Source organism: Carassius gibelio, chromosome B7 (assembly GCF_023724105.1).
Source record: "Carassius gibelio isolate Cgi1373 ecotype wild population from Czech Republic chromosome B7, carGib1.2-hapl.c, whole genome shotgun sequence".
In the NCBI taxonomy this organism is placed as follows: Eukaryota; Metazoa; Chordata; class Actinopteri; order Cypriniformes; family Cyprinidae; genus Carassius; species Carassius gibelio.
This window is the reverse complement of record NC_068402.1, coordinates 29,293,597-29,365,685: the sequence shown is the minus strand read 5'-3', so window position 1 is coordinate 29,365,685 and position 72,089 is coordinate 29,293,597. Positions and strand designations below refer to the sequence as shown.

The 72,089-nt window shown below is 37.8% G+C and overlaps 4 protein-coding genes across 10 annotated transcripts in view; 3 read left to right on the top strand and 1 right to left on the bottom strand.

The window, feature by feature from the left end:
- The window catches only part of LOC127961382 (regulator of G-protein signaling 20), a 315,518-nt gene extending 288,649 nt beyond the window's left edge, over positions 1 to 26,869 (top strand). For all 4 annotated transcript variants that reach the window (XM_052560473.1, XM_052560472.1, XM_052560471.1 and 1 more), the window contains exons 4-5: positions 15,967 to 16,201; positions 25,638 to 26,869. In XM_052560473.1, the coding sequence (XP_052416433.1) occupies positions 15,967 to 16,201; positions 25,638 to 25,823 (421 nt within the window). In that variant the 3' untranslated portion in view covers positions 25,824 to 26,869. The remainder of the gene's footprint in view (positions 1 to 15,966; positions 16,202 to 25,637) is intronic.
- A 10,799-nt stretch (positions 26,870 to 37,668) lies between these two features.
- mrpl15 (mitochondrial ribosomal protein L15) lies at positions 37,669 to 44,338 on the top strand. Its single transcript, XM_052560466.1, has 5 exons — positions 37,669 to 37,845; positions 42,628 to 42,785; positions 42,883 to 43,048; positions 43,556 to 43,679; positions 43,895 to 44,338. The coding sequence occupies exons 1-5, from the start codon at positions 37,741 to 37,743 to the stop codon at positions 44,242 to 44,244; spliced, it is 903 nt and encodes a 300-aa protein (XP_052416426.1). The 5' UTR covers positions 37,669 to 37,740; the 3' UTR covers positions 44,245 to 44,338.
- Positions 44,339 to 45,594: 1,256 nt separating this feature from the next.
- Positions 45,595 to 63,664, top strand: fastkd3 (FAST kinase domains 3). Of its 4 annotated transcripts, none has more exons than XM_052560454.1 (8): positions 45,629 to 45,709; positions 52,055 to 52,169; positions 54,914 to 56,363; positions 56,797 to 56,885; positions 60,916 to 61,090; positions 61,224 to 61,293; positions 61,393 to 61,507; positions 63,430 to 63,664. In XM_052560454.1, exons 3-8 carry the CDS (start codon positions 54,923 to 54,925, stop codon positions 63,526 to 63,528), a joined length of 1,989 nt encoding a protein of 662 aa, XP_052416414.1. In that variant the 5' UTR covers positions 45,629 to 45,709; positions 52,055 to 52,169; positions 54,914 to 54,922; the 3' UTR covers positions 63,529 to 63,664. The 4 variants fall into 4 exon arrangements, with proteins under 4 accessions (XP_052416413.1, XP_052416414.1, XP_052416416.1 ...); XM_052560456.1 differs by lacking the exon at positions 52,055 to 52,169 and adding an exon at positions 45,932 to 45,949 and having other exon boundaries at positions 45,662 to 45,709; XM_052560455.1 differs by lacking the exon at positions 45,629 to 45,709 and adding an exon at positions 45,716 to 45,949.
- On the bottom strand, positions 63,606 to 70,449 carry chmp5b (charged multivesicular body protein 5b). The gene is made up of 8 exons (XM_052560469.1): positions 70,263 to 70,449; positions 69,640 to 69,744; positions 68,457 to 68,503; positions 65,915 to 66,008; positions 65,713 to 65,784; positions 65,506 to 65,614; positions 65,196 to 65,311; positions 63,606 to 63,973 (listed from the first exon to the last, which is right to left on the bottom strand). The coding sequence occupies exons 1-8, from the start codon at positions 70,329 to 70,331 to the stop codon at positions 63,923 to 63,925; spliced, it is 663 nt and encodes a 220-aa protein (XP_052416429.1). The 5' UTR covers positions 70,332 to 70,449; the 3' UTR covers positions 63,606 to 63,922.
- Positions 70,450 to 72,089: the final 1,640 nt, after the last annotated feature.

The window sequence follows — 72,089 nt, the reverse complement described above, 5'->3', positions numbered from 1 at the left end:
ATGTTTTCTATTTAAAGTTACTCCCTTCAACAAAGCATTTTTTGTGTGATTTGTCTTGTAATGAGTCAAAAGACAAGATGTCACAAATGAAGTGTATTTGTTAAACAAGCAATAAATAATTACACAGTTAAATACAGTTGAAACCACATTACAAAATTACACAAAATAGCAGAAATATCAAACTACTTTTCTAATTGGCATTCATGTCAAACCTTATTCCAGGAACAGGATCTGGGTCCAGAAATAACATCTTCAGTATTCCAAATGTGTACCTGAGTTCAGGAGGGTTGCTCAAGTTCAGTCCCAGCAACATGGTTTTGCATACTGTAAACTGATAGGTCCTGAAGAACTTTATCTTCCAATACTCCAACATCTGCTGGACTGTCTTCAATGATGCACCCGAGTTCAATGATTCCCACGAGTCTTCTGGATCACCTCCTGATTGCTTGCAATGTCTGTATCCTAGAAGTATTTAAAAGGATGGAGTACTTAAATTCTTGTGGATTAACTTTAACAAAGCATTTATTAACCCTGAAGAAAAAAAAAAAAAAACTCACCATACTTCTAGGATCTTCATTTGGATACTTCATTTTCATTAGTCTGAAGATGAAAACAATGAAATTTAGCCTTTGTTTTTTTCTAAAATTACAAGTAAAAAAAAAAAAAAAAAGTCAGTCATTCATCTATTTCCTTATGGGAAATACAGGCAAGCAGTCAAGATGGGATTCTAACAAACATTACAGTTGAAATTGGTACTGGGCCAGATCAGCACAGAAAGCCACTGTCCTGCAGAGTTTAGCAATATTCCCAATTAAAGGGTTAGTTTACCCAAAAATGAAAATTCTATTATTAACTGCTCCACCTTCATGTCGTTCTGAACCCGCAAGATCTTCAGTCATCTTCAGAACACAAATTAAGATATTTGATGAAATCCGAGAGCTTTCTGACCCTGGTAAGCAATACAACTGAAATGTTCCCAGACCCAGAAAAATAGTAAGTACATCAGTAAAACTGTTCATGTGACATCAGTGGTTCAACCGTAATTTTACAAAGCTACAATAATACTTTCTTGGCAAACAAAACAAAAATAGAGACTTTATTCAACAATTCTTCTCCAAATCGCATCTTCCACCATTATCAACAGCACGTAAATAATGCATGCGCATGTTGCTGCTGACCTAGAACACGCATGCACTGAGCCTTAATTACACGCAGAGGACAGCAATGTTCATGCCTCTTGTTACTCTCCATAATGGCGGAATATGTAATTTGGAGAAGAATTGTTGAATAAAGTCGCTATTTTTGTTTTATTTGCACAAAAAAGTTTTCTTGTAGCTTTGTAAAAGTGTGGTTGAACTACTGATGTCATTACCATGACTCTGGGTCAGGGAACAGCCTTTATGGAGGTTCAGAAAGCTCTTGCATTTTCAAAAAATATAAATTTGTGTTTGAAGATGAATGATGGTCTTACGTGTTTGAAACGACATGAGGGTGAGTAATTAATGACATTTTTATTTTTGGGTGATCTAGCCATTTAAACACCTGAACCAGCTAATCAAGGTTTTTGGGAATTTTAAAACAAGAACAAAGTCTTATTAGAAGTTCCAGGCAGGTGTGTTAGAGCTATACTCCATAGAACACTGGCTTCTGGACACCCCTGCCTTGCATCAAAATAAATTATTTTTGGGAAGCAAATGCATTCATAATCTGTCAGTTTATAGTAATACCACATATTTTGTATTTATTGTGTCAATAAACCTAATCTTATTATATCTGTCTCTTTTTTTATTTCCATAACCCTAAAACTCCAGTGGCCAGTGAGAAAATAATGTTTTAATTAGAGGTGGGCCGTTAACGGCATTAACGTGCTCCGTTAACGTGAGACTCTTATCGGGCGGAAAAAAAAATATCGCTGTTAATCTATTCTCAAAGCTGGGTCTATATACTAAGCAAGCTATGATGACTTTCACCTTGATATTTCATATAACCGACTGGCTGAGGCCAGCCTAAAAAGATGCTCAGGACAGTTGACGGGCCACTGCTGCGCATCGTAAAGAAAGCTTATCTTTTTCACGTGTTTTTAAGACTTACCGCTTGACGATTTAAACATTTAAAGCATCCAAACACAAGACGCAGAAAAGCTGAACAGAGTAGCTGGTTACTCGCGCGCTGTGTTCGGTGCGCACGAGAGAGAGAGAGAGACTCGTATCACGGACAGCGACACCGAACCGAGCTCTCTTCTGCGAAGTTCTCCTCGAGGTCCCTCCTGCACCTGAAAGAACAAATACAAATCGCAATTTGAACAAACAAAAAGATGTGAAAGAGCCCAATTCAGTACTCGCGGTGTTCTGGTGTTCAGGGCTCACGCAGAGAAAGGCGTCTCAAAACACTTGAACACTTGCTCTTGTGCCGACAAAAACATACAAAACATGTCAAAATATCCACCTTGGAAATTATGCTCGAAAAAACTGTCAGTTATTTCTTAAGTGAAAGTAAACAGTTGAGGAAAAAAATGGGATGCGTTCATCGTCTCTTAAAGTGACTGCGCCTAATTTAGCTACTGGCTGCTGTAATGTTAATCCAAGAAAATGAAAATGAAAATCACTCACTGCTCTTGACTGAATTACTTTGTAGTTTTAGCAGTCAAAACAAAAAATATTCAGACACCAGATATAATTTTTGATATATATATATATATATATATATATATATATATATATATATATATATATATATATATATATATATATATATATATATATATGTGTGTGTGTGTCTATTCAATCCAATAGCAATATCCAATTGCACAAATAAATAAAAATAAACGAACATACAAATTAAACAATTTCAAACAGGGCCCACTGGTACAACCAGGTATAAGGTTGTTTGCACCTTGTGCAATGTGGAATTAATTTACAGCTTTTTCAAGCACATTGTGATGCATTTTGGAAACAGGAGATGAGCCCCTTTTCTAATGCACCACCTAGCTTGATAAACCCCTTCTCAAAGACTTACTGTTTGTCAATTTTATTTGGGTAACACACATATTCTGAATGCCTTCGGGAGAATTCGAATGAGCCATTTTAATCTAGATTAATCTAGATTAATTTCAAGATCACAGTGAGATTAATCTAGATTTTAAAAATGTATCTATGCCCACCACAAGTTTTAATACAAAGTGTTGTTGAGTGCAGTTGTTCTTACCTGTGTAGTGGGCACCAAGAGGGTTTCATTATTCGTCCAAGCACTCTTCTGCATTATGCAAACATCTTCATAAACTTTGCAGTGCAGATCCATTTTGTCAAAGATTGTTGATTGTAATGGGCCTATGGTAATTCTGTATGTCTCAAATTCTGAACAAATCTTTAAACACATGAAATGCAATTTGTTACAAAAAAAAAAAAAAAAGTTTAACAGCAAAAACCAATTTAATTATCCAAATATTAAACTATTTATTTTTTGTGAGTGATGAATAGTGTCATGTTTACCATTCCAAAAGGGTGGACCTGATTACTGTCGTGGCAAAATTTAAATCAACTCTCATCAGCCAAAGAAACAGACTCATCCTCAGGTATAATTAAAAAGAAAGCTTTTATTCTTTGCAAAGAAGGTCAGACAGTCATACAGCAACACTGAGTTCCTGCAGAGTGAAACCAACCCAGAAAGAGGGCAGTCCTCCACCTTATATACCTCTGCTGCTTCCAAGGTTATACAGTCTGAACAGCTATAACTTTCCACACATAACAAGGAACACTCTCTATGGGCGGTTTCTCACACATTTAGGACTTAGGTGACCCCCTCAGGTCATCCTCAGACATCGTCCCCCCACTATATGTCCCAATGACCCTCTCAGGTCATTCTCAGACATCTGTTTCCCACCCAGGTGTCGCCCTTCTGAACCAACACAGCAATTCTAAGAAAAACACATGCATATATAGGCATACAGAAGTAATGTTAAATGAATTTTTCCACCACAATTTCCCCCTTTTTATCATTCATTGATCAATAAAACATAAAAATGCATTACTACTTGTTCTATTTCCACTACACACTTAGCATTATGTTTGCTCTGGGCACCGGGCTAAACGAGTAATCACTGCTACTGCATTCCTGACATAAGTCAAGACCCTCAGTCACGTCATAGATACAAACACAATTCAAAAATCTAAAATTCACACTCAAGAATACAAGCATAATTCAAAATAAAGCAAACTTAAGGCATTTCATCACATTAATACTCTTCATCCCTGATTTTCTCATAAATGATCACCCTCTTAAGTTTGTAAAAGAAGTTAGAAAATATGCTAAGGCTTTTTATATGGGGACAGACCCTATTTTAAGCAAGCAAACAGTATAGATTCAGATAGGCCTGAACATTACTTCAAAGGAAAAAATATCATAAATCTCATACATTTAACACATTTCACTGTAGCTTCCACTACTGTTTGTCCCTTCATCAATAGTTTTCTCCCTAGTCAAATCCATGATAATGTCTTCATTGTACACAGTCAATTGAACCATTTGATGTGAAAAACGAAACTTCACCAGTCTCTGTACTGAGCTGGATATCAACAAAAAAATACACGGTAGACAGCAAAAAATGTCTCACGTATTCCAGCAGGCCCTTTGAATATTTACAGATGGATTTCATTGAACTGTTCCCATGTGAAGGGAAGGGAAAATGGTTTGGTATTTGTGGACATGTGGTCCACAAATACCAAAGCAGCAAAAATCAATTAGCAGCATTATGTGTACGGTCAGGCTCTTTTACGGCCTTTCTCATCTGAGTGATGATATTGTTAACGTTGTCACTGTAGTCTGGAATATGAAAACAACATGATGTACCCAGCTATGATGCTCATAGTTATCTTTTCACTTGTGCACAGACTACTTCGATGTTGTTTTTCAGTCTTAACCTTGCTCTTCCCGCTGATAAGGACGCTTGATGTTTAGGCTGGATTCTTGGCCTTGTTGACGTGTGTCTAAAGATCCTTTCTGTGGGACCTTTCTGCAGTGGCTGGCCTGGATCCACGTTGCTCTCTCTGCTCCCTTCACAGCCGTGTGAGTGGTCAAAAGCACCTTTTTGCCTTCTAGCTCTTTCTCCTCAGATCTAGTACCACCACGAAATCTCCTGGTTTCAGGTTGTGCAACGGAATTTCAGCAACCTTCTCCTGAGCAGCTTTCACCTGAACACAGACATTAGACAACAGAGAAGACATTTCCTTGCAATAACTCAACATGTCATGCTCACACACCTGTAGATGGTAGCTGTTGTTTACCCCCTTCAATACTCATAAATGGTGGGTTGCCAAAGTGAATTTCAAAAGGGCTCAGGTTTCCTCTGGATCGATTTCTCATTCTCATGTACATGAGAATGATTGGGATCACCTTAACCCATGTGAGTCCAGTTTTCTCACAACACTTAGCCAATTCAATTTTTATTGCCGCTACATAAAATGTGTTTCATTGTCTGAACTGCTTTTTCATGGAATTTCCCCATCTCGGGACTATTTCAGTCAGCAGAGCCCTTACTACTGCTGATGCATCCTGTTTGGACATTGGGCAGACCACTACCCATTTGGACCACATGTCCACAAATACCAAACCATTTTCCCTTCCCTTCACATGGGAAAAGTTAAATGAAATCCATCTGTAAATATTCAAAGGGCCTGCTGGAATACGTGAGAAATGTTTATGCCTCTTGCCACATTATGTGTATTGCAAATGACACATCTTTTTTCAAAAATTTTCTGCATAAATTTTGAACCCTTTTGTAAGCCACAATTCTTTAATTTAATTTATAAATTCTTTTAATTTAATTAATAATTCCCCCTTTCGATGCTTGGTCTTTCCCATGCATCGACTTAGCATAGTTAGGAAAGAAGTGTTTAGGTAAACAAGGCTTGCCATCTCTGCTCATCCATACTCCATTCACCACTTCACAGCCACACTGCTTCCATTTCTCTCTCTCCTGTCCTGTCGCAAATGTCTGCATGCCCTGTAAAGATGAAGAAATGTCAGGGTTATTTTCAGATAACAAAGTACATTCTGATGATTTTGTCTGCTGAGATGCCGCAGCCTTCGAAGCTGCGTCTGCTTTGACGTTTCCTGTAGATACAGAATCTTTGTTATTAGTCTGCACTGCGCATTTACAAATGGCTATCTTTTCTGGCAGCAAAATAGCGTCTAGCAAATCTGTCACGAGGGGTGCATTTAATATTGGTCGACCATCTGACTTTAAAAACTTTCTGTGTTTTCACAGCGCACCAAAATCATGAGTAACCACAAATGTATAGCGTGAATCTGTTTAAATCGTTACATATTTGTCTGTCATTAGTTTGCATGCTTCTGTTAATGCCACAATCTCAGCTGCTTGTGCTGAATAATTTGATGGCAATGAGCCAGAGGCCACAATGTCAAATTCAGTTGTCGCATAACCAACCTTATTCAGGCCTGTTTGTGGATTTTCAAAAGCTGAGCCATCCACAAAGAGGACATTTTCACAATTTTTAAGTGGCACGTCAGACAGGTCTGGACGTGGCGTACACACTTATTCAAGTGCTGTTAAACAACAATGATGCTCTTCCCCATCCTTTTCTGTTGGAAGGAGAGAAGCAGCATTCAAGGTTGTGCATCGCTTAACAGTGATGTTAGTCATATCAAGCAGAATAGTATGATATCTTTACCATCGTGCTGTTAATAAGTGTGATGTTTTCTATTCCTGCAAAATCATGGACACTGCGTGAGACACCATCAATGTCAAATCAGAGTAACCTACGAATTTTCTAGAAGCCATCATGGCCTTCTCAGCAGCTGCCACAGCCCTCAGACAGTGTGGCAGGCCTGGTGCAACTGGATCTAATTTGCTGGAAAAATGTGCCACAGGTCTCAGTTTGTCTCCATGATATTGCAACAATACAGAAGTCATAAATCCATTTTTCTCATCAACCATCTGAACAAAGGGTTTATCTGGCGCAACAGACAGCTGAACCTTTATGTTCAGAAATGCCTCTTCCGCTTTCTCTGTCCACTCAATCCTGTCATATAAATTCAACCCCTTCCCTCTTAGGGCTCTCAGGGGCAGCTCAAGAATTTTATAATTTGGAATAGATGTTCTACAATTGGAACACATCCCCAAAAAATTAAGCATTTGTTTCTTTGTTACTGGTTTTGGGACCTCTCTTCAACCCCTTTTTCAGACAGTGATTTGCTATTCGGTGTTATTACATGCCCCAGGAATCTAATCTGTTGTTTTACGAACTGCAGTTTTGTCAGGCTGACTTTATGGCCCTCCTGAGCCAGATGGTTCAAGAGGGTCAAAGTGTCCCACATCACGAGCACACAAGCAAAGATCATCCACATACTGTAATAAAGCTGTACCTGCTGTCAGGGTCAAAGCTTCCAAATTCCTTCTTAGGGCTTCGTTGTAACCTTTGCCCTCAAATTCAAATGCAAATCACAATTGGCTGTCTTTATCAACTGGCACGCTAAAAAATGCATTTGCCAAATCTACCACTGAGAAGAATGTTGCATCTTGTGGTATTTGTGACAAAATTGTGTATGGATTTGGTACTGATGGAGCTCTTTGCCTGTCAGCAGCGCTTACAGCCTGTAAACCCTGTACAAATCGCCGATCTGTGGGCTGACCCTCATCCCTTATTTTTATTTTTATTTACAGGAAAAAATTGGAATGCGAACTGGAGAATCATTGCACGGCACCATCATTCCCTCTGTTAATAGTGACTCAAACACTGGTTTTATACCAAGAATTGCCTCTTGTTTTAGAGGGTATTGACGTTGACATGGTCTGTAATCAGATTTTGGGGTGACCACAACTGGTTCACATCCTTTAATCAAACCCACATCATATTTGTGTTTTGCCCATAACTCTGATGGCACTTTTGTCAATGCTGGATGTATTTCTGAGGCTCAAATGATTGTCATGCAATGATTCTCCCTCTTTCTTTTGTCAATGGGTACCACAACTCTCTCTGTTTCAATGTCATGCTTGCACTCAGTCATAAATGCTCCCAGACTCTCACTGTGTTTCACCCCCTCCCCTAATTGACTCCAGTCTTTGGCATAAACACAGTTTTTCACAAACAAGTCTAATCTGGGCCCTGTCTGGCTCCTGTACTTGGAAAGTGATAAGTGAGGCACAGAATCTTCTGCCATTAGGTAAAACTGAAGCTGTTTCTCTGTCAGGCAAACTGAAACTGCACACACATTTTCTGTCCAAAACATTTTCTCAAAATGTAAGGTTTCTCCTTCTTCCCCCTCAAATCAGTCTTTTTCATACTGGTCATCTCGCTGCATTACAACATGTGACGTGCAATGCAATTTGTCAGGCAACATGATTTCTCTATCAAATGGTTTTGTTCTATCTTTAGCCAGTTCACACATCATTCCAGCCCAATCAGAATTTATGATGTGCCATTCATATGCCCATTTTGGTTCTGCTTGCAGACAGCAAATCTGCTCTTTCTCTGCCACTCGGACACCCCCAGAGTCTGCAATCAGTGTCAAATTTAGTTTGCACAATAAATCTCTCCCCATCAAAGGCACTGGACATGCAGGGGTATAGAGAAAAGCATGCCTCAGCACCTCACCCCCTTCTTTTTTCTTTTTTTTTTCAATTCAGAGTCACTGTGAACCTTTCACAAATTACGTGCCCTGATGCAGAAATTGACTCATTCGTTTCACCTGTTAATTGTGGTTGGCATTACAAATCACATGGCTGTATATATATATATATATATATATATATCAGCTAAAAACTCAATCAATATCCCCTCTACTAGCATAGGATATTTAGGCATTTTCATAAAGGCTTCACTCTTAAACATAATAGCACATTTGTCAGGATGCTTATCAACAGAATCAGACATACACAAAGGAAAGCAAGCGTTTTCTTCATTGCAGAGAGCAGAAAGTACATCAGTGTATGTGTATGTGTTTGTGGTTAGAAAATTTTCACTTCCCTGACTTGTGACTGTTGGTTGCTCGCCCGGGACCCCTCCTCTCTGCTCTCCGTCTCCCTCACTTTTTCCCTCACTCCCTCCGTCTCCGGGCAATCTTCGGCCCAATGACCATCCTTTTTGCACAGTCTGCATCTGGTACAATTCAATATCTCATGTTCTTCAGTCTTGCAGATCCGACAACCCCATCTTTCAGAGTTTCTTTAAGTTTCGTTCGGATATCTTCCTCCTTCTCTTTTCCATCTTCCCCCTTTCGATTGCTGGTTTCGCTGCGCAGAATAGCCCACCGGCTTCGACACGGCTTGCACTAATGCCAGCTGCCACTCTGTTGGTCTTGGCTTTAACTCTTTCCTTCTTCGCTGTCTGGATCTCCTCTGCAATATCTAATTAGTAGAATCTAATTCGGTAGAAAATGTATTACCTGCTTCGTCAGGGCTCAGCAAGTCAGCCATCGCTTCCTTAACGTCCGTTATAGTCCATGGTCTAAAGACCATAACAGGGCCGTCAGGGCCTGAAACTTCAATCATTGGAACATTTTCTTCTTTCACTGGCTGTCTGGTCTTTCTTTTCTTTAACAAGGGTGCTCTGCGCACTATTTCCTCTTCTATTTCCTCATTGGGGGTTTCAGGAATGATTTCTGGGTCTTCCGCTGTTTCTTGTCTCCATTCTGGATCTGGCCACGGTGCTGTTGGTCTTCTCGGTGGAGAGCAGTCGAGGTCGGGGTCCATTTTCGCGGCTTGCACCTCGGTCACCGGGAAATGTGTGTATGGCGGAGGTACATGTTTAGAAACACAAACATCAGAGCGGTTAGTAGGTCTATGTGAGGCATTTACACTTTCTTTGCATTCTTCAAGTTTCTTTTCCTCCTTCCTACTTGCTAATTCTTTCTGCATTGTTCTCCTTTCTCTCCTATCTGCTTCCGCTATCCAACAATTCACAGTTCCTTCACATTTCTCACACATGTGCCTCACACAACAACCTTTCTGTCCCTCGCTTCCCTCTTCTACTGATTCCTTCACAGCTTTTAATATCTTAACACTCAACGTTCCCTCTTTTGGAAAACCATGGTATTTAATAAATTTCCCCACATCTTGCATGCATTTTTGGCCATACACTTTTTTCATTTGCCTAAACACTGGTGTATCATATTCAACGAGCTTGCTCTGAGACTTTCCCATATCTCCCGGTTTCTTCTCTGTGGAGATTCTCTTCGGCGTGCCTATAATCTGTCAGACGTCTCCAACAGATCCGACTTCCCGGCCAAGTCGGAGAGCCAATACTCGCACAGTCTCACTTTCCCTCTTAGAAATATATTAACCGCTTGAGCGTGATCTCAGCTTATCGCTTGGAAATATCTGGATCGCTTTGATCTCAATTTCTAACTCAATTTACGATCACGCCAGTTGCAGCAGTTTCAATTCCCCTTAGAAATGTATTAACTGTGCCGCAGTATTCTCACAATCCAATTCCCCTGGAATCGCCCAGATTGTGCATTCCACAGAGAAGGAAACCAATATGGTTCATCTTTTCTAATTTAAATTCCAATCCTTATTTTTTTTTTTAAAAACAAAATTTAGAATACCATGAACTGTCTCTTACCCGAGAGCTCTGTTGCCACTCCGGTTCTTTTTCTGATTCCAGTGGTGTCCCCTCCGGGCCTCGGCGGTCGGTCCCTTTCTCCCTCAAACCTAATCGGGGTTAGGGCTGAACTTCTATTGTTCAGGATGATCAGTCACCGTCCGCTCACAGGTCCAGAAGACACAACCAAGGAATCCCACTTCTGACACCAAATTGTCGTGGCAAAATTTAAATCAACTCTCATCAGCCAAAGAGACAGACTCATTCTCAGGTATAATTAAAAAGAAAGCTTTTATTCTTTGCAAAGAAGGTCAGACAGTCATACAGCAACACTGAGTTCCTGCAGAGTGAAACCGACCCAGAAAGAGGGCAGTCCTCCACCTTATATACCTCTGCTGCTTCCAAGGTTATACAGTCTGAACAGCTATAACTTTCCACACATAACAAGGAACACTCTCTATGGGCAGTTTCTCACACATTTAGGACTTAGGTGACCCCCTCAGGTCATTCTCAGACATCTGTTTCCCACCCAGGTGTCGCCCTTCTGAACCAACACAGCAATTCTAAGAAAAACACATGCATATATAGGCATACAGAAGTAATGTTAAATTAATTTTTCCACCACATTACATATCTGGAACATATGTATAATGTGAACAGCTCAAGAGTAGTGTCTGGTTTAAAGTCATTGTATGACCACACCGCCATGTTCATAAAACCTTAAAGACTTTAACTGTGCTAAGCCAGGTCTCCAAACTCGGTCGACATTTCATGGTTAGACATTTATTGATTATTCAGCTTTTGCAATTAGTTAAAATATACATATTCTAACAAATAAAAGCAATTACTTCCGCTTTTGAAATTCATTATGTATTACTATTATACAATTAATTTATACAAATAAATATATTTGGCACACAAAATGAGACAAGAGAGAAACTCCTATTCACCATTTGAATAGAGAAATGAGGAATTAGCTGAATGACAAATCATTCTGCCTATTAACATCTCTTATTGTAAGCCATTTGTATAATAAAAGTAAAAGTAAGTGATAGGAAATGTTATTTTTGAATAAAAAATGTATTAATAATTACAGTCTCTCTTAAAATACCTTATTGGGTTATGATAATCAAAACAGTTTGGTTTGATCTAGCGCTGAGCTAAAACTTTAATGAAATATTTTTTCCCCCACTTATAAAATGATTTGATCATTAGCTAGCTCCACACTGGAGAGCTGCTTTATAACAGGAAATCAAGTTATAATTCTAGCGACACTGACTAATTTCATGTTTAATACTGTAAATGTTATCTATTGCATAAAGGACTGTCATATAAATAAACGTGACTGGACTTTTCTTTACTGGAGTGCCGAACCTCAGAGTTTGTGCAAACATCCACATAGTTGTAATCAAATGTGTCCTTTAGAGCTGCTGTTATATCGCGGTCAGTTTTTGTTGTGTTTATGCAGTTAGTGAGATATTCCTCCAAGGTTCGGATCAGCTCAGTTTGCTTAAACTGAAGTGTTATCTTCTTCTTTTGAATTGAATCAGGAGAGTGTATTACAGTCTTGCGTTACAGCGCCACACTGGTCAAACCGCATTATTGCAGGCTCTTACATTCGGCAGATACGAGATCAAACCACTACTCCAAAAAATTTGATGACAATTTGTTTTATCATCGACGTTGTCGATAATGTCGACTAACTGTTTCAGCCCAAGTGTATATATATAAAGACAATACATCACAGAGAGTTGTGCGCTTTCACATCTCCCAAACGCTCAAAATCATCTATTAACGGTGCAATAAACCAGTTACAAAAAACTAGACTACAAAACAAAAGCACCTCAAAACAGAAACTCTAAGAGAAACGAAAGACTTAACACAAGGAAAACTTTAGATTTTCTTACCTGATGGGTACTTCTTGCTCTCCCCTCCGTCCCATCATCATCAAATGCATTGGAAAATATATATATATTTTTTTTTTTACTACGAAATTAAACCCTTTACGTTAGTTTAACGATTAATAATTAAGTAAAATTGAAAATTAAACCGTTTAAGTTGATTAAGCACAATACAATGATAATTTGCCAGGAAACTAAATATATTTGTGTTGTTTTAACAAAAAATATCTGTATAAAACGAACAGTGCCACAAAACAAAAAAATATATATATTTTTTTTTGTGTGTGGCACTGTTCGTTTTACACAGATACCTATAGATTATGTATGATACCTATAGATCCTCTGAGCTTTTTGTGTTTGTCCCCTTTAAATGAAAATGAGCTGGTGCTCCCGTCTCCCTTTTCAGAAGAGTGCAGAGCTTCAAGAGCTCATGTTTGCGGGCTAACACGAAGCGTCGGTGTCAATCATCCCTCTTTCAAGGGAAATCTTTGCAAAACTCCAGCACTGAACTGACCTGCGTTTATGAAGCAGTCCGGTGTAAAATGTTAGCACAAATGTATAGGACTTTATTTTTTTTTTGTCTCTTTTTTTTAGGAACATTTCCTACGAAGATCAAATTTAACCACAATGTCTATGGAGACTTCTATGTTCATTGTTGCATCCCAACACACAACACTTTTAATGGATCTTTGGCGCTGACATTGTATCTCCGGAACTGCTTGTGTGGAGAGACTGTTTATGATTTATTGGGATTATAAAACAATGAGTGGGTGAATTTTTACCATTTTATTTTCACACAGTGCGGCCACACAACTGTGTTCAAACACCTTATAAAAACTATGTTTGCATTCTATACCACCTTTCAATTCATTGAATTGGTTTCTTGTTTATTTTAGGACTAATTTTAAAATCTTATTATATGTCTAAAAAGGGGGTGTCATAATAGCTAAAAAGTAAAAAATACCTGCAAGACATTTGTTTTTAACATAATCCACTCATCAGAGCTGAATGTGGATGAAGGCACCCTATGATTTGCAGAAGAAGCTTGTCGGCTTTGGTTAAAACTAAAAGCCTTCAACTTAAAGAAACCATTGAAATTTCCGTACGTTTGCTCTTTCCACTTCTTTGATGGCAGACCCATGGAAAATCATCCATTAACCCAAGAAACGATGCTCTAGTGAAGACTCAGAGGTGATATCTCGTAAGGATACATCCATTAACAGGTATGTTACAGCTTCTTGTTAAGTTATGTGCTCTAACAAAAGACATCGTTTAAACTATTTATTTATCGATGACACTGTTGATAACGGTAGAAAACTGTTACAAAAAAGCGCATAGAGAGTAAAATTCTGTAATTTACTTTTAATTAAATTACTCTGTTTGTTCCAAACCTGTGTTAATTTGTATCCAAATCTTGTAAGCAAATCTTGGGTCCCATTCCCTTTCATAATAATACTGTTTTCCCAATAAATGTTGTTCAGTTGCTTTGACGTAATGTATTTTGTTAAAAGCGCAATATAAATAAATGTGACTTGACTTGACTTGACTTGAATACTGGTTTAGAAAAACTTGAGGTTGAGTAAATGATGAAAATGTTCATTTTTGGGTGAGCTATCCTTGAAAGCCAGGTACAGGTGATTGTATTGAATAAAAGTACCACTGTTCTTGGACGGGAACACAACGGTGCCATGTACAAAATACTTTTACTTTGTTTTTGTAACACCTTCTGTAAAAAGGGGTTGGAGAATTTATCAGTTTCTTCTGAGCATCTGACTGACTTCACTGTTGTGTTTTGCAGATGAGCAAGGTGATCATGAGACCGCACAAATGGGGCCATTGCAGCTTCCCCTTCAGTACAGTAATGCCTGAAGTCCAGGGATTGACATACTTTTGCCTCAGGAGATAAAATAATGTTATACAAGGCAATACAGTTCCACAGTGAAGATACCTTAGCCCTTGCCTTTCTAAAGAATGACACAGGCTCTTTATTGTACACTGTTGAATACTAAACTTAAGATGCACATAATGGATCAAATTCTGATGACCATGATGAAGCTGAAGTTGAATTTACTTAAAGGAGATCTTGCTGAATACTTTGAAGAGGAGCACGAGTCTACATTCCATGTCATTTTATATGAAATTTAGAATGGTGTAGTAAATTTGGATACATTGTGTAGTTGTTGGGAATTATTCAGTGTGACCATTAAATATACTGTTTTTACACAAATATTTTTTTAATATCTTATAATACTTCTTTCTCCTTACATATGCACACACAAATGCACACAATTAAAATGTCAAGTTGCAGTTCTCCCTACTGAAAATGATAGTTTAGCAATGCTAGGTAAATAATGGCTAATTTGTATTTATTTATTTTTTTTCATTCATGGAAAAATGGAAAACATTCTGAATAGTACTGTAAAACGAGTAATTGCATCCAAAATAAAAATGTTTTATATATAAATATATAAAAAGTACACACATATATTTTAGTTACAACTTCTATTTTAGATGCAAATAAAATGCATTGCCTAATTCTGCAACTGATATAGTAATCAGTTTACGGATAAGAACAAAAAATAAATAAATAATTAGTACTTCAAAAATATAAGTAATGAAAGAGAAAAAGGATACAATCATTTACTAGTTATCTAAATCCTAAATGCAATCTCATAACGGTACTGGGATTCAGTCTGCTTTTAAAAACACAAATTTCATTTTCTGTTTCATGTTCCAGCACTCGGCCGACTTTTCTGATCTGCAGATAACGTTACTGATATATGCCTCAGTGCTTTTATAATTCTTTATTGAAGACCCGTCTTCTCCAAGCGACAAAACAAAATATTAAAACAGTTATGGCAGGCCACTTCTTCTTTTCATCCTTCTAGTGTGTCATACACCGTAGGTGTGGTAAATATTTACCATCATGGTGTTTAGTAGTGTTCTGTGTGTGTGCCCACCATATCACTCCTACGCTTCTTACCTACCGGCTAGTGAAACTAAAGTTTAACACATTATAAGTAAGTGCATCATCATATCTACTTTCGCGTTGCAAAATTAGGTGGATAGTTCCATCGTATATTGCGGATTCTGGAGCAAAAGCCAACTAGATTTTTACATTCTCAATCACAGAAACATTGTATTATTCCTTGGTTTAAGATTAAATCTAGAGGGGATAATGCTTTTATTATGGAACAACCTGATGCTATATATTAGGGATGTACTGACGCTCAGTGAGTTTAAAAGCCATCTGAATTTTTTTTTATGATAGCGCTTGATCAAAGATAACTGTGAAGTTTGCTAGTGTAATATGTGTTACTTTTTTCTTTATTTAAGATATATTTCAACAGTTTTTTTTAAGGCTTCTCTTTTTACATTTGATATATGGTTGTGATTTTTTTTCTCTCCTAATTGCTTTAATGTTTGTACAGCACTATGGTTAAAATTGTTTTATTCAGTGTTTTATAAATAAATTTGAACTTTCCTTTCTGACACCACTTCTTTTATAGGCCTCAGCTCACTCTGGAGGAGGTGCACACATGGGGAGATTCATTTGAACGGTTAATAAAAAGTGCACAAGGTCGTGTGCACTTCCGACAGTTTCTTAAGACTGAGTTTAGTGAAGAAAACCTGAAGTTCTGGCTCGCCTGTGAGGATCTAAAGAAAGAGACTAACAAACCCATGGTAGAACAGGCCGTGAAACAAATATATGAGGACTACATTTCTGTATTGTCACCTAAAGAGGTATATGATTCAACATGATTACACACTCTGCATTTAAATTTTACTCACACTGTGGTTAAATATGAATATACATGGTATGGCCAAAAAAAAAAGAAAAAAAAGGCTGTTAGGATTTAAATAATACATTTTTTATATATACTATTATAAAATACTATTTTATATACAAGTTTTTCTTCCTGTCACCTCACAGGAAGAAAAAAATATACTTGCCGAGACTTTTTTTGCATTTGCATTTTATTGCTCTTATTTTGGTTTTGCTTGCTTCTATTTTCCATAAATGTCTGCTATATGATTAAATGAAATATAAAATACCTGATTGAGACACTGTTACCAACTATCGCGAGACAAATAAGCAACCGAAGTGACTAGACTACTCTGCTCTCCTCAAAACATCTGCCTCTCATGCCATCTGCCTCTCATGCCCACTGTGGTTGACGGTGAGGGGCAGAAGAGCTATGAGAAGATCTCTCCAGTGGACAAAGCCATGGCCGTACACCTGTGCCCGCATGCTGCCATTGGATGGAAGTCTAAGGTGACCCTCCCGTCCAAGCCATGACGACTTTGGCTCTCGCAGGATGAGCTTACATCTCAGCCGGCCAGGCAGCTTCAGCACTGTACTCCATGTCGGTGCTTCGATTGTACCAGGCCAAGCTCCTCCGCACCATTGATGAAGTGAGGCACAACCCAGCCACATTTAAGGCGTTGCACAGCGCTACGGACCTGGACCTGCACGCTACTAAGGCCACCGCCAAAACCATCGGGCGTTCGATGGCCAGCTTGGTGGTGTTGGAATGCCACCTCTGGCTGAATCTGACAGAGATCAAGGACTCGGATAAAACTGTCTTCCTGTACTCCAGTGGTTCTCAACCCACGGCCCTTCATGAATTCAAATGCGGCCCGCCATGCTGAACACAATTTAAAGAAATTACTTTCAGTTTTACAATTCATTTTAGTTTTTACATTAATTAAAAAATGTACTAAAGAAATATAAGCTATAGCCTATTGTTTTTATGTCAAATTATTTTCAGACATGAGCAAACCTACTCACATTACGTCACGCATTTAACAAACACAAACAAGCATGCACTTTGGTGGAATTCAATTCAAATTGTCATCAAGAGCCATCAGTTCGTTAAAATTGAGCATCAGAATGGACAAATTAGTTTTTAAGGAAGAAAAAAAGAAAAGTGGAAATGCCAGGGAATGAACACATACAAACAAGAATAGTCGCAGTATTAGTAGTGAAGGAGGGTGCGGGATTTTCTGTTTGGCCCGCAATTCACTTTACGAGGTTCAGGCAAATGGAAACACAAATATTACGCAGCAATCACCCTTAATTGAAGAAATATGGCAAAACATCTCTGGAGAAAACCTCATATTATTACATTTGAAAGTGCTTTCCATATTTTAATCAACATAGGCTACATTTGTGAATGCACATTTTCAGCAATGTCACGCATCAAGTCATGCTCCCGTGTTAAATCGCACTATTCATGCGTAGTTGGATGCTTGAACATTTTGAATTTATTCGCTTCATTCGCATGTGAAATTAACTTCACTACAGATGTGAATTCACGTCATGGGAGGGGCTTCTGTAGAAGTACTTGTATGAATAAGTATCATACAGCTCCAGGTATCCACATAGAGCGATGATGACTTTGTCAATGTAACGTAACCTTGGTTCCCTTAGATACGGAAGGAGTACGGCATGCTTTGTCATGCTGTACGCAAGGACACCTCATGTCGTCGCTCCAGTCGTATTAAATCAGTCTGCATTGGGTGAGACAGCTGAATATATAGCCCGATGCCCCGCCCCTTTTGGCAGGTTTGGGCGGGCTCCCTCACCATAGGCTCGTGTGGCGGTGCCACCATTGGTTCGTTTCTATCAACGGTCGTGCAGTTATCACTGTGTGATTGAAAAGGTTTCAGAAATTGGAGAAAAGGGACTTTTTCCCTACGGCTTACGATGCAGTACTCATTCCGTATCTAAAGGAACCGAGGTTACATTAGTAACTGAGTAAATTTTTTTACAAAAAACTATATGGGAACAATACTCGTCTCCAATTACCTGTGAGCAGAAAAGGATTAGCTCCCCTTCTTAGGGGTGCTGTAACATAGTCACATATTTATACACTAATAAAATTTATTCAAACTACCATGAATCTACTTTTTTTTTATTACAGTGATAATATGTTACAAAATCATCAAAATTAAAAATGACCTTGTAAAAAAAGTCATCCCACTCGTCTATTACATCTACTTTCATTGCTTGGATTACAGCGTCATGCTCCTTATTTTTGAACATGATGGGTGGGATATTTGATGAATTACACTTATTATTGCACTTTAACTGTAGACAGAATGTCAATCAATGCATTGAAGGTGAAATGATCAAAGCGATGCAAATATGCGCACGTGTTTGTTCATTCGATTGACTCAACGTGAGCTCATCTACTGTAAAGTTTTTGCTTGTCACCGCTCATCACATCACAGCCGTTTCCTCCAGCGAAAATCTAGCCCTTAACACATATGAACGAACACATACTTTAATTACACTTATTCATACGTACTTTATACATACACTAGCTACTGTGAAAAAGTCTTAGGCACGTTAGTATTTTCACTTAAAAGAATGGTGTTCGGCTATTTATATATTTTGCTGTAGTGCGTCAGTAGAAAATATCAGTTTACATTTCCAAACATTCATTTTGCCATTGTCAAACTTCAAAATCGCACTAGATTATTATTAAGATTAATGGCAAACTGATATTTCCTACTGACACAATACAGCAAAAGATATAAATAAAAGACTTTTGCACAGTACTGTATTTAAAAACTACATTGTTGCTACTTTATAAAGAATGAGCATACAGTAATTCACAGAATTGATTAAAGACAGTGACAGACAGCACTCATTTTAACTAAATATCAGAGTGAGTGACAGAGATACAGTAGAAATATTATGTGTGGTTTTGTATTAAATAATGACCCAGATTGTGAAATACATTTATTAGCCTTAGATTAAGGGAAGCACAACTTGGGAAATGAGAGCATCCAAGGTGGAAGCTATGGATTTATTTCAAATTTTTGTAATGTTCTTTAAAGTTATCCATAGTTTGTTTTTTGAGGTTCTTTTTTTTAAAGTATCGGTTCAGGCACAGTTTAGGCCCCGGTACCTTTTAAAAGTATCGAAAAGGCACTGGACCCTACTTAAAAGTCATTATTTCTCACTGGCTCATTTACCAAATGGGTGCTTTATCTTCCTCCTCCACAAATTAAGCTACTGTAGGTAGTTCGGTAGCGAGACGTTTTAATAAATTATCGTTTGCGATTGATGACGCGATTGACAATGTTGTGATAACTAGGCTTTACCAACTTTGTAACTCGTTTCTCCCCCGAACATAGCAAACGTATGTAGTGAATACAGGAAGCTATCAATCAAGAAGGTATCAGGATTATGAGTTATTTTTCATTTTTAGTTTTTGATTAATCACTTGGATTAATCATTAATTTTGACAGCACTATAATGTTTATTGTATATAGACAACCATACAAGTGTAATTGTTATTAAGCCTGCACTAATGTTCTTGTCCATTGCCCTTGCAGATTCCTGCAGCTAAGCTTGGATGTACATTTACATTCCATTAAAGGTTATTGATGACATGCCTCTGAAGTTTGACTTTTTGCACCATAACAATACTTATTCGCAACTAGTCATCCTATCTCTAGCTCTTTAATATATTTGCATTGTACTAAAATGCGTTCATTTTCAATGGGCATATATGTGGCTGAAACAGGTAGCCTAGTGCATCCCAAATTTTTCTACATGAACATTTTAATATAACATTATAGTCATTTTGGCCTTTAGAAAATGTTTTTTTTTTTTTTTTTTGAGGAGGTGGGTTAGTGGACAATAGGTCCCTGTGGCACGGCCCAATATTTTGTTCTTAATGGCATTTTTTTCCCTTACATTACTTTTTCTTTTATACTTGTCACGCTGTCTAGTCTCTGTTTCCCTGGATGTCCGCTAGTGGGTTCACTTGCCATTAGGCACTTCACCGTAGGCACTAGAATTCCTCTAGTCTTGTCCTGTCATCAGAGTAATTGCACTCCTGTTAATTGCACCAGGTGCAGTCACTTTATTGTCATTAGCCTCCCTATAAATACCAGTCTTTTCCTGTTGTTTGTATGGAGTCCTTACCTTTCACGTATCCAGCATTCTCGTTCCCCGAGATTCTTCCTAGTCTGCTCGTCCTCCGAGTCCTCTTGTTTTCCGAGTTCCCTTTCCTGTCCCTTTCCTTGTTTGTTTATTTTTGGACTGTCTTTTGGTTTAGACCTTGGATTGTTTTTGACTACGATTTGGATTATCCCTGAATAAAGACTTCTGCAATTGGATCTCTCGCTCTCCCTGTGTCTCTCTGGGTACACGATCGTCACAGAAGGACTCCATCACTGAGATCCAGCGGTATGTCTGTTCATATTTCCTCTCCACCCACCGAGAGGGAGAGGAATGGTTTTGAGGTACCCGCCTGGTCGTGTTTCGTGGGACCAGGGGAGGTCGTTTAGGAGTGAGTGGTCGAGAGGAGGTCCGGCATCACTCTCCACTATGGCCCCCCGTCTACCCTGGGTTCGGGAGGAATGGATGGGAGCCGCCGTCTCACCATTGTGGACGGAGAGGGTAGAGGATGCGCAAGTCTGCCGAGCCAGCACCGCTGCACAAAATGGGCACCAGCCCAGTGCCGCTGCACAAGATGGCCGCCGACCCAGCGCCATTGCACAGGATGGCCGCCAACCCAGCACCACGAGGCAAGATGCAAGCCAGCCCAACACCACAGCACAAGATGGCCGCCAGCCCAGCGCCACGAGGCAAGATGGACGCCAGCTCAGCGCCACAGCACAAGATTGCAGCCAGCCCAGAGCCACTGCGCAGAATGGCCGCAGGTCCAGCAACACTACAGAAGATGGCCGTCAGCCCAGCGCCACGAGGCAAGATGGACACCAGCACAGCACCACAGCACAAAGTGGTCACCAGCCCAGCGCCACGATGCAAGATGGCCGCCAGCTCAGCGCCAACGCCCAAGATGGCCGATGAGACATTTTTGGATTATTTCTCCATGCTGTCAACAATCCTAGAGATTCCCAGGAGTATTCACGTCACGTCTGCTGATCCAGAGACTGTTCACGTCATGTCTGCTGAGCCAGCACCACAGAACAAGATGGCCACCAACCCAGTGCCACTGCACAAGGTGGCTACCAGCCCGGAGCCACTGCAGAGGATGGCAGCTACAGTGGGCTTTCCTGAGTTGAGTCACGTTCCCGTTGACCCTCCAGAGTTGAGTAAGATTCCGGTTGACCCTCCAGAGTCGAGTCAAATTCCCGTTGATTCTCCACAGTTGAGTCAGGTTCCGGTTGACCCTCCAGAGTCGAGTCATATTCCCGTTGACCCTCCAGAGTTGAGTCAGGTTCCAGTTGACCCTCCAGAGTTGAGTCAGGTTCCAGTTGACCCTCCAGAGTTGAGTCAGGTTCCAGTTGACTATCCAGAGTTGAGTCAGGTTTCTGTTGACCATCCAGAGTGGAGTCACATTCCAGTTGATCCTCCAGAATCAAGTCAGATTCCTGTTGACCTTCCAGAGTCGAGTCAGGTGCCCGTTGACTCTCCAGAGTTGAGTCAGGTTTCCGTTGACCCTCCAGAGTTGAGTCATGTTCCAGTTGACCCTCCAGACTCGAGTCAGGTGCCCGTTGACTTTCCAGAGTTGAGTCAGGTTCCGGTTGACCCTCCAGAGTCGAGTCAGGTGCTCATGGACCCTCCAGAGTCGAGTCAGGTGCTCATGGAACCTCCAGAGTCAGGGTAAGTCAACGTTGACCTTCCAGAGTCAGGGTTAGTCACCGTTAACCTTCCAGAGTCAGGGCTAGTCACCGTTGACCTTTCAGAGCCAAGTCAAGTCACTGGTGATCTTCAAGGACAGAGTCAAGTCACCGGTGATCTTCAGGGACAGAGTCAAGTCACCGGTGATCTTCAAGGACAGAGTCAAGTCACCGGTGATCTTCAGGGACAGAGTCAAGTCTCCGGTGATCTTCAAGGACCGAGTCAAGTCACCGGGGTTCTTCATGGGAGAATTCAAGTCACCAGTGATCTTCATGAACAAAGGCAAGTCACCATTGATCTTCATGAACAAATAGAAGTTACCAATGATTTTCATGAACAAATGCAAGTCACCAATAATCTTCATGAGCAGAGTCAAGTCAGCATTGATCTTCTGGAACCCAGTAGAAACACCATGAGAGTACCAGAGTCTCGTCATTTCTCTGTTGAACTATCGGAGGCTCTCCACGTCTCTGATGAACTACCAGAGCTTCTCCACGTATCGGCTGATCTACGAGAGTCTCTCCTCGCCTCTGCGGAACTTCCAGAGCCTCGCCACGTCTCAGTCGAACTCTCTGAGCATCCGAATGATCCTGTTGTGGCCACGGAGGCTACCTTTAACTTGTTCATATTCTTTGCTTCAGACTTGCCCAATCAGACTTGTCCTCCTGTTCATTCGACCACATGGATGTGGTGGTCTTCTGTTCCGCCCTGGGGGGCGTCTGTTTCAGCCGCACGGATTTGGTGGTCTTCTGCTCCGCCCTAGGGGCTGTCTGCTTGGACCGCACGGATGTGGCGGTCTTCTGCTCCGCCCTGGGGGGCGTCTGGTTCGGCCGCACGGATGTGGTGGTCTTCTGCTCCACCCTGGGGGGCGTCTGGTTCGGCTGCACGGATGTGGTTGTCTTCTGCTCCGCCCTGGTGGGCGTCACGTGATGTCCTTCTTGGACTTGTGTTTTTGTGTTTGTTTTTTTCTTTCCTTCTGTCTGTTTTCCTCCTATGGACCTGGCCCTCCGCCCCTCCCCCTGATCCTCTGCCGGTCCACCTCCCTCCTGGGTTTCTTGTCTGTGTCTTTCATTTTTGTTTCCCTCTAAAATATAGATGTGAATAATTTTAATTGGATGAATGACAGACTTTTTTTCAGTGTGCTACAGCAGGTTATTATTAAATAAAATTAAGTCTATGTAATTTTCAGGTAAAATAAAAATAATCATCCTATACAGAACTGACATTTAAATCTGGCTTTGCAAATGTGTATGCAAGTTCTACTTTACACAAAAAGAAAAATAAAAAGCATCTCATTTTTATCACAGTTTAGTCCATTTCGTTTCTCATACAACACGTGAGAAGTTGAGCTGAACATCCCTTCACTGTCTCTGCATGTACTGGGCCCAGACAGGTACAGTACGCTCATGCATTTTCAGTGAGCGCAGGAAAGGGACTCTTATTTGTGCGCAAATACATCAACGGCTGTTCACTTCATGCTATCTTTGCCTCAGACATGTAGCTCTGCACTTCCAGTGCTGAACGGCTGCCTGTGTTCTACGCACAGATTTTGAAATACTTCCACACAAATTATATGATAGAAACTGATTACAATGTAGTCTGTGCACACGGGTGAACTTCGGGAAAAATCGGCTAAAAAAAAAAAAAAAAAAGTCAGATTGCCGATAGCGTATTTAAAGCAAAAACCGTCCGGTTCACCACAGTGTTTTTTAGTCGGAGTTCACATTCCTCCTAGCGCTAATGCCAGTGCTAAAGCTAATGAAGCACTTTGTGAATTGTATGTGGCTATCAGTGTACTACAAAACACCCACACCCTGACAGACTTTTTGTTGTCACAGGAGATTTCAATCACATGAAGCTCAAGACAGTACTCCCTAAATGTCATCAGTATGTGGACTTTGTAATGAGACAAAAATATGCGGATCTCATTTACACAAACATCCCCAGAGTGTACCGCACGGAGCACCGCTGAAATGTGTTGTCTCAAGGCTACCACCATCGTCCCTGTGCTGAAGAAGTCCACAGTGTCCAGCCTCAATGACTACCGACCCGTTGCACTCACACCCATTATCATGAAGGGCTTTGAGAGGCTTGTCATGAAGCACATCAAGAATCTGCTCAACACATGATGCCATCACAACCTCCCTACATCTAGCTCTCACTCACTTGGATAAAAAAGACACATATGTCAGAATGCTGTTCATAGACTTCAGCTCAGCATTCAGACCCTGATTGAAAAGCTGAGCCTGCTGGGACTGAACAACTCCCTCTGTAACTGGATCCTGGATTTCCTGTCAGAGAGACCTCAGATAGTCTAGATCGGAAACAGCTTCTCAAGCACCACCATACTGAGCACTGGAGCTCCCCAAGGCTGCGTGCTTAGTCCATTGCTGTTCACTTTGCTGACCCACGACTGTGCAGCAATGCACAGCTCAAACCACAATCATCAAGTTTGCTGATGACACGACCGTGTTGGGTCTTATAAGCAAAGGCGATGAATCATCATACAGAGAGGATTTGCATTGGTTAGCGGATTTGTATAAAGTCAATGACCTGTCCCTGAACGTGGACAAAACTAAAGAGATGGTTGTTGACTTTAGGAGATCACATACCAACCACTCTCCGCTGAACATTGACGGCCATCACGGTCAGATTGCGGGACAGTTTCTTCCTTCGAGTCATCAGACTCCTCAACTCCATTTGAACTGACCTGACAACTACACTCAACTAAGACCAATACAAAGAAAGGATTTTATAAATCTTTTTATAAATGCGGTGTGGCATGGAGTCGATCAGTCTGTGGCACTGCCCAGGTGTTATGAGAGCCCAGGTTGCTCTGATAGTGGCCTTCAGCTCTTCTGCATTGTTGGGTCTGGAATATCACATCTTCCTCTTCACAATACCCCATAGATTTTATATGGGGTTAAGGTCAGGCGAGTTTGCTGGCCAATTAAGAACAGGGATACCATGGTCCTTAAACCAGATACAGCACCTGTATGTGTGTGTGTGTGTGTGTATATATATATATATATATATATATATATATATATATATATATATTATAATGTCCCGGGCTGTTTCATTCAAGGAACTCTCGTGCACATACCCACTTTGTGTAGTCTTTTCTTTGTTTTATGTTCAACTTTATATATATATATCTATATATATATATATATAGAGAGAGAGAGAGAGAGAGAGAGAGAGATAGATAGATAGATAGATAGATAGATAGATAGATAGATAGATAGATAGATAGATAGATAGCTACCTGCTTCTTGTAAATGAATTACAGTTGACATGGAAATATACTGTTAGCAACTGAAAAAACTTATTTGACCCATAATGCATTGTGAATTACAGCTACATCTTGTAAAAATTGTAAATAGTAATATTCCCCCAAATAACATCATGATGTACTGAATCATGATATACTATATGTATTAACAATGTTCTTGCGTTGGAAGTAATCACCAGTTCACCAAGTAGCTCACCAGTTTTTGTAACAGAACTACCATTAAGAATAATTTAACTATGATTACTTCACCTGGAAATCTGTCTTTGCTTATATAGGTAAGTCTGGATTCAAGTGCACGTGAAGTGATCAAGAGGAACATGCTGGAACCCTCATCATGCACGTTTGATGAGGCACAACAGCAGATCTACACGCTCATGCAGCGAGACTCCTACCCACGATATATGAACTCCAGCATGTACGCAGACCTCATACAGAGCCTTGAACAAGTCAATGAGTCTTAACATACATATATGAATGTACATGGGACCTAGACTTTAGATACAGGCCTATTACACTTCCCTGAAGACCAGATAGATCCCTTTGGCCCTGTTAACACTTACCATCCATCCCAAGTGATCAGGTCAGCCAAGACATTCAAATCTGATATTTACACACATCTCAAAACACATCTTCTGTGACAGTGGTTATTGTATTTTGTTGACAGTGCCTTTTATATATATATATATACAGTAAAATGACTGGAATAACATATGGCTTTTACAAATGTTTTATTTATTTATTTAGACACATACATTTTGGGCACTCTGTACATTTGGCACTGGTTCTATTTTTTGTCAAATATAATATATTTTATTAATTATTTTAGTGCAAGTATATGCACTTAAAATAGCAGAGCTTTAATTGTGCCTTGCCTCAAAGATTAGGATAGGCCAGAAAATTATACTGCCACTGGAAATTGGTGCTGTCAAGTAGTTTTAGTCTAGATGGTTTACAATTTAAATGTGAAGTAATAAAAATAGATCTTACAAATATACACCCCCAAAAAGACTGATATTGAGGTAAAAATAAAATCTCAATCCAGTTCTGTGGTGGTATCTGTATGAATTAATGGAATAAATGTACAAATAGAGATATGTAACAGTAAAGTGCAAAACAAACAATACCTGTGTCCCAGTAATCTAGTTTAAAGTCCTTAATTTGAAAATACTGTATGAACAAAATAGAATTAGACCTACCTGAAAAGGGAGCAAATTTTTCGTAATTGTAACACTAAGGAGGTTTTAGAATTTAAGAGATCCACTTATAAAAATGTCAAAATGACTGAACAATGCTGACATTCAGACGTGATATTGGTGATAGAAAAAACTGTTAGCCTTCAAAATAATTCTCAGATTGGTTTGTAAAATGTCTGTTGATGAGTTTGTCTACATTATTGTCTATATCATTAATAAAGTCTGCTTTTGGGTTCATTTTTGACACGACATCTTATCTAAAAGTACAGGGTTTGTACACATTTTTATCAATAAATTTCCATGATTTTCCATGACTTTTGAGACATTATTTGTGACCTAAATCTGATGATAACATGGGGCAACTCTTTGAGCAATTTTGAAAGGCTACTTTTATTGAGCAATGTTGCTTGGGGCACTTTCTCACTGAAAATGGGTATCAAATTTCTATCTGGATCCTTTAAACTGGTCATAGGCGCTGTGTCTCACTGATTGCCCATTGATGCCTTCATTAACTAAAGTTGCCCTGCAATATTGCTCAAAAACTTGCCCCCATCATATTAAATGTTTACATGTTTGCTTTGCTAAAATATGGTTTAAAAATCATACTGTTTATTTTATACTTTTTTATACATGTATACTTTATACTTCAAATAACTGTTTAAGTTGTAAAGCAGAGCAAACGGGACAAAAACGTATTTTAAAGTTTAGAAACATTTTGAGTCTCCTCCTCCCTTGCCTCATAGTGCTTTAGTCATAATGCCTGCTTTCCTCTTTTACATCACTTACACACACACACACAAGAGAGAACAAAGTCATTAGTTGTGGAACTCCAGTAAGTAATGCTGTAATTTTATTCACTTAAACTTTATCTTCTCTTTAATACAGATAATGCCAATGTATTTTAAAAAGAGTTGATATGTTGGCAATCATAACGTTACGTCCCTGAGGAAAAGGGTTTCCGGGTTTCACACAACAAAACCTGCCCAATTGCAACTCAAAACTAGCCCAAACTAACCGCGTTTTGAGGGGGTCCCCCAGTAAAAATCACGCTCAGGGGGCTAAAATACATGTAAATGGGGTCGTTTCAACTTGAGGACATAAAAAAAAACAACCTGCAGCAACAGTTAATTCAATTAAATTTGATTTCTATAGCGCTTTTTACAATATAAATCAACAGCAACTTTAAAGAAAATTTATGTTTCTATAATATTTAATAGTAGCTTAAGTCAAGTCAAGTCACCTTTATTTATATAGCGCTTTAAACAAAAAGTATTGCGTCAAAGCAACTGAACAACATTAATTAGGAAAACAGTGTCAATAATGCAAAATGACAGTTAAAGGCACTTCATCATTAAATTCTCAGTTCAGTTTAAATAGTATCAACGATATAGTTGTAAATGAAGCGACCCCAACTAAGCCAGAGGCAACAGCGGCAAGGAACCAAAACTCCACAAAATAGAGAAAAAACCTTGGGAGAAACCAGGTTCAATTGAGAGGACAGTTTTCTGACCAGACAAAACCAGCTAATTCAGATTGGCAGAAGAATCATCTGTTTCCTGTGGTCTTGTCCCGGTGGTCGTCTGAGACAAGGTCTTTACAGGGGATCTGTATCTTAGGCTCTAGATGTCCTGGTCTTCGCTATCTTTCAGGGCTGTAGAGGTCCTTTCTAGGTGCTGATCCACCATCTGGTCTGGATACGTACTGGATCCGGGTGGCTGCAGTGACCCTCTGATTTGGATACAGACTGGATCTGATGGCTACGGTGACCTCGGAATAAGAGAGAAACAGACAAATATTAGAGTAGATGCCATTCTTCTAATGATGTAGCAAGTACATAGGGTGTTATGGGTAGTGTTCCCGGTTCCGGTTTACCTAATTAATGCAGCTTAAAAATCCTTTAACGGGTTTGGATATTTAAAGCATTTTAGTATGTTATTTAGGGTGACAACCTGTCCCGTGTAGTGTGTGCGCGCACAGCGTTTGAAGCCCAATTCATGCGTCCCACAAATTGAGACTGTGTCACGCATAATCAATGCTTGCTCAAAAAAAGTTGGTCGCTATATCTGGAGGCACCAACCCATCTGTCGCGGTCAACAAGTCGATCTTTGAAGCATTTTAAGTCGTTCGCGAAGATTTTTCAAAACCTGAGAAAAAAAAGATGACTGCACGCGCACCTCCCGAAACAGACGAGACATTTATCCATGACACAACTGTTTTAGACTGAAAACCAGACCATACAACTGATTTAGACACGGGTGCCGGTGTGATGAGATGTACTAATATCCGTCTGCTCGGGCATGATTGTTTTAGGCCTGTAATTGATTGATTATTGAGGTAATAGGGATGGCACAGTTCGCTGAAAAAAAAACAAAAACGTTCGGTTCACCACACACGGTTCGGCACGCGCTTCAACTTAAATCTGAAAAACCATCTGTAATATCATCTGTAATATGGCTTGCTATAAATGGCACGTAAAAAAAAAAACAGGGTTCAGCTAATAAATGTTTCTGTTGATGCATGCGCATTCTGGCTTCCCAGACATTACAAAAACATGAGAGAAAAAAAAAACCTGGACAAATCATTCACTCTTTTTCAACGCGAATGCGGTATATGAGCAGTAATTTATTCCGTCATCACCTGGGTGCTGATATCTGTGTTTAAACTAAACTCATTTAAGCTTTGTCAGTTTAAACATTTAAGAGGAAGCGAGTTTGCGCGCAGTGAGAAGATTTGTGCAAACCTGGGCCTCGGCACGCGCTCAAATATAAGATCTATATTGAGCAACTACAATTCATTTTAATCCTATAATTATATATTATAATTTATTTAAAGTGAAAAAATTGTAATGAGAAAATAAATAAAATTAAATAGCTAAAGTAATTCGTAAGTGGAAGTGCATTTGTCGATTCTGTCATGAGCATACATCAGCAATTACACATGTTTAGGGTAATAGGGCATTATTAATATACCATGTAAGGTGATATGTGGTAGAAATGGGTAAACCACTATCAGTTAGTCTGCCAATGGGGTGGAGGCACCACCGCGCAAGGTGTCCCACATTGTCCCTCAGAAACATACCCCTTGTCCCCCCTTGGGCTTATTAGCAGGTGGTCACCTTAATGTTATGTGTAAGCCATGTTAAAGAGATTGGTCTTTAATCTAGATTTAAACTGCAAGAATGTGTCTGCCTCCCAAACAATGTAAGGTAGGTTATTACAGAGTTTAGGAGCCAGTTGATTTTGATATTCTAGGTATTATCAAATTGCCTGAGTTTTGAGAACGTAGCAGACGTAGAGGATTATAATGTAAAAGGACCTCATTTAAATACTGAGGTGCTAAACCATTCAGGGCTTTATAAGTAATAAGCAATATTTTAAAATCTATACAATGTTTGATAGGGAGCCAGTGCAGTGTTGACAGGATTGGGCTAATATGGTCATACTTCCTGGTTCTAGCAAGAACTCTTGCTGCTGAATTTTGGACTAGCTGTAGTTTGTTTACTAAGCGTGCAGAACAACCACCCAATAAAGCATTACAATAATCTAACCTTGAGGTCATAAATGCATGGATTATCATTTCTGCATTTGACATTGAGAGCATAGACCGTAATTTAGATCTATTTTTGAGATGGAAAAATGCAGTTTTACAAATGGTCTTTGGGGAGACCATAGAACCTGATTAGTTGATTGCAGAGAAGTTCGGCGGTTTCCAAGGATGTTGATAGTATAGGTAGGGGAATATGGCGGCAGGCTTTGGAGAAACGGTCAATGATGGTGAATATAGTGGTGTTACCCTGTGAGTTGGGTAAGTCAGTGATGAAGTCGATAGCAATGTGTGACCAAGATTGTTGTGGTGTGGGTAGCAGAGTCAGGAGGCCGGCTGGTACTTGTCTTTGACAGCTGGTGCAGTTGCGAATGAATGTGCTTGTATCAGTTAGCAGAGTGGGCCACCAGAAGCAGTTTCAAAGGAGTTGTGTCGTGGCTGTGATTCCGGGATGACCTGAGCTGGGTGTCGTGTGTACCTGGGTCATGAGTTGTTTGCGTAGGGTCTCTGGGACATAGATGAGGTTGGCCGGACATTCGGCTGGAGGTGGTTCTTGACTGTTAAATTGTTCAATTTCTGTCAGGATATCCCACTGCACTGGGGCTACGAGCAGACTCTCCACAATGCTATTCTCAGAAAGGGTGTTGTAAACCGATTCCTTCGTTTGGCGGGATAGAGCATCAGCCATCGTAGTTTTGGATCCTGGACGGTAGGTCACAGAGAAGTTAAATTGTGTAAAGAACAGTGCCCACCTGGCCTGACGTGGATTCAAGCCTTTGGCTGAACGGAGATATTCCAAGTTTTTGTAGTCTGTGAGTACAATGAAGGGGTGTGTGGATCCCTTTCGCCACTCCTCAAGGTCCAATTTCATAGCCAGAAGCTCACGATTGCCCACATCATAATTGCGTTCAGCATCAGACAATTTGCGAGAGAAGAATGCGCATGGGTACATCTTGGCTGGTTGTCCATGACATTGTGATAGAACTGCCCCTACCCCTGTGCTAGAAGCATCGACCTCGACGATGAAGTGTCGTTCAGGATCTGGGTGTTGTAAGATGGGTGCTGAAGTGAATCTGATCTTTAGTTCTTTGAAAGCCTGACGTGATTCTGTGGACCAACTCAGACGGGTTGTATGACGTTTTGTCATGGTGGTTAAAGGTGAAGCAATAGTACTGAAGTTCCTTATAAAGCGGTGGTAAAAGTTGGCGAATCCTAAGAAACGTTGGAGCTCCTTCACTGTTTGAGGTAAAGGCCATTCCAGAACTGCCCTAACCTTCTTGTCCTCCATGGCAACTCCCTGGTGACCAAGTACCCCAGAAATGATATGCTGGTCTGGTGGAATTCGCATTTCTCAGCTTTGGCATAGAGTTGATGCTGGATGAGATGATTTAACACTGACCGGACATGATGGATATGTTCCTCCATGGTGTTAGAGTAGATTAAGATGTCGTCGATGTATACTATTACCCATTTATTTAGCATGTCCCGGAAGATGTCATTCAAGAAAGACTGGAAGACAGACGGACTGTTGGCTAGGCCGAAGGGCATGACAAGATACTCACAGTGCCCACTAGTGGTCGAGAAGGCGGTCTTCCACTCATCCCCTGCACGAATGCGGAGGAGATTTTAAGCATTGCGGAGATCCAATTTGGTGTAGATTTTGGCCCGATTGAGCTGTTCTAACGCAGCCGGTACCAGTGGCAGTGGGTAACGAAATTTCACAGTGATATCATTCAGACCACGATAGTCAATACAGGGCCGCAATCCCCCATCCTTCTTTTTAACAAAAAAGAACCCAGCTGAAGCTGGTGAAGATGAAGGTCTGATGAAACCCTTGGCTGATTCTTCCTCGATGTAGTGCTTCACTGCTTCAGATTCTGGTTGTGACAGAGGGAAGTTTCTTCCCTTAGGAGGTGTGTTACCGGGCATTAGGTCAATAGCGCAGTCTACAGAGCGGTGTTCAGGTAATTGAGATGCTTTTCTCTTGCTGAAGGCCTCCATCAGAGTACTCGACTGGCATGTTTAGGCTGTTAACGTCCTGAACAGAAGGATCACAGGCCTTGCTGTGGATTCTTGAAATCTTGGACAAACAGCGAACTTGACAAGAGGGGTCCCACTGGATAATTTGATTCTATCTCCAGGAGATGTGAGGGTTATGGGTGCGCAGCCAGGGTAGTCCAAGGATAATGGACTCAGTGGATGAATTGATGACATAGAATGAGGAGTGTGGCTTCCTCCGGGATCTGCAGAATCCTCCCATCACCGAGGGGTCGTCCATCTAGCGCCTCCACTGCCAAGAGTGAGTTACAGGGAGTTAGGGTCAATTGGCACCGAGTAACAAACTCACTTGAAATGAAATTCCCTGCTGCCCTCGAATCTACGAGTGCTGAAGTCAGAAATACTTTGTTCTGAGTGTTCTGAGCTGGTAGATTAAAGCAAGAGGAGGGGTTGTTCTTGGTTTGTTGACTCACGGTTTGAGACCTTGTCGACGGACGTACAGGGCAGGAAGTCCTCATATGTCCCGGTTGACCACAGTAAAGACAGAGGTGATTTTACATACGATGTTCGCGTTCCTCAGGTGTGATGTGGGTCGTTCCTAGTTGCATTGGTTCCTGATTCATGGCTGCTTTTTGAGACATGTGGACTGGAGCTTCTGTTGGGCATTGTGAGCGGACCAAATTGTCAATTCGGATGGTGAGATCAATGAATTCATTCAGATTCCTACCCTCGTCACGGCAAGCCAATTCGGACTGTAACTCTGGTCTTAATCCTTTTCGAAACAGCAGTTTCAGTGTGTCCTTGACCAAGGTGGTTTGAGCTGTGAGTGTGCGGAATGAGAGAGCATACTCCGCAGCCGAGCTTCTCCCTTGAGTAAGGGTTAATAGCTGCTCTCTCCGTAGAATGTTCGAATACTTCACGGAACTGTTGAAGGAATGCCTTGAATGAGGGGAAAGCGGAACCATCCGTCCTCCAGACTGCTGTTGCCCACTGGACAGTATACCGTACACACAGCTTCAATGGAGGGACTGAGAGCTCTCGGACTAAATCTAAAATATCTTAAACTGTGTTCCAAAGAGAAAAGGAGGTCTTATATGTTTGGAAAAGCATAAGGGTGAGTTATTAATGACATAATTTTCATTTTTGGGTGAACCAACCCTTTAAGGTTAATAACAGGGGCTATAAGGTCTAACCATATACATACAGACGGTTGGTCTGGGAACGCCCCGTCACGTGATGTGAATTTAGCCCGTGGGGGAAAACATTGCCTTGGCGCACATTGAAATACACAGGACAATCATTTCGAAGAGTTGCTGTGTCATTTTCTGTACCTCCAAAAATCTAACAAATTATGAACTGAATTTCTGCATCCTTCCTTATAAACATACAGAACCGGAAAAGATGACAAAATGGCTACAAGCAATAAGTAGTGAGGATGATCAAGGGAAGTTATGGAATCTCAAGACTAAGCATGTGTATGTGTGCAGTTGGCATATCATCACAGTAGGCTACGATAACATTGTATTCATTATTAACGTTATCAAAACTGTGTACGGTTGTTTCAGAAAGTGGCATGCATATATAATTAGCCTTATAATTTTACCTTAAGCAAAACTATGTAGCCTAGTGTCGAACCTAAACTCAGATGAAAACACGTCTGCTAAGAGGTGTAGTCTATGTGATATGCAGATATACGCCGTATACCCACTAGAAAAGGCCAAGGATTTCCGTATACCCATTTAAAAAATTGTGAGGATACGTAACAACTTCGTTTTGTGTCAGAACTTTCAACTTTCATTCATAAATTCACCCTGTCTATGTTTGCGAAGTGACATGGATAGAATCGCGGAATCCAGTCAAAAATGGAACTGGCAGAACGTCACGGAATTTGGCTATTTTTGAATGAATACATCTACAGTAGGGCTGTACAATGAATCAAAGATTGATATGGACTAGTGTATATGAATATTAAAGTTAAAAGAGACTACAATTGTTCTACGCGTCTCTAGAAATGAGCGCTCAATATGTGCATTTTTGTCATTCAAATACAGACGATGTTCGCTGTATTTTCCCCCACGCCGACTTTGCCCTCACCATGCCCCCAACTATGACTAGATGCCGACTGTACAGATTGAAATAGCAGAAACGCCCTTAGAACTGAGGAGAATGCAAGTGTTTTTGATTTATTGGATCAGAATACAAAGACATAACATATTTTATCCAGCAAAAGAAGTGATAAAACCCTGTTGGGAAAAATTAAAATCTGAAATCAAGAGTTTTGGGTGCGTGTTACTTAAAGTGGCAGAAGAAATGGAAATAAATGAGATGCCCATTTGTCCAACAGTTCCATAGCCCGTGTTATGTGCTGCTTTTTCTTTGTCCCTCCCTCTTCTGTCTTTACCATTCAATAGAGCATCACAGTCCCGCCCACAGCCCGAGAGAGCTTTGGTGCTGGAAGTAAATTTCCCATTAATTTCTCCTATTGACTTTCGGAAAAATCCGTATCTAAAGAGTTTTAGAGCATGTCTGAGGATAACCAGCTACGGCTGATAATCCAAAAAAAGTCAAAGGTACAAGACTGTGAACATATTTTTATTTCCGAGCGAAGGAACTGCTCATCCCATAAACCACCTCGCCTCACTGAATTCGACTGAAGCCACAACCGTGAACACGCCTTTTGAGTGACTTCCAAATCTGATGACGGCCGCGCAAACTTTTTCCTCCAGTTAATTTTATTTTATATAGTGAATGTGCAGTAATAGCAGTCCTTTCAGTATTAATTGTGTAAATAAATAGTGTTTTATATAGGTGTTGTGTATTGAATTTTATATTTATCATCATGTATTTTATATATTGTGTGCGTGTGTGAAAGTGGTTAACGATAACGTCAGCAACATGGTGCAGTGCTTTGTACATGACTGCAATCACCGCTCAGTCGTCAACACGTCGTTGCCATTGCACAAATGTTCAGTAAATGCACACATAGGTATGCCTAGGCTAAATATTTTTTGACAGTGGCATTATAAAATGCTTGATATGACTCCACCATATGAAGGCTACAGTAGCCTAGCTAAAGTGGACGATAATGCTAACTAACGTTACCAACCTCCCTGCAAAACTCACCAAAATTTTGTAGGTCTTGTCCCTCATGCTGGCCCTTACAAAATCCACAAGCTGACCCTCGGACACGCTACACTCAACTACCGTTACATGACCCTATCTGAAGTGGTTTTCACCTCTTTGAACACTTTTGTTTTCCTCCTTGAAAAAAAGCCACCATGGCAGCCAATGAGATCATGATTGCACTGATAAGTCTATCGTGCAAAAACGCAACACAGGTTTTTAATTTTTATTTATTTTTTTATTAATGATCTTCAGTCTTCACGGACCTTCGCGGGGTTTAACCAGATTGTTACACGAGTTCCACCAATCAGATGCATCACTGTAGGATTGTGGGATTGTTCAGGATTGTGGGTAATGAAGTACTTATCCAAGACATCGCAAATAAAAGGCATTTATCTCAAAACAAGGTTAGTGCCCCATGAACCTTTGGCGTTTATATGAGCATATACTTTCGCTTAGTACAGATGTAGCTGGTTTTAAGTCTACCATGTATGGTTATGTTTTTATGGCTTATACCCCAAATGTCAATGCAGAAATTGTATTGAATTTTTACTTCCGGCACCGGCTGTGGGCGGGACTGTGATGCTCTATTCTCTAGTCAGTCATCTTTGCTCTCAGGTATCTACTGAATAGAGGAGGCAGCTGTCGATCATCATTAAGGGTGTGGTCGCCGCAGCCAATCCAATGTCACCCTGCTGGTTAAAGGTCTTTTGGCTTGCTTTGCTGAGTGGCTCAGTGTATGTTCAGGAGTTTGAGTTGATTCTTGTGGTTTAGCATTTTGTATTTATTTGTCATGATGTGAGCCCAATGCTTTAGCCCCGACTACATCGGACTTCATGATTCCGCTCAAATTTAGTTTGCTTCTGTAATCAGTCTGAGATAGCAAACTATCTCCCTGTTTCCTCCGGCCTCAAAACAGCCGGCCAATCAACGAACAGAGGGTGGGCTGAGAGAAGTGACATAGAGAGAAGTACCCAGCTGCAGCCTGTAGATCGAGGTAGGGCTGCACCTGGGGTGGGGCTGCACGTGCTGCCACATCCCAAACCTACTCTCATTGATTTGATCATCTTTCATAGACATACATGTAGGACAGAGTATGTTGTTTAAAAAGCTAAAAACGCTGTGTAGTTATATATAGCCTTCAGTATAATGCACATGAAAAAAAAAAAAAAAAAAACATTAGCCTGTGTCCCTGAAATGATTGTTTTGTTAAATTAAATTGATCTTTGGACTAACAGACAAACAACCAACTATATTTAGTAAATGAGTAAATTGGGTTGATTATTCACATTGGGAGGATCATGTCTTCAGAGAGAAGTATAAATTACGAATTAAATAATTTTTGAAAATGTGATTATCGGAGTATGAGAAAGGAAATTAAAAGGCGTATCAGTATTGTTTTAATATATATTGAAATATATATTTGGTGGGTCGCCTTCTTTGTATTTTTGGTTTTGTACTTAGGGTAGTTTATTTGAGGCAACGCATTGTGCCAAAGATTTCGGGTTTGTTTTCTAGCTTTTTCTTTGGTTAGTTAGGTTAGAGTGTTTTGAGAACTTAGTTTTGGACCTATTTTTGTTTTATTTATTTTGTTGATTTGGGTGCCGTCCTCGTTCCCTGTTTCCCCTTAACTTAATTTATTTTTCTTTTTCTTGTTTTCTAATGTACGCATTGTACATAGCTCACACACTGTTAAGTGGCTTCGCCGTTTGGAAATTAAAAACATTTCATTGGGGTTAAGCCTGTATTTGTGTTTGTTTCTTTCTACAATCTCCACCATCACAGCAATAAAACGAAATGTTGTGTTCCAACCCCTGGAATTCTAAAAGTTTGTAACAGCCAGTAATTCCCCAATGGTTACTACAGCCCAATGTGGATATGTCGCAGTTAGAAAAGTTGAACAATTGACCAGGGGGATAAATATAATGCTCAAATGGTGCAAACTCAAAGCAATTATTTTAGTTATACTTCAGTCTTGATTTATTCAGTGCATCAAAAGATATTGAAAACAGAGTAGGAGTGGCATTCACAGTAATACATTTTAGTGTTAAAGTTAATAAAAGGATTTCAGAATTTATCAGTGAAAAAACTGGTGAAGTTAACACAATACTTAATAGCACGTTGACTAAAATAAGGCAACAACAGACAGGAAAATGAAAATATTGTGATATAGAGGTCCATTGTATGATAGTGAAAGAAGAATGTTGGTTTGTAATCTGAAAATAATTAAGATGAAGTTTGACTTGATAAACATATTGCAGAGGAACTCATATGAGGAATGTATAAATTATTTAATGCTTTATTGAAAATGACTGATCTAGATAAAAGAATATGTGTTGGGGATATTAGGAAAATAATTTTGCGAACTTGCCCCACATTAACCAGCAGGTAGCGGTAATGCACCTTGAAGTTGTATGCCAACCGCCATTAAAATCTACAAGAAGAAAAAGGTTCCGGTTTAGCGTACCACGTGGGTATCCCCATGTCATCTGCCCTTGAGTAGCATTGCTGTGGATGTATAATGTCTTTGACCAAGAAAACAGCGGGGAAAACCATCGACATAGTAAAGAATCTACCTCGCATTACACTTGCAAACCTTCGACCAAACCCGGGTGCAAAAAAAGATGTAAGTTAATTAATTTGTAAGAAGTTACAATGTAAATGGATAGTGGTTTAGCGTGTTAGCTGAGGAGCAGCATGATAGTCAGAAGACCAAAATGTAGCTTTATAGTTGCGCATGTTACTGTAATTTTCTAAAATCACCGTGGCAGTTTTACAATTAGTGTAGATGTTGCAGGTATTAAATCTATTTAGGACAATTGATCAAATACTGTAGTAATATCTAACGTTACTATTGTGTTTTTCAACCATTATACTGTATATATTATTGTTTTTACATCATTTTGTTAATGAACCCAACAAGATACTGTAGGATTAACTAAGTGAACTGATAAATTGTAATAAATACTGTACTATACTTACATTTTTACTGCAGTAAACTGTTGTGTATTGTAGTACAGCGTTGGGTAAAGTAATTTCTTTATATTACTATAGTTGTTATTTTACCACAGCAACTATAGAATAACCACAACAAATTAAAGTACTTTACTATAGTATGGTTCCATATAACAATTTTTACTATATTTTGGATTTTTATTCTGGAAATAACTATAGTATTTTTGTTTTCATGTGGAGAATTAATTTCTGGGGGCATTCATTGCGAAACGATTATTTATTTATATTAGTGTTGTCAAACAGTTAAACGCAAACAAAATAAAAGTTTTTGTTTACATAATATATGTGTGTATACTGATTATATTTATTATTTTTTTATAAATACAAACACATGCTTGTGTATACTTTAAAAAATATATTGTTTATATGTTATACTTATTAGATATAATATAAGATATTAGAATTTAAACACACACACACACACACACACACACATATATATATATATATATATATATATATATATATATATATATGTATATATGTATGTGTATATATATATATATATGTGTATATATATATATATATATATATATGTGTATATATATATATATATATATATATATGTGTGTGTATATATATATATATTATGGCTAGAACACTTTTTATAACTAATTTTGACTAGATTATGTGGTTGATTTTAAGAAGGGCAAAAGCAAAGAAGGGTAAGTGGGGTTTTAAAAGAAAAGAAAGAGTTTAAACTGTGTGAATTGATGTGTGCCATAAAAAATAGCATGGTGTATGGGTAAGATTGGGCATTAAATTGTAATGCTTCCGAATCATGTCAATTCCTAATTTTGATTCCAATTAGGTAAAAAATATTGATTATTAAAAATCTTCGATATCATTCACATTTATTCTAACTCATATTGCAAAATATTCATTGTTAGCTGAATACTATGAATAAAACACTTATGCCGCGTTTCCACTGAAATTACCCAGAACAATTGTACCAGGAACTTTTTTCCCCTCAGATCTGTTGCTTTCTGTCTTTCCACCGTGGCCTAAAGTACCTGAAAGATTGGGCAAATAGTCTTGTGACATAGGTCTTTGCGTTTTTCTCAATACAAAGTATGCAAATTTTGGACTTGCATATTCGGTAGTTGAGACTTTGCGTATTAGTCTTGGGAGTGTGATGTCCGCAACAACAATTTTTTTTTACCCAGAACTTTAAGTTCCTGGCTTCTGCATGGTGTGCTCTGATTGGCCAGCTATGCAGTGTATTGTGATTAGGGCTGGCCGATATGGCTGAAAACTGTATCACGATAAGTGATAAGTATTTCATATCGTTCGATGTCGATTATTATTTACATTATGACCTATTGAACATAAGGACCAGGAGAAAAATATATTACATTTAAACATTTTTATTTTAAACTTAAAGGATTAGTTCACCTCGAAATGAAAATTTCCTATAATTTACTCACCACAATGCCATCCAAGATATCCATGTCTTTCTTCAGTGGAAATTATGTTTTTAGGTTACCAGAGAGCGATTGCTTTTGTTCTTGCAACCAAACTTGCTTCACAACCTCTGGTTCCTTCCGACGAAGAAAAAAAATATTGAATATTGATATTAGGCTTATTCTCCTATTATTGTATTAAATTATTATAATAATAATAATAACTTTTTTTTTTTTTTTTAGGCGGCCTAATATAATTCGGCTATCAAACTGCCCAGCTATTTCACTTCAGCACCGCATTTCTCACTCACACACAAACACGCGCACGCAAAAGAGGATTAGAGCCTGTAGTTGGTGAAGTTGTAATGCTTTGACTCTGATAATTTGTTAAATCCATGAAATGAAACAGAAAACGAGGATTTGGTGTCCCACACATTTAACCTGTTAGCCAGCACTCCCCATTATGGGACCCACCGCTAAAAATGCCCTACCTAATTTTAAATTGTAACATTTCCTTACACACATAATTTTTGTATTTGGAAAGAAGACCCTTTGGGCTTTACTTTTTATCAACCAGATTTGATAATGCTCAAAAATATTAAAAGTTATAAACACTGAAATGCCTTTGAAAATATATTTACCACACTGAATTGTTTTTTTTAAATTTGATATAAAAATACATAAAATCAGTCCTGGAGCAATCAAGAAAAGTAATGGGTTGAAAGTCACATGACCCAGGTTCTATTTCATATCTGAAGGAGACACCATGAAAAATGAGATTCCTGCAACCATTTTTCTGAGACTATGTCTAGTCCCCCCCACCCCCACATATAAAAAATATTTACCAACTGTATTGAAGGGTTCTACAAACAATTTTAGTAATTAAACATACCACTGCATAATTTATCAATTATAAAAGGATAGACAGAAACTTAGTCATCTTATAAGTTATTTATTTGAGCACTAGAAAGATACAATAAAAATAATTTAAGTAAAATCAATTAAAAAGATTTAACTTTGAATGCCAATTACAGTACATCCTGAGATTGCTAGAAATGCAGCATTTACAATGAATTCCAGTCATAACAATTCGATTATCATGAGCTGATGTGCTGATGGCCAGTTATAGAGATGGTAATAATACAAATGTGCCATAAAGTCAATAAATCGCACTCTATTCATATAGACGCCATTCACATTGATAGCCGTGATTACACAGTAATAGCGAGCTTATTTGCGCTCAAACAGATGGTAATCATGCAGATACAGTCACATTCAACATAAAACACACTCACACATATATGAAAACAGTTAAAACAAAGAAGAAGGCGATCGCTAATTCTGCCTCCGTCAGATGACTGGTTCGTCAGAGCGCCAGCGTCATGTAGTCCTTATCTTAAATCTGATCACTTAACTTATAAAACAAACTATGTGGAGATGATGTAGAAGGAATACGTGAGAACCATATGGATGATGAAGAATATCTCTTTGGATTTGAGACTTTAGTCTTTGCAACTTTACTGATGATCTTTATGCACCAAGAGCTTGTAACGCTCCAAAGAGAAAATATGTATTTTTTTAATTGGATTATATGACCCCTTTAAGTGTTATGTCAATTAGTATTGGACTATTCATATATTATATTTATTACCTCGAAATGACCTGAAATTACCTTTTTTAGCTACAGGAATAATGGGATGCCACTGATTGGGATTTCCTGCATGTCATAAGTTATTACCGTATTGGACTTTCTGCCTGAGAGCAGCCCCGGCTTCGATTATGAATGAAACCTGAAATGCAAGGTGACTTATTTCTTAGCATAAAAGAGGACAATGGTATAAGAGGAGTACAAAATTATTGTTTTAAGTGTGAAAATATAGCAGCAGTAGCACCGACTTAAAAAAAAAAAAAACAATGAACGTGATCAGGCTCCTGAAATAATCAGGTATTCATTTTAAATTTTCATTTAGTGATGAGTGATTTTTTGCTAGAAAAAAAAGAGTAGGATAAATAACATGCAAGTGTCTTAGAGCTTGCAAAAGCTATGTAAAGAGTGACACTTTAATTCACAGAGTATGACGCAGCCTGCAGAAATGACATGCATGGTTTTTGTCACCACTAGGATTACCTAGCCAAAGCAAAATAAATTAATTTAATCTCTTCCAAGGCCCGTATTTATAAAACAGAGACTTCTGAGAATCCATTCTCTGGTCTCGAGACCAAGTCAATAATTTTGGATCTGAAAGCATCCAAATTGTTCTGGTGTTGCTAGAGGAGGAGTACACTGAAAAGTGCTTGATACCCACAGTGATGTTCATCCAGTCGTAGTAAAGCTTTTATATAAGCATAAATGAGTGCTGAACGTGTGAAAGAGTTTTGCTTTATCAGTGCTGTCATGAATTCATACACTACTGTGTAATGTAATACAAAAACTTGAAACAGAAAATGCTACCCTCCCCTCATTCCCTGCATTATTGGGCATTTATTTTCAGCATGACAATGAATATATTAATTCTCCCAAGGTGAAGATTCTTCAGTGGACATGTATTTCACTCAATCTTGAGCTGCTGTGGGGGATTCTGTAAAGACAACCTGAGCAAAACTCCCCATTAAAGACCAGAGCATTTAAGGAGGTCACCTGGGATTTAAAAGGACAGATGTGAAAATTTGTCAAGAACTTGTACACTCTGTTCTGGAGGACATACTAAGTACTAGAATATTACACATTTTCTGACACTCGGGTGTACTCATTTCTGCATCCTTCATTTAAACTAAATTGGCTAATTTACTTATCCTACAGAAAATATTGGCACATATTTTGTTGTTTTTATTAAGTATATGCTTAATATATTTAGATTTTGCCATCTTCCCGTAAATTATATTAGTGATCATTAAGAAAATACATCTTTTATGTTTATTTAGAGGGGGTGTACTCCTTTATGCTGTGCACTGTATATTAAATATATAATAAATATCTTATCATTTTAAAGGAAAAGCACAGAGGTCGTGGAAGGCATGGAGGCAATAAGAGTGGACGGGGACATAAGGGTGAACGGCAACGTGGTAATCGACCCCGACTTGGCTTTGAGGGTGGACAGACTCCATTCTACCTGATCATCCCAAAATATGGCTACAATGCCAATCACAGGTGGTTCATTGGTCAAGATATAAACTGTTACATATACATCATTCACCTTCATGGCTCATTAAGATGAAACCTTATGTGTTTTGTTTTATTCATCCAGTCGTCGGCCGCAGTATCCCCCACTATCCCTACGCAGACTTCAGTATCTAATAGATTTGGGTCGTGTTGACCCCATGCAACCCATCGATCTAACACAACTCGTCAATTGCAGAGGGGTTACAATCCAGCCTATGAAACAAGACTATGGCATTCAGCTCATTGATGAGGTGTGTATTAAATGGCATGAATCGTTTGTTGTTATTGTTGTTGAATTCTGTCACGTTTGTAGTGGTGGAGTACATTCATTTTTAAGCATTTCTTTATGTAAAATATATTTTTAAGGTGTCTTAAGGCCCAGTCACACCAAGCACAATAACTATAATGATTGGTCTAAAAATAATAGTCAGTTTTAAAGAATAGCAGAGTCCATACCACAGCTATAATGGTAAAGGCACAGAAAAACAAAATAGTTGGAATCACTTTTAGAAAGATTATTTTCCTGTTGATGAACGATAAAAACATTGACACCCAATAAGAATCCATCCTGCTAAATCGGCAGATGAGTGTGTGCTTGGAATAAACCGAGGATATCGTCCACTGGTGTGGCCATCTTAATATCATTGTCTTTATAGTTATCTTTATAGTTATTGTTTTTGGTGTGAGCGATGCTGTAACCTTATTAACTTCTGGAAATCTGACTGCTCAGTGTCTGCAGTAACAAAACTCTGTTACAGGGAGCTGATGTATTTAGTGCAAAAGTAAACCTGGAGGTCCAGGTTGCTTCAGAGAAAGCCATTGCTGCAGTTGAGCGAAATGGGGGTGTGATCACAACCAGCTACTATGATCCTCGTAGCCTCCGTAAGTATGCCTACACTCTGTTACCTAGGCATATTCACATATCTGCACATACAATCATGGACCATGACTTCAGCTCAATAGCCAACCTAACATAAAGATACAGGGCTACTTGAAATAATGATTATTTTATAAAAAATAATGACTCATGAGATGTCTTAGTAATTGTTGTAATAGATACTATCAGTTGCACTGATAAGATTTGTGTGTTGTTTTAGAAATCCTCATCAAGCCAGTCCCTTTTCTCATGTCTGGAGAGCCCATACCCAAGCGCCTGCTCCCTGGTGAAGACCTTCTTTCATATTACACGGATGCCAGTAACCGTGGCTACCTTGCAGACCCAGATAAAGTCCAAACTGCACGGCTAGGTCTGGCTAAAAAGTATGGCTACACCATACCTGACATCACAAGAGACAAATTTTTTGAAATGCTGGTACAAAGAAAGGATCCTCGTCAGATCTTTTTTGGGTTGTCACCTGGATGGGTGGTGAATATGACAGACAAGAAGATCCTCAAACCCACTGATGATAAAGTCTTGCAGTATTATGGCAATGTTAAGACTTTATAGTTCTTCACAATGTGAATGTCTATGGAATAAGTTTGTGTATATAAAGTGAAAGTTGACTTAAATTCAGTGTCTGTAATAAAAAGCTGATTCCAAATCCGTCTTTATTCATTTTATTTATTATAAAAATGTAAGTACATATTCTCAAAAATGAAGTGTGAAAAAATGGCATTTATAGTGGTAAAGAGTGAACCATAATGACAAACCATAAGAGACCATCAACAACAACAAAGAAGGCAAAAACTTTATTAACATCTGTATAGGATTCATAATCCTGCATGATAAAAACATCCCTTTTTTCGGAATGCAGCTTCATAAAACATGCTCAGATCATGGAAAACTGCACATTTTTAGATTCTGGTTAAAAAGTTCTCAATTTAACTCACTATAGTCCATCATTTATATCTAAAGATATTCAACAAATTTATAATACATAAAACTGCAGTGGCGACATGTAGCATAGAACAAAATTCAAAGGTACTCTGTAAAAAAGCCAACTTTTAAAAAGTCCTCCTAATGAACATAAAACAGTAAATGAAACTGATATATTAATTGGAAGTGTTCATGCTTTATACTAAGTCGATTCAATAAATTTGTTCCATAAATGTTAAAAACATGCAATATTTTGTTGATCTAAGAAGTTTAAGTTTTCATTTAATCTATTGTTTCTTGTTAGCATGCACTGATTGAACCTTGAACCCAAAAGTGTTGCCAACTAAATTATGCTGTGATGTCATTCTTGTGATGATGTCATTGCGTAATCACCTTTTACTGTCAATGGTAATCATGACGCAAAGCTCAGCAAAAAAATAGATAAAGATGTGACAAGACTTGTCTAAGCAAAGCCTTTCTGTCCTAATTAATTAAAAATCAAGGCATTATAAGATTTTATTTGGTAAGCGTAATCTAGATGCCTTTGCCTTTCATATAAGCCACTTCCGATTCCAAATGATCAACTAGTCAAGTTATTTTTTGTTGTTCCTACAACTTGGATAGGCGACAAGGTTTTTGTCAGGGAGTGTATTTTATATATGTTAATTTAGATTTGTTTGCAAAATAATATGCATAATATAATATTAAAATATAAATGAATATTTTTTAAATACATTGAATTATTGAAAACATACACATTTTGAATAATAACAGTTGACGTTTTTTTTTTATAGCTAGTAAACTAGTACTACACATTTTCAAATATAATGCTTTAAGCAGTGTATTCGCAGATAATATGCTACACTCAACGAAAAGTATGAAAAAATAGGGCACAATCTACTATGTTAATATGAAAGGTTTTTATTTAATTTATTTTTTTTTAAGCGGAGTTCTTCAGATGGACAAAGGAGGGCAGCATTACGCTCCTGATGCATCTAACCACAAACCTCTATAGAAGAAGAAGAACATAGCATGGCGGAAAAGTGAAGTTCGGTTTGCATGGGAGCCTACGGTCAAATGGACCTCATCGCAATTGGTTAGCAACTGTAGCTAGTATCATTTGTGCCTCGTATAATGTCAGTACTATCCGTTTAAATGTTTAGCATTTTTCATGTCTGAAACTTTTACTTAAGTGAATGAGAAACTTAACGAGTTTCTGTAAGCTACTTTATACATTATATTGAGGGACCCCGTCTTTACTGTGTCATTATAATGAGTAACGTTAGTTAAAAACTGTTTCTTTGTGTGTGATTTGCAGTGGACCCATGCTTCAGAGGTAACTGCTATTCATTCGTATTATTCATAGTTTCTAGCATTACAGAGTAGTTGAACTACGTTTCAGACTGTTAATCTGACTTCCACGTGAAAGTGTGGTACTGCTCGCTCGCGCTCTCTCTCTCTCTCTCTCTCTCTCTCTCAATTCATTATATGCTTTATTGGCCTGGCAATTGTTTAAATGTTTTACCAAAGAATAGTGGTTATATTAAATCTAGAACTAGAAATAATAATCTAGAAATAATAATAAATTAATTAATAAAATAAATACATGTACATAACGAAATAAAATAGAACAAATAAATTCTATGAACAATTTAAAACCAGTGGGCGTTGTTGACTCCTCCCTCTTTTTTGCTGCTAGTAAGGTCTTGTTTTTCACCTAATAAATATTGAAGATTTGTTTTATTTAACATTTTGAAGACAGGGCAAAGTATTTCAAATTTTAGATAAAATTTCTTTGTAATGTCTTGATAGTTAGTGCAGCTGGTGAGGAAGTGTTGCTCTGTCTCCACCAGGCGGCAAGGAAGTCGACCGGAAGTTGAAGTCGGCTGCGTGCTGCCATCTTGTAGCAGAACTTCACTTGTGTTAGCATTCCCATTGACTCCCATTCATTTTGGCGTCACTTTGACAGCGAATAACTTTACATCTGAAGTGTTTAAAGACTCAGTTTGTCCATTATTTATTTCTAAAGATACACGACAATGTATAAAGGGCTCCATTACCTTCTATGTTACATTATGGCCCCGTAGAAACAGTTTTTGTAAAAAAATAGGCTAACGATTGCGTCATAACCACTCGACTCTCTGTCGCATTACCGTACAGAAAGGAGGAGAAGCTCGCATGCAATTAACTTAATATGGCGTACTGGCGTTACATTTTAAAATAGTATACAAAATAATTAATCAGAATACTTACTCCTGCTCACTCACGCCAAAGAACTCCCCGCTCAAGCTCACAGTCTCTGTAAGATTAACGATGACAGTTTGCACGCACAGCTACAATAACATTTACATCTTTCAGACAGGTTGTTGACGTCGTCAAGCTTCGTTAGAGTCTGCGCGTCAGAAACTGAAGTGCTAAAAATGGCCTTCAATTGTCTCAGTTGAGTTCCAATGGGGTCGCTGTGTCCATTTCTTTTACTGTCTATGGTCTCCACTTCCCCATGATTACCGTATGGGCAGATGCCTGTCTTTGGGCACCCAGTGCTGTTGATAACTGACCATCTCTGCAGTATTGTCAAAATATGATTGCTCAGTCTGTACCTTGTCATTTGTCTTCTTAATCTACAGTCTTTCACTGTACTCAGATATTCTGCAGTTGTGTAATCTCTTTTTAGGGACAAATAACATTCAAGTTGACTTTGTTTTTCTGTTGTTTCATTCAAGTAGGTTAGATAATTTTCTTTTTGTGCTTTTATAATTTGGTTTGGCTAAATTTTGTGGATGATTATTTCAATGTCCTGATGCTGACTGTTGTTAGTCATGTTAGTTTATTTTTGCAGCTTCAGGAACATCTGAATCTGGGGACTTTTTTCAGGGTTGACTTCATATTGTTTAAGGGCCGTTACATAGTCAACGCGAGAAACGTGAGCAAGCAAAGCGAGCGACGCGCTCCCTTTCATAGTCTAAACAGTGGACGCAAGCGTCACGGGCGATGTGTGTATGCAATACACCTGTCACGCAACGGGGGTAGTAGAGTCGGGTGATATTAGTAGAGTTGGGTCATGTGATATTCAGATCACAATGGCAACTGAAGAGGAGTGTATTCTGTTGCTGATGAACTATCGTATAAATGTGGATGAATACGTATAAGTTCGCATAATTTTTCCTCTTCGCCCGCCATTGTATTCAAACCTTCTTCTTCTGTAAACACAATATACTTGAATTAATGTACAATACTTGCAATGTCGCCCCCACCGACAATGCATAGTATTGCGTGCATCGGCGCGTCGCATATCAAAAACTAGGACGACACATTTGGCTACGCACCGACGCATAATGGCGGCCGAAGCGTAACGATGCGTAACCTCGGGGACGCGTATGTGTACAGATGCGTTGACTATGAAACGGCCCTAAGGGCTTTAAAATGGTTAGAGATTGGGTCACTTATATTTAGGTGTTTCCAAAATTTGATGGCTCATTTCTCAATGTGCATTAGTAGAGGGTATTGGCCTGCATGTGTTGTTTGCCGTCTTCTTCGGTACTCTGAGGATACTCTTACAGAACTCAGCATGCTGGTCTTCAATCTGATTAAGGAGAGGACTCCACACTTCACTGCCACCCCCCAACCCCCCCCCCCCCCTCTAATTTCTTCAAACTACTTTGTGCTGAGACTCATGAATGTATTTTTCCTTTATTTTTTCTGTTTCTTAATTTTTTTTATACTTAAACTGAATTTTGAAATGAGTGGATGTTTTCCCACTAAGTAATGCATGGTGCCACTCTCTGGGTTCTCACTCACGTGTCTGACTGATGGATCCAGAACTCCACTGCACTCTTCTGTTTCTTTGAATTTCCAGGGTAGGGCTGTCACTTTTGTGAAATAATCATTTTCGCTTTTTAAGACATAAGTGTTAATTGAATCGATTGTAAATCGATTTTCCATGTCTAAAAACAAGACGTTTCCTTTCTCAACGTCAAATAACAGACGAACGTAAAGAGAGCGCTGGAAACGCACAAGTCAGCTATATTTCTTATTTATTGGCATGAAGTTTCATGCAGAATAACAAACAGCAACAGGAGTGCAACATTCTCGAAAAAAATATATTATGCAGAGGGGATGGCTGCCATAACAAAAGAAAAACATCACTTGCAGGCTTCAACCTGGCTGCATTTATGATTTAGACAATTAAAAAATCTCCAAGATTATTTTAAATAATGATTCAATTCATTTCAAACAACTATTAAAAAAAATGAAACTTTAAATGGACTTGACAACAGGCCTTGTGTGATTTTTGATTGAATGTAACCGACACTTAGGCTAGGCGGCACTAGGCAGGCATAATTAAAGCTAGGGCCATTACAAATTTATTGGACAGGAAAACAAGTCGATCAACATTTTCGGGGTCCAGAGCATAATGTTTTTATTCACTATATGTCCAGCTGTTGAGAAGACGTGCTCCGACCGCACTGATTTCCAAGGGACACTCGGGTACAGGTGCGCAAGGTGGGGGTATCGCTGTCAGATTGCAATGGTCCTTTTCATAACTCAGAATCCCCTGTAACTAGATGCGCCACGAGACCTCCAGACGTGCATAAACGTGTCTTTACATTGACTTAACATTGAAATCATTTGCGCCAGATGCTCAATTCGCATTTGGTGTGAACGCAGCATAAGAGATCACTTTGTTTTGCTTGTTTGTGAGTTTTATATTATATATTTATATTCTATATTTTTTAATTGTTTAATTATTTTAAAATTAATAGTGTACATATTTGGTTAATCAATTCCCTATTTTCATTTTCAAAACTTTTTTTGGTTGGTCCGATCGATTGTGCAATCGATTTTCAAACTAAAAGTGACAGCCCTATTCCAGGGTGTTCTTGCAGGATTCGAGGTGGAACATTTGAACAGGGTTTTTGTCCCATGATTCATAGTTTAGTTTAACTTTGGGGCCCCAGATTTCACAGAAATACAGAAAAATGGGTTGGATGGTGCTATCAAAGATTTTCAGCCACAGTTTATTTGGGTGGGTTGAATTTGAACAAGGGTTTTCTTACACTGTAGGGCTGCACGATAAATCGCATGCAATGTTTAATGTGCATCTTGTCAGTAAAAGCTGGTTCTGTAATCAATGGTAAATCACTATCACCCGCGTGCATTCACATGGAGCAGCATTTACTACACAGAGTCGTTGTTCACTGACAAGCTGCGCAAAACCGCGATCATATTTTGCGCATGTTTTGCACAGCTTATCTGTTGACAACGGCTCTGTGTAGTAAATGCTGCTCCATGTGAATTCATGCAGGTGATAGAGATTCACCGCATCTATAATCTTAGTTATTGTGCAGCCCTATTATACTGTAAAAGCCCTGCTTTCCTTCAGTCAGATCTTTTATTCCATTGTTGAACTGTCCAGAAGCTGAGATTGTCAGACCCAAATAATTATAACATTTGACATAATAAAAAAAAATTCTTGTATTTTTTGTCAGCAAGATCAGTATTTTTCTGAAAAATCATGATTTTAGACTTCTCCATGTTTACTGGTTAGGGCCAATCATTACTGTAGTTTTCTGAAATGGAGAGACTTGGGTGAAGCCCCTCTTCTTGTCAGCATTTGATTTATCTGGCCTCAAGGGTATATAATTGCCTGATAAATAATTGAACACAAAATATTAATTTTACACTTTAAATGTGCCGTGTGTAAATTTTAGCGGCACCAATGGCTCAGTTCCCCTCTCACCCCTCCCTTTAGAGAACCTACGGTGGTGAATTCAGGAATCAAAATGTCATCGGTAAAGACAGCAGAGAGCAATGAGATTTATTTACAAAGGTAAATTAAGAATTTATAATTTTTTTTTATTATTTTTACTTAATTATTCAGTAAATCATTGTTTTTGCGAATATGAATGTACATCATTGTGTCAGGGTTTTATTTGGAAGAACAACGTGACGAAATGTGCACTATTTAGAGCAGTTTGTCTGTTTAGGGCATAGACTTTATAAAAACATGGAAGTAGTGTCCGTGACATCACCCGTGCTTTTCTGTAGAGCATTTTTGAAGCTCAAAGTGGCTGGAGCCAGCTATCACTATTTTGGCACCGTGCATTACTACCAGATCACTGAAAATAGGCAAAAAGGAGGGAGCTGGTTGCTGAAGCCATGCCCACCTAGTACGATAGCAGTGGCAGCAGTGGCAATCCACCTGTCACTCAAGTGGCCACACCCTTAATTATGCAAAACTTTAATGGTTAATATAATTTAAATGAAGTTTTATATATATATATATATATATAAAATCACCCCTCACAGTTGTCTAGAAGGGCAATATTAGCTATATTTAAAATTAGCTTTTTGTACCAGGCTGTGAAGGTTTTTTTTTGTTTTGTTTTTTTCTACAGTAAAGTTGGGCATTTTAACATCGGGTTTCTATGGTATTGACTCCCTTTTGGAGCCTCTAGCGGCCAGTCAATGAATTGCAGTTTTAGTCACTTCCTTGTTGGCTTCAGAGAGAGCGATAGGTTGGCCGCTTGGTTTTGGGCTACTGTACAAACATGGTGGCAACTACCATGTAAAGGCTGATTTATTTATATAATCAACACATTTGGTGCGTGCGACAAATATGGCGTCATCGTTTTGTTGGCAGAAGTTTGCTTTGCATACGCTGCAGCAGAAGACTGTTTACGCCCATTTCACACATAATCTGTCTGCAGTGCATATGCGTTGCATATTTTTTTTATGCACCCATGTTAACGGATTCCAGCGTTCACACTGCATGGGGTTGCAGTCTGTCAATGTGTTCCAGGAGCAGTGCGTCTGCTGCAGTGCAGCGATCGTTTACGTACCGAGTCTTTTTGCTGTGCTGCATGTGCTGAATTAAAGTGACAGCGCATTGTTCGCGGTATAAATTAACATGGATTGACGCGGAAATGCAGTCATTTCACAATAAATGTATACTAATTAAAGCATACTGTGTTTCACATGCAACACATGGGTTTTGGCTAGATTTAAAACAAGAAATAGAGCAACTTTAGAGAAACAAGGCAACATTATATATGCACTTTTATAGAGGCAGAAAAACAAATTTATATAAGACCTGTTGAATTGCGTGTAATAAAGATTTAAATGCAAAAGGCAGGAGAGTCGACTGTTTCTGTCAGTGGTGAGTTTTAATTTTAAATGTTTGTGATAGCCTAACAAGAAAAGTAGGCTAATGTTGTGTTTAAATGTGTTGCAGCTTGTTTCAGCAACTTATTATAAAAACCTAGCAGTCAAATGCAGTAAAACGTTGTTTATATTTGAATTTAAATGTCTATGAAAGATTGTTACTGTACTGTGATGAAAGAGTATCACAATGCTGGAAAAGCTTTTTGATTTTTTTTTTTTTTTTACATGATTTGATATCAAAATAATGGACAAATGTTGTGTTTTGTGGCTTAAACAGCCGCGGATCAGAAGCGGACTGCAAACGTGTCCTGTGTGAAAGCACAATGAGTCCGTGCTGCTTCAGCACCACATACGTAACGCACACGGACTGCTGGCGTTAGAGATGCACAGCGGTATGTTAGCCTAATTCTTACAAGCTCTCCCTCCCTCTCTCTTTCTCTTTGTGTGTGTGTTTGTCGCTCTCGCTTAAAATAGTGCAAATCACAACAAGATAAAGGAATGTGCTGATATACTCTTATTGTAAACAATATGTGGAGATAAGGCTGACATGAAAATGTTCATTAGTGCAAGGTATAATACACATACTAGTAAAAAATGTGATTCAGGAAAAAGTGGCCTTCAAAACGAGGTTCACATCTTAAGATTTCTGGACAAGAACTAACATTATTCACTGTAGTTTCTTTCAGAACCTTTTGATATGTTACTACATTATGACGAGTAGAATACACTTCTCTGTCATTGTACTTACGGTAGGAATACACAAGTACTTTTTTTTCTAAACAACTGATATTAAGAAAAATTCACCTTGCCCTTACCATCTGACTGTAGACTACGGTACTAGTAGTTTGTCTCATATTTCTCTGTGTCAGAAAGACTGATCAGATCAACAGCTGGTTTCTTTGAAAAGCTTCCAAGGCATGATGATCTGCCAGGAGTTTGTGCAGAGAAAAACCAAACTTCAGTTTGAGCAACTTTTTGAGTGCTCACTGCTTTTTTCAGCTGTGCAGTGGCCATGGCAAATACAGCCTTGTCTACATGTTCAGAGTGATTGCTTTTAGTATATTAATTCCACTGTCTGTCAGGCACAACTGTATCTGTAAATTATGGAAGTGCAATTGTTTTTTACCTGGGACTCCTCATACATTGCTGACTGAGCTGAGAAGAAATGCCTCTTAATTGAAAGCATGTTATGTCTTGCTTCCAGTTTATGGATCATTTGCTTGAATCTTTCCTTCTCAACAGTTTAGAATAGAAACATGTCTTCTTCCAAATAAAACGCCTTTTGTCTCTGGCAATTCGGTCCATAGTTTATCCTAAGGAAAACAGTCATGCGCAGTCAAACAATTTTAATTTTATTTGTATTGTTATTTTTATTGTTATTCTTATTGTGGGATAATTTCTACATGTATATGAGACCCTGTAGGTAAAAATGTAGCTAAAGTGGCATAATTATTAATTTAACTATGAGATAAAGTATATCAAAGTAGTCATAGCCATAAGGTTCCCATTTCATATTTTACTTTCATAAAGACTGTCTAGCTTTTAATGTACAGAGAAAACTATTTTATGAAGTGAACTCATTTAAAGAGTTTATTAAAATTTTGCAAGGAAAGGTATAAGAGTTTTTATCACGTTAATGTCAAAAACCATCTGTTTGTTTGCTGTTTTTATTGTATTTGTTATTTGTAATTTTTAAGTGGTTTTTGCCATGAAAATAGCCTTTGATGCTGACATGGCATTAAATAAATGTATACTATACCTATAAATTGTTATATCGTGGTATTTGAGATAAAGTCCTCATTTAATTTAGAACTTTATAAATATTTTGTGCAAAAAATACTGAGTTGGGTTCATAAACATTTATTTCAATCCTCTCTGGGTTTACTTTCGGTGCAGGAAAACCTGCTGATTTTCATATCATTAGTTCAGAAGCTTCTTTTATACCATTATAAAGGGCAAACAGACCTTAATATCAGTTCATGCAAGTGCAAATCAGGGCAGTGTTCAGTTGTGACTTCAGCCGGTGTCCGATTTATTTATTTAGAAAAGTCAAAAACACCTTAATTGTTTTGTAACTCAACATTATGCCAAGATAAATTGTTAATTGTTCAGTGCATCATAATAAACCCTGTTTTAAAGTTTTACAAAATGTTTTCATAAATGTCATGTATCACTGAAAATGGAAAAATTACAGCTTTTATGTGTTATTTGGCACATAGTTAAGATGATTGTTGAGATGATTATGGTTCACATGTGTTGCAGATTTATATATTAGCTTGTCTTGATATTTTAACTTGATTTTCTGAGCCCGAAATAGTCTTTAGTCAATATTAAATATATCGAGGTTATATTTTCATGTATTGTCCTTTTTATTATGATTTTATTACAAAAAAAAAGGTTAAACAATAAATACATTAGATTGGTTTCTACAGATTTGGTCACATATCACAAACGATATTGTTTATCTCTAAAATTAATGTCTGTTTTTGTGAGATTCACGGAGCTGTTCTCTTTATAGTAAAGGGGATGCCAGAAAAATGGCACACTTTAGTTGCATCCTGCAATGAATCTATTAAGGATAGTTCTTAGGACAAATTTTGCATCTGTTATTACCTAGGTAATGGTTACATTTTATCATTGTACAACTTGGGAAAGATAAACTGTAACCATTACCTAGGTATATATGCTATATATTTCAGGATAATATACATTTATTTTATATTTCTAATGATTTAATAAAACATAAAAAAAGGACAACAACAAAAATGTTTTTAATAATGTTGCTCGAAGAATTATTTAGCCACACATACAGGAATAAACCATGCAGTACAGCCTGCTGCCTATAAAGGGGAAGCATAGACAGACAAGGTAATATTGCAGTTTGTGATTAAGCAGTACATTGTTCATAAAATGCTAAATCTGTGGTGGCAATTAATTTAAAACATTTGTTTGACATATGCTGAAGGCTTGAAGGACAAAGTGAGAAAACAAGGATGCATCAATTTGAGACTCATCAATAGAAACCTTACCTGATCTTAAAACAGGAAAATTTCTGATTGCAAATTCAGTAGATCATGATGTTTAACTTTAACTTGCATGTTTGTTTTTTTTTTTTGTTTTTTTTTTGTGACTGTAGGTTAAGGATATGGTGGCAATTCTTATGATGGCCAGAACACTGGCACTGAGGCTGCATTTCCTGAATCATTTGGATGACAAGATCCTTTCATCACTGAAAACATGCGCTGGTAAGCGGCTGTCTTCTACGGGTCTCCGAACCTCTACTGTCTGCTTTCCCACATGTTCCAGCCTCAGTCCAAGGGGTGTATGCACCACAGAACGAGATCCAATGTTCCTTGTTGCTGGATCTGTTCACCCTTACCAGAAGGTCTTCCCCAGTGGAAGTGGTTTGTCTTTGTTGCACCACCTGACTTCTGATGAGGACCATACATTTATGAAACGACTCGCCTCCTGTACTTCATCTCAGCAAGTTCTTCGTCTCTTGCGATCTTACCCTCTCCTCTCAGGTGCAGCAGCAGCATCTATACTTCACCGACTGGCAGACTTGGAGCAGGACTCTGCATGTGGCTTTTGGAAACCACAGATACTGCTATCAGATGCAGGCCTTAATAAACTTTGCCAAACACTGGAGCATGATTCAGCCAAATTACAGGATGAAGTATTGGTTAAAGCTCTCCTGGGCTGTACACGTCTCTACCTTGACCCTCAGAGCCGCCTAGTGCTAAGGTTGGTGTTTGAATGTCAAAAGAGACTGAATTTGGAACAGCTCAGTGTTGAAGCACTATGTGGGTTATCAAGGGCTTTATTTGCATTGGAAGGCCCTAACAGTGGCATGATAAAACAGGCTATGAGTCAGCTCCAAAATAAAGATACAGCTCAATGGAATACGGCAGAGCTAGTTGCGGTTTATTCTATGCTAGCAACTGGTTTGGGTGAAGATGGATGCTATCTGGAGCTTCTAAATGAAATGAATGCTCAGGCACTTCAGTTGGTGCACCAAATGGGCCCAGTGGCGATTAGCGAAATTCTAGGTGCTTTATTCAAATTGAGACATAAGGAAGCATTACCACTTGTAATTGCACTTTGCAAGCAAGCTGTCCATCATGTCCAAAACTTTGCAGATCCAGAACTGATTGTGGTGTTGTCAGCACTCATGCACTATGGACACAGTGACCACTTTCTTGTGGAAGCTCTTGAGCGCCATGTGCCCAAGATTGCATTTACAGCTCATGCAGAAACCGTAACCAAGGTGATGCAGTTTTTCCGTCGATGGCGCATTCTTTCTCCACCTGTTTTTAATGCTGTGGCTGAGAGTTTTGTGTATCGTGCAGAGGAGTACTCAACGTGGCAGGTATCACAACAGATAGCTGCACTGGGAGTTTTGGGATACCTGCCACCTGATGCTGGGAGATTGTTCAGAAAGGTGGAGTCTGTTCTGCATGCCCGGTTTTCCCAATTTCAGCCCAGAGCCCTGCTAGACCTACTGTATGCCTGTACCCTTCTACAGAGATACCCACTTAACTTTGTCTCAAAAGTCTTCAGCCCTTACTTCATGCAACAGCTACAGGGTAAGAAACAATGAAACCTTTTCTATACAGTACCTGGGTTAAATTTTCAGGAATGTTCATGATTAATTGATCACTTATTTTAATGTTAATTGATTAATTAATCATTACCATTAAGACGGAATAATAATATTTGGAGTTCTCCATGTTCAATACACACAGCCTACTTATAGATTAAATATGTTCAAACCTGAGTATTAAAATTTAGCGAATAATTTAAATGTAATTCTTTAATTTATTACTAGTGGTAGACAGATTGGTTATGCAACGGTGATTTCACCATCTACTTGCATAATTACTGAACATATTTGTTGAAATTGACTAATAGACAGTTGAAGCTTCATTCTTTAAAAAATTATTTAGCACTTAATCATTAGCATCTCTATGCAATATACTGAACTTTTTAAATAATACATTTTCCATCTCTCTTTTAAAGGGGAGGAGGGCAGTGGGATAGATCACAGAGTGCTTGCACAGTTGACCCAACTTTACATGACTGTAAAGCTCGAGTGTCCATTTTATGATGTGAGTGAAACTGCATTAATATATATATATATACATATATATATATATATATATATATATATATATATGTATATGTATGTATATGTATTTTTTTTTTCTTTTATTATGCTTAAGACTGTTATAGATGCTGTTATACCAAATGTGATGTGAAAAATGCAACAAATTCCAAACAAATGGTTCACACCGAGCAAATACAATTTCTGTCAGGCTGAAAGAAATGCAACATTTATGTCAGTAGAATAGAGGACACAACATACATCACCTTTCAGCTGGGGGTGAGGTGGGGGCAACCATCACATTCACGGTTTTATCTTATATTGGTGAATGGTCGAATAACTTCCAGGTAAACAATTTTAAATATGTTTTTAGAAAGTGTTTTATTTACAGTGCAGGGCTGATTGATTTTGTAAATTATATTATGAATGTTTAGTCATATATTACTATTTGAAATGGGATAGGGTTTCTTTCTTTCTTTCTTTCTTTTTTGTAAACCCCTATTTGGGAAATCCTGATTATGCAAGTAAAGAGCATCCGTTGCAGAAATCAGCATCTGTCAGGAATCCAGCTCATGTTCTGCAGAGCTGCATACTATATGCAGGACTGTTTGGATGATGAAAATGGTAGTTATTAATGTAATCTAGGTACCCAATTTTAGGTCCCTTTTTTAGGACCATTTAGATTACTTTTTTATTTAACTTGTTTTAAATTTACAATTAAACATACTGTACAACACTAATGATTTGAAAAAAAAAAAAAGTGTGTGTATATATGTATGTATGTATATGTGTGTGTGTGTGTGTGTGTGTGTGTGTGTGTGTGTGTGTGTATATACACACACACACACACACATACGTACATTCTCAACATCATAACATTAAACATTGCATTACACCAGGGTTTCCCATACTGGTCTTAATGTAAGAGCTGTAATAGTTTGTGTGTTGATCAAAAGCTAATAATTAATTGAATCATAAAAATGTAAACACATTTTCACACACAAAAAAAAATATATAAATATAAAAAATAAATTTTTACCTCCAAGTCAATGTGGCCATTAATTAACAGATAACTTTGAACATACAAATGTGTTATTAAATTATTGAGATTTTGCAACTAAAGAGAGATTTCAACTAAATGATTTTAGGTTTGGCTGATAAAAATGTTTGGGGATCCCTCGATTACATGAACAAACACTAGTAAACATGACATTACACACCCAAAATCTTCCAGGTTTTAAATATTTTTGTTCAGACTTCGAGAATCAACAGCTGAATATTACTGGACATTATGGTGACACAGCATTTCACAGCCATACATCACCATTAAAGGCATAGTTCACTCAAAAAATACAATAGTCATAAATAGGGATGTCCAGATTCGATCAGGATTGACTCCACACAGAAACAGCAACGCGTGCGGCATGACATCACTTTTGTTTTCAAGAGCTGGTGTGAATGAATATAGATTCAAACTCAAAGAGACATGATAGTCTGCGCATGACCTGATATTTCATTCGGACCCAGAATACAGCGAGCGATTAAAGAGCCACACATATGGGAAATCAAAAATTACCTGTATTACAGTGAATGATGTAGCTGTCCATCTGTGTAAACAATGTGCCAATAATTAAACCAAAAAGTACACGATTTATAAAGTTATTGGCTTCTAAAGTAAGGAGTCGACTCTGAATCGCTGAAACGAGTCGTTATAGATTTCAGATCTTTGGCCATCTCTATGTACATCACTAGGAACACTTTGCATAATAATCTCCGCCTACCGTCATGGGAGAAACTGAACTCTGACCTGCCCCACCCCCCCACACAGACGCTCTGGTTGGTGTGATAGCGTCATGTCGAGGAGACAGTGTGTTTTTAATTGTAAAGGCAAGTTCGTTTTATTTTCACTGCCAAAGAATAAAAATCAGAAGAACCAATGGCTAAAATTAATTTTCACCACAATACCAGAGCAGTACAACAAATCCCTTTTGTTGTGTTCACAACATTTCACTGATTACTGCTTTTCTAATCTCGGTGAGTACAGCGTGATTTTCAAAGCGTTTGGCCATAAAAGATGGTTCATTACCAACTTTATTTAGAACAACGAGCATCTCCGAATCACAACGCGAAGTATGATTATGAAGTTATGTGTTTGTTTTCTCCAGAGCGTGTTATCAGTATGTGTGCTGTCTGCAGCCTGTCTGCGCTGATCGTCATGTACAAACACGTCATTTAAAATGAAGTGTAATTCCGTGAATACTCAACGAAGAGACATGGGAGAGATATTTATATAAAGCTTGACATGTCTACTTTAAAACTAAACAAGTGCTGCCTAAAACAGATATTCTGTGATGAAGTAATCCATATGAAAACAACGCGATGTCTGTTTTTCACGTCTCCTTTCATATCTAATGTGACCACGCCCCCGCGCCGAACGCGCTATTCAGATTCAAACTGAAGCACGCGGCTTGAATACACCCACACAGAAGAAAAAGCAGCGATACTGTTCAAGTTTTTTATTTTACTGTTTGCTTCACGGTGAATAAGACATAATTCACCCCAAACAGATGCTAACGCGTAGTTTACCGTGGAGGTGTGTGCGGAACAACCAATCCAAACTGCTTATGTTAGTTGACCAATCAGAACACAGTATGCTACCGAAAGGTGGGGTTTAAGGAAACTGAATCTTTTGAACAGCTTCGCGCGAACCGTTTGGGGATCTCTGAGAATTGAGGTAATTTTAAAATGATATTTTGACAAAATGACAATGTTTTTTAACCTTGGATGGATTTAAACCTAATGTACAGGACTTATAAACAGTGATATGAAGCTTAGAATTTTCATCTTACTGGCTCTTTAACATCACAGAGCACTAGACTCTCATGCAGTGTGTTTCATTCATACTAGAAGCCAGAGCGCGTTCTTGTGCTTATATCAGGAAATTCCTAATATAGACAAAAGCGTCCAGCTATCGCTGTGGTGCTCACAGGAAAACAGAAACTTATGCAAACACGAAGACATTAATATACGATCACGACAGTAAATTGTTTTTTAAAGTCATCTCCAGCAGGTGATAAATAAAGTATATGAACAATGCAGTGCTAAATGACATAGCATTTATTACAATATAGACACTATTCTGCCTTATTATGTTATAAAAAGTGTTTGTTGTATATAAACAAATCATTATTGTTATTGTCCAGCATTTATAAATTTCTAAGCCAATTAAAAGCTAGAAATTAGAGAAAAATTAAAGTTGCCTATACTACCAGTCAGATTTTTTTGAACAGTAAGCTTGTTGCTTGCATTTATTTGATCCAAAGTACAGCAAAACAGTAAGATTTTGAAATATTTTTAATAGCCTATTTAAAATAGCGGTTTTATATTTGAAGATATTTAAAGATATTTATTGAACATCCTGGATCTGTTTTTTCACTCTTCTTTATTCTTTTTTTTTTAATGTATTATAGAAGTATCGGATCGGGTCTGGGTATCGGCAGATACTCAAAATCAAATGACTCCGACTCAAGACTCAAGGGCAAAAAAAACCTGATCTGGACATCCCTAGTCATAAATCACTCATCCTCCTGTCGTTCTAAACCCATAAAACCTTTGTTCAAAGAGACACAAATTAAGATATCAAAAACAAAAAGTGTGGATCCCATTGCAAGAAACCAAAACAATCCACTTCCAGGCACTCACATAGCAGGCAAAATGTAAAAGGCCTTTATTGTAAGATATATATACGTTAAAAAAACACCAATGCATATCAGCCCAAACAGGTCTTCGTTAGGGTTTTCGTCACAACACGCAAACTGAATGTTGATACACAAGGTTGTACTAAGCATGTGTCGAACTTGTTCTGTGGTCAACAAGCTGCATGAGACCGAGTGAAATGCATAAAATGAAGTATCTTTTTAGGCCCCTAAAAAAAGAATACAATTTAAAAGGAGTGTTAGATATATATTATATTCTAATGTTGCTTGCATATTCATAACAATGCTCATTTACATATTTCTTACACTTAAATGAAGGGACCACGACTTTCGCCGAAGTTTCAAGTCAAGTCATTTTTGGCTTCTGGACAGTCTTTGGAGACACCGGTGGAACTTAATTTCTATAATGCTGTGAAGTCCGCCTTAGTAGATCTGCTGGGAGCTCAATCTTACTTTGCTTCCAGAGTACTTACACCATATTGTTATACGTTAGGTATGTATTATGCCTCCCCTTTGCTTCTAAAATTGTATAGCTGTCAATTTCTTACACCAACACATGTAAACCTTCTGATTGGTATATCTCTGTGGCTGTATATGCCCCTATTTTATTGTTTGTATACATGCAGACATTGAGATAAAACTAGATGAAGAAGGGTACGTCTTGCCTGCTTCGCATACAGATGAAGTCCATAAAAGGTAAGGCATTTCCTGCTGTTTGCAAATAAAGTAGGAAATGATGATTAATTGTTTGAGAATGCATGCACATTATATTGATATTAATTTGTTTATTATCAGAATTGCTCTCTGTATTGATGGGTCAAAGCGCTTTGCAGCAAATGCAGAGAAACTACTAGGCAAGGAAGCCATCAAGCAGCGTCACCTGAGGATTCTGGGATATGAAGTTGTTCAGGTAAAACAAACTTACTCTAGCCTTTTATTTACTGACTATGTCCTCTACTAAAGTGTTTTTTCTTTTACTAAAACTTTTTTCTTCCCTGTCTCTCTAAGTGTGTTTGCATATTTGACAATCAAGCTGAAATTTCATTTTAAAGGAATAGATCCCCCAAAATTTGTAATTTAACCTAATATCATTCCAATCTCTATCCTTTTTTGTGTTCCAGATTGGAACAAAAATTTAAGTTTGGTCATAATTTTATGTAGGGATGCACTGGTTGACCAGCCATAAATTGGAACCGGACGGTTTTTTCTTATAATACGTGATCGGCAATCGGCCGATTTTTCTGGAAGTGCGCCCGCGTGCACAGACTGCATTGTAATTTTTCGCTATCATGTAATTTTTAAGTATTTCGAAATCTGTGCATAGAACATGCGTAGCTCTTCATCACTGGAAGTGCAGAGCTACAAGTCTGAGGCACAGATGATGTATAGGATGATAATTTTTATTTTCCTTAAAATTACATTGACTTAATTTGATTTAAAAATCACCTGCTGTAGCACACTGAAAAAATTTCATTCATCCAATTAAAATTTTTTTGGGAAATGATTCACATCTTTATTTTTTTAACTTGAGCCAACAGTTATTTTTCATTGGCTCGAGTAAAAAATATAGATGTGAATCATTACCCTAATTCTTTTTAATTGGACGAATGAAACCCTTTGCGTCTGTTTTATTCGCACCAACATTATTTGATTTTAACATTTTGGAATAATTTATTTATATAGCATACTTTAATTTAGTCTCACTGGTAAAGACCTTTTTTTTTTTTAACAGATTTAAAAACTAAAACAAGAAACATCTTATTGAATGTGTGTTGATTGAGTTTTTTGGATTTTAGAACTATGCAGTTGTTGCCTTTTAATTTCACACTGTTGCAGTTAATGTTTGGATTTAAGGCCAGTTCTATGTAGTTTCAACCCATTTCAAAAACAAAAGCTAAATGCTGATGTCTGTACCATCTATGTTTGTATTGAATATAGGCTACTTACTGTGCAGTTACTACCGTTAATTTCAGATGTTTAGTTATTGTTTTCAATAGCCAAAAGCCAGACTTCATGTTTATTTTGAGCGTTGGAAGGGTTTATTGGTGTTTATTAACACCAACTATAGCAATTTTAGGTTTCTGTTTAACATAATTAATAATTTGGCAAACCCTCAGACTAGTATTGTGTCAAGTTCTATTAGGACACTCCAGGTTATAGGGAGGTATTGGGGGATTGTTTTTTTTTTAATCTGTATCAGAGCACAATATTTGTGAGATTGTGCAAAAGCTGAAACATTCCAGTTGTTTTAAAGACGTGGTTCCTGTAAGACTGTTTAAAGAAGTGGCAGGAACTAAAGGTTCTATTCTACAGTCTATAGTGAATAGTTCTCTTATTTCTGGATGTGTTCCAGAGGAGCTAAAGATCGCTACATTCCAACCGATCCTGAAGAAGCCTTCATTATGTCCTGCAGTGGTAAATAATTGCAGGCCTATCTCTAAACTACCATTCATTCCAAAAAATTATAGAAAAAGGCAGCGGCCAAAGAAATTGTTGAGAAATATCAGTCTGGGTTTAGAGCTGATCATAGCACTGAAACTGCCCTTTTACGAATAACAAATGATTTATTGATTGCAGAGGATGCTGGAGAATGTTCAGTTTCAGTTCTATGTGATTTGACAGCAGCTTTTGATCCAGTTGACCACTGTATTTTAATTAATACATTGAAAACATGGGTTGGGGTTTCGGGAACGGTGCTGGATTGGTATCTTGTGAATTTTGTTCACACATTGTGTATTGCTTTTCATAAATTTTTATATTTTGTAAAGCACTTTGCACAATTCAAACTAGTGTATGCTCCATAATGGCCTTTGTTTTACTCTCTCTCTCTAGATTTCATACTATGAATTTGAGAAACTCAAGGATAAAAAAGAGGTTGTGGAATATCTGCACAAGAAGATTTTTCCTCACAGCTACAGACTCAGCTGGTGATATCTGGATTACATATTGAACTACAATTCATTAGGATTATTATGTATACAGAAGTTTGTTTTTTGCTTGTACAGAAATGTGGTATGTAAATTATTTATTTATGCTTTCAATAAAGTGTATTGCAGTACAAAGTAAACCACCTACTGGTGTATATCCTTCAGAAAATAAATCATATCTACACAGTCAAAATTAAACCAACCAACAAAAAACCCAATGATTGTTAAAAGATAACATGGATAGATATCTTATGAAGCAAAAGATTATAATCAGAAGTAGATCTAGACAAAAAAAAAAAAGATGAAATCTTGACATTGAAGGTCTGTCCCAGTGTTTATGTTTGAAGATATTTGTCCAAATCTTTTAAGGGTTTGGGATGTATTGTCATTTTGTTCCATTATGTAGCTGGAATCTGAGGAAGGCCAAACTCATCCACCAGTACTCCATCCTGTTTGCAAAAAGCAGAATTCTCAAATCAGTTTTCAAAAACATTTTCTGTAACATGTCTGCATAAAGCAAATAACGTGTAACTAAAAATGCAGTGCTCAGTATGAAATATTAACATTTTTCAATAATCTGCTCTAATCTTAATCAGTATAGAGGTTGTGGTCTCTTTTATGCAATAAAGTGACACTTTTTGTCATTCTAATTAAATTATGATTCATGAAATTGACCATCGATCTCATGAGAGTGCATTTGTCAACTGTATACAATTTATTACTGAAATTAAAAGTTCAGCACATTGTGTTGATGGATGCAGGGGTGGGACTGACTATGGGGAACCATGGATATTGGGGGCCCATAACAATTGAAATCGCCTTCAGAGCACTTAGAATTTAGAATGTTTTTATTGTTCATGTGTATGCTGGCACGTTAAGCAATTCTAAATGGATCCGCATTGAAAAATAAAATAAATTATAGTGGCTTTTATTATAACATAACAAAATTCAATTTTCAGTGTGTAGGAAATGCACCATGTAACAAACTTGACATGCCTTCCTAGCAAATTTTGTGGCATATAAGTTAAATGGTTAAAAAAAAAAAAAAAAGACAATGTTATTCTATGAACACAGACCAACAATTTGTGAGCAGCTCACAAAAGAGAATGCAGTCAACATATGGCTTAATGCTAATTTTTCGTCTCACTGTAATACCATGAACTTATTAACTATTTAAAAAAGTGAAATGTTAATTATTTATATTAGTAGTTATAAAAAAATACTTTAAAACAGATTATTTCAGTTAAGTTACCATTGCATTAAAAAGATCTAATAAAATGGAGGGGGAAAAAAACCTTTACAAGGTGACAGAACAATTGGCAGGTCTACTGCACTTACACTGCTAAGCTTAAAATGATCAGACTTTTCACATATTACTTTTTTTTCCCCATCCATAGCAATTGACAGAGTGCTCACAAATACACATGGGAGTGTTCGAAAGCATTTTTAAGATTGTTTTAAATTTAAGAATCGACCTGAAGTACCAACACTTTTGACAACACTACTAGAACTGATATGTCATATGTGAATGCATATTTGTTTGCTTTCGTTAACTGCACATTACAAGTTCCTTTGGAACATAAGTCGCAGTACATTTCAGATTAAATTGTTTTTCTAGAAAACCATAAATAAACATAAAGGTGGTGTTTTTTTATTAGTGGGTGTGTTTACCCGATTCGTGGTTCTGTCTCCTGGTACTCCTTCGGGTATAGCTGGAGCAGAAGAAGCCTCATCCAGATAGGAATTGTCATCGTCCAAAAGGAGTTCATCACCAAGTGCATCCAGCTCTTATGGTACAAACGAATACAAAATAAAATCAAAATAAAACAAAATAATCACATTTTATATAGTGAACAAAGTAAATATATTTATTAGTAATAGATCAAAACAATAAAAAAAATTATTTATATATATATATATATATATATATATATATATATATAAGCTAAATACACAAAATAAAACACCTGTTCTAACTAACCTGCTTCAAGGTCATCTTCATCGATGTCTGGTGTCCCATAGCTGCGGCTAAGAGCTTCTTGCACTTCATTAGCATCTTCCATCATGTCCTCCAACTGGTCTTGCAGATCCTGCAGCATGAACAGCAAAACTCTTTCTAATGCACGCACAAGTTTTATTTTTTGTTTTTGTATTTTTCACTTAAGTAAAGAAATGAAAGGAATCTTACCTCAATCTGATCAATTTTAACATTCTTGTATGCTTTTTTCATTTCTTTGGCACCAATTTTCATCGCCTCCACCTATGTTTAAGACATTAACATGCACACAGAGAAAACTTGTACATAAAAATATGCTTTCTACATATTGCTAATGGGAAATATAGAATAAAATCACATTTTCTTTTTTTTTTTTGGAAAACTGTGTTCTTACAGTGGTCTTGGTGTCTTTTAGAGTCTGGATGGTGTAGTTTGCTTGTTCCATGTTAAATGACTGCTGCATCAACTGATCTCTCTGCCCTTCATACCTGGAGATATAACAATATCCCTCAGTGTCTTTTTTTTTTTTTTTTTTTTTGCATCAACAAAGGTTTAGGAAGCACTATTATGATATAGACCAATAGTTTTTTTGTAAAGCCTAACTCCTAACTCAGATTCAGGAGAACAACAAAAAATTTACTCTATGTACCACAGTAGTGTTTCAAATTTAGGAACATCCCGCCAAGTTTTGGGTCTCTCTGATTTACTCTGTTGCCCATACACTTGTAGGACAAAAGAAAGTTGGTGCAAACACAATAGGGTTTCAGAACTAATTAAAATCCTTAACAGAAGAACAGGGCGCTTTCAGTGCTTGGGCCATAAATATGCCAGAAAGTGCTAAACATGCTAGTAACATGCCATATATATGCACAAAAATGCTTGTACTACTTGGAAAAGTATAAAGCATGTTAGTAATAGAGGTCGACTGATTTATCGGTTTTGCCGATTAATCGGCACCGACAGTTGATTGCTGAAACAATCGGTTGGTCATCTGCAAAAATCCATGGCGATAGTTTTCCACGTTTCATCTTTTGCTGGAGCGGCTGATAGTTTCCCGGGATAGGTCCATTGCTGGAGCGGCTGAGAAGGCTCGGTTTTCATTATATAGAGGCTGAAATCACAGACAGCACGTGCTGTTTGCTTAGACACGTGACGCTGCACGCTGAACAGATCGAGACACTTCAGACAGAAAATCCTGTGCCATTCACAGTTTTCCATTAAATTACAGTATATTCGCCCTGAATCGTTGTTAATGTACATAATGAATTGTATATTGAGCATTTCCATCAAAACGTTTGTCTTTCTGTGGCTCTAATAAAGTCTGTTTGCTTCATTTATAGAGCTATAATATAGATCGCTCTTTCCGTTTGCTCTGTTTTTTTTTTAAACAACTTCAAACTTATCTATGCCTCATTGTTAATTCTTGAAGTAAACTTGTGTGCATTTGGTGAATAAATAAACTGTTTTAGAGCGCTGCTCGAGTTGAACGCGACACGTCTGTAGTGTGTGTGATATCGCGGGTTCTCCTAGACTCTGCGCTGCTCTTTTATTTTGATTAGATGATCACTTGAGTGTTCAATAACATAAGCAGTTCAAGTGAAAGAGAAAACCTTGTGCTGGTATAATTGTAGGGCCCTATGATTGCCGCGATGCAGAAAATGCAGACTGAATCATGGAATCCATTCATAAACACAGAATTCACAGCTTAGAGCATGTGACGCTCGCGGTGATTTCAGCATCTGCCGTCTCACTAAATGAGGACGAAAACACATGAAGAGCATCTCCAGAACTACACTGAGAGTCACTTCATGAGCATTTGACCGTTTTAATTGAGCAAAAGCATCATATCACATGCACAGAATTTTAAAGATATTAATTTATTTTGCAACGCATCAAAATCAAAAGTCCGGTTTTTAAGTCTATTGTTGAAACAAGCAATTTTTTTAAGGAATAATCACACAACATTTCTTTCATGTTTTAATTTTAGTAGTAAATCTCCCTTGTTTGCCAAAAAGAAGTTTGCTTAATTTTAAGTAATTAAAAGACAAATAAAATTGTTAGATAACAGTAAAAATGTAAATACACAGAATTTTTGATGGGGAAAAAATCATTAGGCTTGTTTAAGAAAAACAAAGTTGTTTTATGTATTCAAATAATTAGACATGCTAAAACTGAATTTGGTAAAAAATATGGTGAGAAACAATAAAAATTGTCATGTAATTTGTTAAACTTTTATTAAACTTATTTGAAAATGTGTATGTTTCATGATTTTATTTAATTAGACTTATTTTATGATTAATTAACTTTAACTATTAAAAAGGAGTGGAGTAAAATTAAAATGGAAAAAACTGAATCAAAAAAATTTAAATAACAAAATTTGGAAAAATAAAATGGAATTTAGGAAAACATTTAACAGATTTCATAGGGCCCTATTAGATTGTGGTAATTTCAACATTTACTATTACTGTTATTATTGTTATTATCATTACTACTACTACTAATTTTTTTAGTAAATAAAGCACTGTTTTATTATTATTTTTTTTTTCTCAGTATCCATTTTAAAAACTGTCGGTTAATTAATCAATATAGGCCAGTGTGGTTCAACCTAGCTATCGGTATCGGCAAAATCCAATGTCGGTCGACCTCTAGTTAGAAATACCCAGCTATGCGATAAAAAATGCAAAATACATGCTAAAACTTGCTAGAAACATCTAGCTAAATGCAAAATAGAATAAAATTCCCCTGGCATCACAGCAATTTTTTTATAATTTGCCATGAAACAAATGATTGTTGAGAGGCTAGTGATGTGTAAAACACAGCACCACCAGAGTGCTCCAAAGTGAAATGGCCCAATCAATGCTGCCTTGCCACTTTAATTTACAGTGCAGATTTTATACATAAACATATTAAGAATAACTACAAATAAGGGCACTTACATTCTCTTCTGTTTGAGGACTCTCATGGCTTTCTGTTTCACCATGTTCTAGAATAGAAGCAGAAAAAATATTGGACTACAAAACTGGTCAAAAGTGTCATGCTTTGCACTGTGGTGTGTTCTATAAGAAATGTATATTTATATTTTATATAACTCCAATAAACTTAAATGTATTTATTTTGAGTAACCAGAAATCAAGGTAAAATCAGAAACAGAAAACTCAGAGCAGTAGCTCTGGCTTGTCTTCTGAACCTATACAACAGAAAAACAAAACAAAAAAAATCTCATCACATTTGGAGATATTCAAACCTATCATATAAGAGTGTCACTCAAGTTTTATGGTCTAACAACACCAAACCCCCAATGTTTTTTTTTCTACCAACTGTGACATCAACAACTGTGACACACCAGGTTTGAATATAAAGTATAAATGTAGTTTGAGAGTTATATAGGGAATGATTTTTTGATGTCTTTGGTCATCACGCATAGCCAGAGCTGGGTAGTAACTGATTACATGTAATCAGATTTACGTAAAACAAAAATTAAGTACTTGTAATTAGAGTAAATTACATTTTAAAATACTCATAATCAGACTACAGTTACTTGCAATTGTAATACAGTTACTAGTTATTAAATTACACATTTACACAACAGCAATAATTTATCCATAATTTATTGATTCTCCCCAATTCCTCTATTTTGTCTTTTAAATTGTCCTTTCTAAATTGAAAAATCACAAATTCACCAACTTTGTTGTTATCTGATCCTCTTTCACATAATCTCTATTTTATTTGATAGCTCAAAAGTAATCTGATAATGTATGTAATGAATTACTTTACTAATTAGATTTTTTTGTAATGTAATTTAGAATTAGTAACTGATTACAATTTGTAAGTTATCTACCCAGCACTGCACAAAGCTCAAATAGTTACGAAAACATATGGAATCGAACGATGTCATCTATAGCACAAGTTTTATGGAATGCTTGTATAGTTTTTCATTTATTTATTTTATTTTTGTTCCTTTTGTTTTTCATGGAATGGTGGAAATGTTATGGATACAATTAATAGAAAAAGAAATGCAAGAAGGCAAAATGTAACAATTAATATTTTGAGGTGAGAGATTACTTTAATGTTTATACCGAAACATAATTCCACCCAGGTAAAGTCTGAGCCAAATTTTACCTTTGATGGGCCATCCCTCATTTTCTTCATTTGATCTTTGTATTTCATCAGTTCGGCATCGAGTCTGGCTATCTTCTTATCGACAGACTCCGCTCGTGAGTCAACCTGGAATTCATTAAGGGAAAGAAAGGCATTATATAGGGTACAACATATATCCAACCATACCTATGCTTACATTATTTAGGAAATGAGTAGCTGTAATTGTAAATGCAGAAGAAATTACACCCCGTGATAAGTCACTGAACTATAAATAAACCAGAAGGACTGGTTCAGATTCACACAACCTCAACACAAACTTTTTGTCATACACAGCTTTCAAACATTTTTTGTGTGTATTCAAAAACATCAACCACGTCACGTTTTTAACATAAGCAAACTAACAGAACTATAAAATCAACAAAATAAATGTAATGTTTATCTACATAGAGTCTGCTTTACTACATGACACAGCAGAACACATTTCAACTAAATAACAAATAACATGAAACATTTTTAGGCTGGTAATAAGAAGAAAGATAATTGAGTGAGAGATTTAAGCAATACTGAAGCCATTTCAGTTCTCAGGAAAACGTTCTTTTGTTTCATATTCTCCAAAGTTAAATAGAAGCAAACACATAACTTACGCCTGATATACAGTCCGTCAGGTTTGGTGGCGGTCCTTTGGGTTTCCCTCGTCCGAAGATACGATTCATGCCGACACTATTGTAAATAAACAGGATAAATAATAAAAAATAAAAGACAAAAACAGTATCTCAACCTCCGCCCGAGAACAAAACACAGCCTTTAAAAAGAATCCGGAAGTAACGACGTCATGACGTCCAAGGGGTATTGCCAGGCCACGTCCAATCACGCAAAGCTGAAAAGGCAGGAAGGCGAACAACTGTCACATCCATTGTACTTTTAGAAACACTTTTTCACGCAGCCTCGAATCCCATTTTTTTTTTTTTTTTAATCAGTGGTTCGGAGCGTTTATCAGATTGGGCAAATCACGTGATTTCAGCAAACGAGACTTCTTTACGTTACCGTTTCAACCCATGGTATGGTTGCCACTAGGTGGCGAGATCTTAAGTAAATCCATAAAATCCGCATATTATACGCGATTTTGGCCTTATTTTTTGTAAAGTTACGGGTTGCGGTTTTTTGGGATTATTAAAAAATATGGTTGCTTGTTAGGAAAACCTGACAAGCAACTTCGTTACTTTTCATTTATGTTCACTATATTCTCCAGTGCACTGACTGACACTTTATCTCCTAACAGTTAATCAGTGCAACAAAAAAAAATTACAATGTTTTGGTATTAATTATCACGGCCTGTAATAAACAAATAATAATAATAAATAAGCAGGCCTATACTAAAACTAAAAGTATACTTGGTTCGAATAGACAATACTTGAGTATCTTGTGGCTATGTTACAGCTTACCCTTTTCCATCTCTTCTATATTATTCCTCGTTGATTGCAGATGAGTTTTGTTTCTGTTACAGTTTGCTGATTTTTGTAAAATAACTTTTCTTTTCAGATAAAGGTTTCAGTTTAATATGTTGCAGTTTCATTTACTGGTCATAAATAAACATTGATGATGCATTTTATGTACACACACACACATACACATAGGACTTGTTTTGGAGCTGCGGTTGCTTATTCGTATCGCAGGAGTTGGAAACAGTGAAACAGTAGAGGTGTGTTCCATTAGACAATAAGTGGACTGGGAAGTGGACTTCACAGGGTATTCCGCCATTTTAAGTGAGATTCCATTCCGAAGGGAGCAGTTCGAAGGGCACTGCGAACGGCATTGGAACATCGATTCATCAGGGAGTGGAGAGGGAAAATCACCCAACTTTCATTTCGCACCGACTCACCAGTCAGAAGCTGTGTCCCTAACATAGACTGTATGGACGACGCACCTTTATTCACTTCCATTGATGAAAAGTGAAGCAGCCATTGTCCCAATAGGGCGCGGCCATATTGACTGATTTGAGACCAGAGAGTCTGCGCGCAGTAGAAAGCGAAGTGGAGCCGCGTCCCGCCCACACTCCAGCAGAGTCAATCGCAAACACACGCCCTAGACCCTTTTTTAAATTAGCCTGACTGGTCCAATTTTTGCCTGCTGGTTTTTCGTATAAGAAGCTTGTGTTAAAATAAGGCAAATACAACTCTAATCTCTCCCTGAAGATCCCGTAAAAGTCCGTTGGCGCCTCAGTTCGCTCAGAGAAGCTGTCTCAACCCTAATCACACTCCCGTTTTCTAAAACCAAACTTATTTTAAAAGGATCACCCTAACTTATATTAATATGATAAAATCTACATTCAGTGACATAAAACATGTTTGAATTTTTTTTTTAAATAAATAAAAAATAAAAGTGAAATTTAATTATTTAGATTACATGGAAAGGGCGGGGTTTATGACTGATACTGGGACCAGCCACCTGGGGGCGATCGAAACGCAATGGAT

Excerpts from the sequence above, each read along its gene's own strand:
- mrpl15 (XM_052560466.1), top strand. The coding sequence starts at position 37,741 with ATGTCTTTGACCAAGAAAACAGCGGGGAAAACCATCGACATAGTAAAG. Across the intron at positions 42,786-42,882 it reads GGCTACAATGCCAATCACAG|TCGTCGGCCGCAGTATCCCC; the intron begins GTGGTTCATTGG and ends TTATTCATCCAG. Across the intron at positions 43,680-43,894 it reads CTATGATCCTCGTAGCCTCC|AAATCCTCATCAAGCCAGTC; the intron begins GTAAGTATGCCT and ends GTGTTGTTTTAG.
- fastkd3 (XM_052560453.1), top strand. The coding sequence starts at position 54,923 with ATGGTGGCAATTCTTATGATGGCCAGAACACTGGCACTGAGGCTGCAT. Across the intron at positions 56,364-56,796 it reads CTTCATGCAACAGCTACAGG|GGGAGGAGGGCAGTGGGATA; the intron begins GTAAGAAACAAT and ends TCTCTTTTAAAG. Across the intron at positions 61,294-61,392 it reads ACAGATGAAGTCCATAAAAG|AATTGCTCTCTGTATTGATG; the intron begins GTAAGGCATTTC and ends GTTTATTATCAG.
- chmp5b (XM_052560469.1), bottom strand. The coding sequence starts at position 70,331 with ATGAATCGTATCTTCGGACGAGGGAAACCCAAAGGACCGCCACCAAAC. Across the intron at positions 66,009-68,456 it reads GTCCTCAAACAGAAGAGAAT|GTATGAAGGGCAGAGAGATC; the intron begins GTAAGTGCCCTT and ends TTATATCTCCAG. Across the intron at positions 63,974-65,195 it reads GAGACAGAACCACGAATCGG|GATGGAGTACTGGTGGATGA; the intron begins GTAAACACACCC and ends TTTTGCAAACAG.